This window comes from Hevea brasiliensis, chromosome 14, assembly GCF_030052815.1.
Source record: "Hevea brasiliensis isolate MT/VB/25A 57/8 chromosome 14, ASM3005281v1, whole genome shotgun sequence".
Lineage (NCBI taxonomy): Eukaryota > Viridiplantae > Streptophyta > Magnoliopsida > Malpighiales > Euphorbiaceae > Hevea > Hevea brasiliensis.
In genome coordinates this window covers 82,730,664-82,799,691 of record NC_079506.1, presented here as the reverse complement: position 1 = coordinate 82,799,691, position 69,028 = coordinate 82,730,664, and the positions used below count along the sequence as shown (strand labels likewise).

General features: G+C 33.0%; 4 protein-coding genes, 1 non-coding gene and 2 pseudogenes across 14 annotated transcripts in view; 4 read left to right on the top strand and 3 right to left on the bottom strand.

Moving 5' to 3' along the window:
* The window catches only part of LOC110664802 (metal tolerance protein 11), a 4,445-nt gene extending 680 nt beyond the window's left edge, over positions 1-3,765 (top strand). The window contains exons 1-6 of one of the 3 annotated variants that reach the window (XM_058133529.1): positions 303-321; positions 740-849; positions 947-1,213; positions 2,236-2,316; positions 2,484-2,717; positions 3,262-3,765. In XM_058133529.1, the coding sequence (XP_057989512.1) occupies positions 784-849; positions 947-1,213; positions 2,236-2,316; positions 2,484-2,717; positions 3,262-3,609 (996 nt within the window). In that variant the 5' untranslated portion in view covers positions 303-321; positions 740-783 and the 3' untranslated portion in view covers positions 3,610-3,765. Of the gene's footprint in view, positions 1-302; positions 322-739; positions 850-946; positions 1,214-2,235; positions 2,317-2,483; positions 2,718-3,261 lie in introns of those variants that run through there. The other 2 variants (XM_021824663.2, XM_021824662.2) reach the window with 2 other exon arrangements.
* An 893-nt stretch (positions 3,766-4,658) lies between these two features.
* Positions 4,659-6,064, bottom strand: LOC110664804 (ankyrin repeat-containing protein BDA1-like; annotated as a pseudogene).
* A 6,690-nt stretch (positions 6,065-12,754) lies between these two features.
* Positions 12,755-25,190, top strand: LOC110664806 (sulfate transporter 4.1, chloroplastic). The gene is made up of 17 exons (XM_021824665.2): positions 12,755-13,161; positions 14,048-14,096; positions 14,517-14,718; positions 15,007-15,175; positions 16,204-16,269; positions 16,364-16,471; positions 17,156-17,263; positions 17,362-17,427; positions 18,147-18,207; positions 18,363-18,490; positions 18,667-18,708; positions 20,576-20,692; positions 20,885-20,936; positions 21,169-21,307; positions 21,431-21,519; positions 24,476-24,552; positions 24,659-25,190. The coding sequence occupies exons 1-17, from the start codon at positions 12,832-12,834 to the stop codon at positions 24,953-24,955; spliced, it is 2,100 nt and encodes a 699-aa protein (XP_021680357.1). The 5' UTR covers positions 12,755-12,831; the 3' UTR covers positions 24,956-25,190.
* Positions 25,191-26,146: 956 nt separating this feature from the next.
* On the top strand, positions 26,147-34,688 carry LOC110664807 (uncharacterized). 7 transcript variants are annotated; one of them, XR_009143069.1, is made up of 4 exons: positions 26,147-26,402; positions 26,541-26,584; positions 32,997-33,102; positions 33,906-33,941. XR_009143069.1 is itself a non-coding variant. In XM_021824666.2 (3 exons), the coding sequence occupies exons 1-3, from the start codon at positions 32,816-32,818 to the stop codon at positions 34,049-34,051; spliced, it is 285 nt and encodes a 94-aa protein (XP_021680358.1). In that variant the 5' UTR covers positions 32,329-32,815; the 3' UTR covers positions 34,052-34,688. The 7 variants fall into 7 exon arrangements, 1 of the variants encoding a protein (XP_021680358.1); XR_009143066.1 differs by lacking the exon at positions 33,906-33,941 and adding an exon at positions 33,696-33,898; XR_009143065.1 differs by lacking the exons at positions 32,997-33,102; positions 33,906-33,941 and adding exons at positions 30,551-30,618; positions 31,271-31,736.
* Positions 26,165-26,320, top strand: LOC131173563 (U12 minor spliceosomal RNA). The gene has a single exon (XR_009143879.1). It is a non-coding gene; the product is annotated as a U12 minor spliceosomal RNA (small nuclear RNA).
* Positions 34,689-37,663: 2,975 nt separating the features above from the next.
* Positions 37,664-41,405, bottom strand: LOC110664808 (glutathione S-transferase DHAR2). Of its 2 annotated transcripts, XM_021824668.2 has the most exons (6): positions 41,241-41,405; positions 41,062-41,152; positions 40,398-40,541; positions 39,732-39,849; positions 39,487-39,627; positions 37,664-37,891 (listed from the first exon to the last, which is right to left on the bottom strand). In XM_021824668.2, exons 1-6 carry the CDS (start codon positions 41,296-41,298, stop codon positions 37,805-37,807), a joined length of 639 nt encoding a protein of 212 aa, XP_021680360.1. In that variant the 5' UTR covers positions 41,299-41,405; the 3' UTR covers positions 37,664-37,804. The 2 variants fall into 2 exon arrangements, with proteins under 2 accessions (XP_021680360.1, XP_057989511.1); XM_058133528.1 differs by lacking the exons at positions 41,062-41,152; positions 41,241-41,405 and adding an exon at positions 40,924-40,981 and having other exon boundaries at positions 40,398-40,542.
* A 19,141-nt stretch (positions 41,406-60,546) lies between these two features.
* Positions 60,547-67,106, bottom strand: LOC131173009 (uncharacterized; annotated as a pseudogene).
* Positions 67,107-69,028: the final 1,922 nt, after the last annotated feature.

The window sequence follows — 69,028 nt, the reverse complement described above, 5'->3', positions numbered from 1 at the left end:
TTGTTTCTTATTTTATATACACGTAACAAGAGCTCATGATGTGTCCTTGTTGCTTTGGCCATATATGGAGTAGTGTTATTTTCGGCCATAAAAGAGAGATTTTATTGTGAAAGGCTACTTGTTTACCCTTTCCCTTCTTTTTTAATTGAGCTGAGTAGGTTTATGGTTAACTTGATTTTAGGTGACTTCAGATAAGAGTTTTATATTAGGGGATCATGGCAAACTTCTTTCAGTATTTCTTGATTGATTAAAGGAAATATGACTTCTGTGTTATTTCTTTTTATTCTGGGTTATACCTAATCTTGCTAAAAGGCTAAGCTTGTAAGTTTTCTTATCCTCTGGAAGCCTGTGAATGTTCCCCCTGCATGCCCCACAGGTTTATCATAGCTTATATATGGTGGAATGAATTGATGAAGAACTAGGCAGTGTTTTTACTAGAGCTTATCTCACTATATCTCCATTTGTGGAATGTTAATCTGTTGAGAGATGTTGGTTAGTTTTGATGGTATCACGTAATAGACTCTAGGATTAGGAAGAGCTATGGAAAAAACCTCACTTTATGATTTAGTTTTATTAGTTGTGTGCAGTTAACACTAACTTTCTATGTATATAAGATATGCGGGGGTCTATGAAATGCATGATAGTTACATGATTATGGTGATGATAATGGTGTGCTTGTAATTAAAAATTCAAAGAGGTTGTGTGATGACAACTGATTTGTGTAGCTTGATGGTTTCAGGTCCAGAAGATGATGTAGCTGAGTACTATCAGCAGCAGGTGGAAATGCTTGAGGGTTTTAATGAAATGGATGCCTTAGCAGAGCGTGGCTTTATTCCTGGAATGTCAAAGGTATTTGTCTTTTTTCCTTTTGTTTTATCTGAAACTGAAACAGAATTGATGCCTGCTCTAATTCCTTAACTAAAGCTTTTGTTGTTAATGGGTGCAGGAAGAGCAGGAGGATTTGGCTAGGAGTGAGAACTTTGCTATCAGAGTATCGAATTTCGCTAATATGGTTCTTTTTGCTGCTAAGGTCTATGCATCCATCAGAAGTGGTTCATTAGCCATTATTGCGTCCACACTGGACTCTCTACTTGATCTTCTATCTGGCTTCATCCTGTGGTTTACTGCATTCACTATGCAAACACCAAACCCATATCAGTACCCTATTGGAAAGAAGCGCATGCAGCCATTGGTCGGTCCTCCATCAACTAGTGTACATCTGTTGGTCATTTTATTTTATTTTTTTTGTCATATTTCTCTTTTACATTACAAAACAATTTGCAGAACTCAGCGATTAGCAGCATGCAGTTGTGTTATTATCAGAGAACTTACATGATGCTTAAACTATCAAATTTTAATATTCGTATAACAAGCAAAAACAGCAGCACAAAAATTATAAAGCTTGCATCGGAGAATTGGTTAATAACTATGAAAGAGCAAGAAAATGTGGATTAGTCACTACATTTGAGAATGCTCCTATGAAACAATACGGTAAACTCAAAAGAAACCAATGAAGCATGTGTTTGTCTGGCAAAAAACACAATTTTTCTCAGATGAATTTTTATTTTCACTGTTCTCTGCTGTTCTATGTGGCTATTTCCTTTCTTATTTATTTTTTCCTGAAGTTAAATTTTGTTTCTTTTTTTCAGTTTAATATTGCTGTCATAAGAATATGGCACTTTTTATTCTGATTTCATTCAGTGTTGCTAGATCTCATGATATTACCTGTATGCAATGCACACTGTAAAAGCTTTTAAATTTAGGTCTCCAACAGATTTTAAGTCAATGTGTGTGTGTGTGTGTGTGTGTATAATGTCTGTTCCGGATTTAAAATATGGAAATTTTGTCTGTTGAAACTGTACATTGTAAATTTAGATTTCCACCGGATTTTTGAATTAATGTTTATCAGCAGGTTAATATATATTGGTAGTCATATGTTTGTTCCAGACATAAGATATGCAAATTTTGTCTGTTGAAACTATACATTGTAAATTTAGGTCTCCACCTGATTATGAATTAACGTTCATCAGCTGGTTATGATTATGAATTAACGTTCATCAGCTGGTTAATGTGTTTGTGATATATCCATGAATAAGGGTAGTCACATGTTGTTCCAGTCCAGATGTAAAATATGAAAATTTTGTTTGTTTGAAAGTGTATTTGATGCTGCAAAGCATTTTAAATTACTGCAATGTCGAGTAATGTTCAAATCCATAATATGTGAATTATGTACAGGGAATTCTTGTTTTTGCCTCTGTAATGGCAACTCTGGGACTGCAGATAATCTTGGAATCAGTACGCACATTGTCATCTGATGTAAGTGGACCCTGATCAAATTCCTAGTCTGTATGAATGCTATATCCATTAGCGAATGTAACATTTGCTTATCAGTAAGATTGGGGAAAAAATGAAAAATATAGGAACTCCTGGATGTGCTTGAAAGGATATCCATCCTCACACGTTTATTCTAATGCTCTTTTCAGGAGAATGAATTTGATTTGACCAAAGAGCAAGAGCGTTGGGTTGTGGGCATTATGCTTTCGGTGACTTTGGTAAAACTTTTGCTGATGGTTTATTGCCGCTCTTTTACCAATGAGATCGTCAAAGCTTATGCCCAAGATCATTTTTTTGATGTGGTTACAAATATCATTGGCCTTATTGCTGCACTTCTTGCTAATTACATGGAAGATTGGATGGACCCTGTTGGGGCTATAATTGTGAGTACAGCCCACCTCCCTCCTGCTCTGTCCCTCCTTCCTGTTATCATTTTCTCCATTACTGTACATGAATTAATAGAGCATGAAATTATACGCATTTCATTAGCAATTGGCATAGTTCTCTTCTACTTATTTGAAAGTACCATCTGGTAGCTTTCAGTGCATTTCAGTCTCTGCTACAGACCATCATTGGGTTGACAGTAGGTAAGATTACTATTTATTAACTTGAGCATTTCAGCATTTCGAATGGTTTCACCGGAAACTGTGTACTCTCTGTAAACGTGGCATGTCACTTTGTTTTATCTACACAATGGATGGTGAACCCTGAGCTGTTAGACTTGTACAACAACAAGGGGCAATAAATTGGTTAATGATTTTGTTATTCATGATATGAAGCCGAACCCCATCAAGATACGTATGTGTGTAGAACACTGACTTGATTCTTTAAATTGACGAAGGCTTGATTTAATGATTGAAATTAGCATAGTAAGAGCTTTAGTTGTAACTCAAAATACATATAACGTGAGGTTTGACATTGCTGCAGCTGGCCTTGTACACCATTCGCACATGGTCAATGACAGTGTTGGAAAATGTGAATTCTCTTGTTGGAAAATCAGCTACTCCAGATTATCTGAAAAAGCTCACATACCTTTGTTGGAACCATCACAAAGCAGTTAGACACATCGATACCGTTCGTGCTTACACTTTTGGATCTCACTACTTTGTTGAGGTTGATATTGTACTGCCTGCTAGCATGCCCTTGCAAGAGGCTCATGATATTGGGGAATCCTTACAAGTGAAGCTTGAGCTGCTGCCAGAGATAGAGCGTGCCTTTGTTCACCTTGATTATGAGTACACACACAAGCCTGAGCATGCACAGTCACTCCCATAGTAACATGGAAATCTGATCCTTTTAGTTCTGTTGTTTGGGTTTCTCAAAACAATGTCTACCATGTATCAAGTCCATGAAGCTTTCTTTGCTGGCTAAGAGCATATGCAAATGATTGTTAACTGTAAATTCACTAATGAACTGGTTTCAAATTGGGTATTGGTGATTGTTCTGGTCAGATTAGGGATGGCTTTGAGAAGCAATAATTATTACTAAAATGAACACAGAATTAATCCATCTATTACCATCATTCTTCTCTTCTGTGTATATGCACACGGCGTCTCCGCAATCCACTGTTAAGTCCCATAGCTCCGCGACCACGAAGAAAGAACCAGAGCAGACGAACCAAAAAATGTGGGAATAATACTGCTAAAAACAAAATAAAATTAAAATTTGACCAAGCTTTAGTTGGTGAGATGACCGACATTGAAAACGAGTAGCAAGAAAACAACAATATCACCGATCGTGGAAACATCGTCCACAAATGATCTCTTGGGACCCCAAATCCCATCATCTGAGAATTGTTACCACAAAGATAGCAGTATTCGCCAACCAGAACAGCAAAAAAATGCGGGAGCCCATAACACTAGAACCCACATAACGTGATGGGTTGGCTTCACTGAGAATGGTGTTTGTGGCAGAGGTATCCGCACGAAACATGTTTGGTAGATGTGAATTGATGTCAGCAGTTCCCTGCCAAACACCGACGGATGGGCTTAGTGCTGCCTGGTACGTAATTGTTGCTATAAAAGCATCAACCACTAGTAGTGCATTGCGCCGTTCACTCTGTATCTTCTTTCCCCGACTAGCTGAGCTTATTGCCCATGCCTATAAGAACGAGAGCTTCCTCTTTTAAGTTCCCAGATCGGCCTGTCGCCGTGAGATATCCGCAAGGGGGAAGGTGTTGCATTTTACTGGGCTCTTTATCGCTGAATTGTGCATGGTCTCGTAGGATGTTCATCGCTGTCGAACCATTCAAATTCTTTATGTTGGTATATACAAACGTTTCGATTTACGACCTGTGCAGCAATGGATCACCGGCGATATGCATGTGTGAGCTCAGTATCGATTTACCAATAAAATTACAAAATGCTCATTTGAAGAACAAGGAAAAAGGAATGGAAATTCTCTTAACATAAGGAAATTATAAAAAAATAAAGCAAGCGTCCCACTCCTGTCTTTGATTGCTCGAAGCAGCAATGTGTAATACAGTGTTGCCTTCCCTGTTCTTCCAATTCAGGAGTTCTCTTTCCCAAATTGCGGCAACTACAAACACAGACCTTTGAAGCCATCCCATTAGCACCTGAAAGGTTCCATCTGGTTGTTCTTTACTGCAATATGCAAAGCAGTGTCGCCTTCAAAGGTCACAACTTTAATGGATTCAGGGCAAGCTTCATAGAACTCTGTTAAAATTGGGATGTTCCCTTGTTCAGTTGCATAATGCAAAGAAGTCATACCTCTTCTTCCTTTGACACGGGCGAGGCCTTCATCCACATCTAGGAGCCAGAGCACCATGAGGATTTTGTCATGTTGTAAAGCCAGATGCATTGGGCTAAAGCCATCCTGGTTTAGCTTCCTAGCGAACGATGCCTTCAAGTTCACAATCTCCATCGCAAATTCAATGTGCCCTGCTGATGCAGCTGTGTAATGGAGTATCAATGAATGGTACCTCTTTTATGCGTTCCAAGACGAATGCATCCTGCCTGATTAGACCATACAAGGCATCGATATCTCCTGCCTGAGCAGCCTCCTTCAACCTCTGATCCCTGTTTTGAGAATTCATCCCCAATTCTCTATTGCAGCATCTTGTCCCTAGAATTTTATGTACTTTTCTTCATTGATCTCTATCAAACCCTGGTAAATTAACCATGATCAATAGACTACTTTAAATTCAAATCACCATTGGATCAGAACCTTCCTATTTGGTTTGAAGTCGTCATTCACATTTGCCAAACATTTTGTCTATTCCTACCAGTCAAATGTATGATAATTTAATAACCCGTAGTGAATAAAATAATAAATTTTTTAAAATTTATGAAAGCTGTAATTATTTGCAGTTGATTATTCCGATTATTAGCGTTTTATTTCAATGTGTGAAGCAGTGTCACCTTGATTAGATGGATTCAGGGCAACTCTCGAAGAATTCTCCCAAAACGAACAAGTTTCCTCTTTAGCTGCGCAGTGCAGAGGCGTCATATCTAACCTCTCTTCCTTTGACACGAACAAGATCTTTAATCTTTCATCCATCAGTAAGCATAAAAAGATGTAGGACTTACATTTACAACTACAATTTCCTTTTTGTCTTCCATAGAATCATTTTCAGAGTTAAAAGACTACGAGGCAGGAAATTGCGAGTATAATAGCCTTGATTTGTATCAGTCACGCTGTTTCAAAATGGGTTGTCCCCAAGCTGTTCGTTATTTTGCCCGAACGAACAAGACGTGCCATCCAAATTCCAATGGAGCCACAGTCCACAAAGGTGGCTTATTTCATGGGTAATTTGGAGCTCATATAATAATAAGTTTAATAATTATTAAATTAAATATTTATATATAAATTATTCATCTCAATATGAATATTTAATTTAATAATTATTAAATTTATTTATATATTAATTAAGTATGTATTAAATACAATAAAAAAAAATTTGAGTCAATATGCCCAAGGCCTGTTGTCACTCGTTAATGTTCCATTTGTTTTTCAAAAAGTAATTTATATATAAAAAATTATTTTTATGAAAAATATTTTTTAATATTTTTTATAAAAATATTTTTCATGAAAATATTTTTCATTATTTGATTGTAGTGTTAAATTAATAATATATATTTATTTCATATACATATATAAATATTTTTATATTTTAATAAAATTATCAAAATTAAAAAAAATAAAAAATAACTTTCTCCTTTATAAAATGAAAAAAATTTTTTTAAAGTAATTTAATTTTTTTAACTAGAAAAACATTTTTTCTTAATCAATTTTTCTTAGTATTCCAAACATTAAAATATATAGAAAATATTTTTCAACTATAAAATAAACATAGCCTAAATGTAGTAATATACACTAAAAACACGTTTTATATATATATTTTTTAATTATTAAAAAAATATATATGAATAAAGTATATTTATTTCTATATTTAGTATTTTAGAAATATAAAAAATATATTAAAAAAAGATGTTTCCAGTATCATTATTTTATTTTTTTGAAAATAATATTTAAAATTAACAATAAAAACACAAAAAAAAGAATTTATATAAAACATACTTTAAATATGGCATAAATTCTCTTTTATTTTTATTTTTATATTTTATTATTGTAATATTATTCACATCAAGTCAGTGACCAACGCATTGCTATAATTTTTTAAATTATTCTCATTCCTATATGTATTTTTATTTATTAACCCTCTTAAATTTAAATATTAATATATTTTTATAATGAAAAATTAAATAATTCTATTTTTATTAAAAAAAATTGATTATTAATAAATTTAATTATTATAATCCTAAAAGCAAAATATTCTAAATTTTAGTATTTCAAGTAATATTAGTCGGTAGCACAGAAAATTTTGATGACAACAATATTCCTGTCCCACCAATGAATTCTCCCATAGAAATTTGGTGGGGCAGTACCATTTCTTTCCCAGATTATGGTGGATAGTGTAATAATGTTGTTTGGATTCTTCCGCTTTCATTCATATATATATATATATATATATATATATATATATATATATATATATAAATGATAAAAATAAAACACTAATTTTTTTAAAAATTTATTTAATATTATTATTTAAATATATTAGTTATATAATATAAAATTAAATTTAATAAATTTTAATTATAAAAATAATAAAATAATTTTTTAATAAGATTTGAAATGATATTTGTTTTTTAAAAAATCAACTTTAAAGAGATTTTTAATGTGTAAACACTTAATTAATAAAAAATTATATTTATATATTTTTAAATGAAATTTATTATAATTTAAATTAAAATAATAATAAATAATTGGCTGGAATCAATCCAACTTCAATCCCACCAAATCTTTGCTCCTTGGATTGTGTGCTTGTGGACCATCACCTCATTTTAGAGATGTATTTGGGCCAGCTGGGTACATGTTACAGAAGTAACCATTATATATATATATATATATATATATATATATATATATATATATATATATATATGTCATTGCTATGAGTGTGCAAACGATCAATTCGGTTTTAAATCAATTTTAAATTGAATCGAATCTATAAAATTAAAAATTTTAAAATTAAATTAAATTGATTAATAAAAAAAAATTGAATTGAATTAAATCGATAAATATCAATTCAGTTTGATTTTAAACCGATCAAACCAAAATTTATAAAATTTTATATTTTCAATATTAAATCTAAATAATAAAAACATTAAAACAAAAAAAATTAGAAATCAAAACTCAAAAATCTTAGGATTCGGTTCGGTTTTCTTTGATTTCCTTGATATATATATATTAATAATTTTGGTTCGGTTTGATTTTTTTTATTTTTTATAAAAATAATCGAACCGAACCGATTAACTGAAATTATTAAAAATTATAAATCGAACCAAACTGATTGAATTTTAAAACCGAACCGATTAAATTAAATTGACTCAATTTGATTCGATTTTTCAATTTAAGCCGAAAACTGCTCTCCCCTTATCATTGTTATTATTATTTTGTTACGATTAAACTATTAATTAAATAAATTATAAAAACTGTGTTGAAGGTCATTGCAATTTAATATCAGGGCTTTAGAATGATTTAATCTGTCATCTAAAATGATTGTATTTTAAAATAATACTGATCTTATGCATATATAATATAAATCTAATTTTCTTAATAATTATAAATTTTAAAGTATGTAAATAATATTAGCTGATTTGTCATTATTTATGAAAAATTATATTTAAATTTTAGAGTTCTAATACTTATAAAATTTAATTATATATTTTATTTTCACGAAAACTCTAATTTAAAATAGACCTCTTAACCTCTTAAAAAAATACATATAAACCAGTAAAAAATGCTTGAATTTATAAAACCTAATGATTTGTGATTTTGTGTTGGCTTAAACTTCAACTTAACCCCTATACTTATTTAGGAAGTTTAATTTTAGCTAATTTTTAATTTTTATTTAATTTAATTTAAAATTTAAATTTTAAATTTAATTTAATTAAAAAATTAAAAAATTTAGCCTTAAAAACAAGAAATTGAATTAGATAATTTTTTATTTAAATTAAACAATAAAGAAATTTAATTTATGAATTTTAATTTTTGAGTTAAATTGAGTTTAAATTATAAGTTTTAGACTAAATAAAAAAAAAAATAAAAATATATTAAATTAAACTCTTTCAATAAATACAAATACTAAATTAAACATTTTACCAATTTTATACTGTCACGCTGCAAGTTTATGAGCCTTCGCTCCTTTGAGCTTTGATGTATGACAGAGCCATTACGACCATTACCACTAATATCAGCTTGTAGCTACTTCTTGATCAAATACTTCTCGAGCTTTGAAGTTTTAAGAAGAAGAAAGCAACTCCTTTCCTGTCTTTACCCTCTCCCCTATCCGTCTTCCCTCGACCTCAACCCCTTCACCTATCCCGAGTCGGCGTTTCAATGCTCATACAGTTAGAAATTGGGTGGTATCAACGTTCATACAAGAGAACTGCTGCATTCTTGTAACTACTGCATTGATTTATCGTCGTAAGCGTCTCACCTTCACTTGATTATAATGCTACAGTTCATGAGATGGTGATTTTTTTTTTCTGAATTTTAAATTTGCTAATTTTCGGTTCATTCATTTTGAAATACGTTTGAAATTATTGTTTTGGTTTTAATTTTGAATTATTTTTGAGGATTTTTTTTATTTTGAGTTTATTTATTTTGGTTTTTCAAAAAAAAAAAAACAAAATCATGGGAAGAGAAAAAGTCAAGCAAATAATAAAGAGAGGGAAATGATATATTTTACAAAATTTATAATTTAATATCTGTATTTTTAGAATTAAGTAAGTTAATTTTTAAATTTTAATAAAATTTACAATTTAATTAATGTCGATAGAATTTTATTAAATGTCGTTAATTTTAATAAAAATAATTAAAATATTATTATTTTTATTTTTAATCTAAAATTAATCTTTGAGATGTTATTTTATTAATAATTTAGTGTCTGAAGTTTTATTTTATTAATAATTTAATTTTTATATTTTTAAAATATAAATTTTATTAAATTAAAATATTTTAAATTTAATTTATTAAAATATAAATTAATTACTTTAGGGTGTTTTGAAATTTTAATTAATTATAAAATTATTTATATATTTTAAAAATTAATCATTAAATATTATAACTATATGTATTAATAAATTTTTATAATTTTATAAAATTATATATATATCAATTAATTATAATTCTAATATTAAAAATTAATTTATTAATTTATTAAAATATTAAAAATTAAATTATTTTTAAGTTGAAAATAGAGTTAAGAATATTTTGATATTTTTATTAAAATTAACGATAAATTATAAATTTTATTAAAACTTATAATTAAATTATTTAATTTTAAAAATATAAAAATTAAATTATAAGAATTTTAAAGATTAAATTGATTTTCAAAATAAAAAATTATAATTAATTAATATGATCAAATCTCACTCATTAAACAATTGCTTAACGCAGAAGATGATTTCGTGTACGAATCTTATACATTAATTCAGTGGCATCAGTTGAATTTTCTCCAAAATGACGTCCAACTACATTTCAAAGCATCTCTGTCTTTTTCTAGTTTCAATTCCAATCTATTTTTATTTATCATTATTTGGCATTTGCCAGGTAAAATGCCCAGCTGCACAGCAGCCATCGAATCGACGCCATCTTATTGATTGCAACGCAAGCTTAGCTCGCCAATCACCAAAATCCTGCGACGTACGCTGCGGGGTTTTCGAATATTTTATTGACCTTGGAAATTTTCTACGTCAGATTCACATGTGATGATGATTCCTTGCAATTTGGCTTCTTTCCAATGGCTTGGAAATTGCTTGTTGTGGATTCCCTTGCTGATATTGCATGTATTTTTTTAATAAAAATTGTTATTTACAAATAGATTTTTACTCTTATTTGATTTGTCTTTTGTTAGCTATTGAATCGGAGACATACCCGATAATTACTTTTTAAATAATATTTAATATTTTAAAATTAATTAAAATATTATATTTATTTATTTATATTATTTAATGATATAATTTTTATATTAATATTAAAAAATAAAAAAAAATAATCTCACTCTTTTTAATTTTTAGATATTAATGATATATTTTAACTATAATCAATAAATTAATAATATTATTTTTATATTTAATTATTAATATAATAATTATTTTTTATTAAACACTCTTACTTTGTATCATAGTTACTAACTATTAAATTAATTAATATTGTCGAATATGACTTGAGTTTTAATTGAAGTAGATTTATTAAAAGATTTATTATTCAATTTTATAACTTATCATAATTAATGAGTTAATCAATTTAATTTAAAACTCAAATAAGTTAATTTTTATAATTTCTTTTATTAATGAATTAATCAATCTATTTAATTTAATTGATAAAGACATTTATAAAGATATTGTTACTCTTATAATCATTCTAAATTTATAAAATTTATCCCTCCCTTTTCTCTCTTGTTTCCTCTCTATTTGCATACATGAGAAGGGACATAGGTTGTGAAGTAATGGATAGAGATTGAGAGCAGAGAGAGCATGGTGGTGGGTGGGTATACAGTAGGGATGGCAATGGATAAAGTACTTGTAAAAATCACTCTACTCAAATTTGAACTCGATTAATATTATCAAAACCTGAACCTATATTAAACTCGATTAAAATTTCTTATCAATTATCCGAATTCATTTAAAGTCCGATTATTATAACTCGAAAAAAATCCGAATCCATTTAATTTTATATATTTTAATTAATATTTTGTATAAAATTTATTTTGATTAATAATTTATATTTTTAAATTTTAATAATTTCATAAAATATTTAAATTTCATTTTATATAAAATAAAATATATAAAAATTTATAAATATTATTACAAAAAATATATATTTTATATTTAATTAAATATTTATATAAATCGATTCGGATAATGGATATTCAATATATAAAACTCAAACCTGTCACGGGTATTATTTTTCAAAGTTAAACTTATTTCAAATCTGATTATATAATATTTAAGCCTATTTTATTATTATTTGATTGAATTGAATATCCATAAAAATTTAACCCATTACTATTCGTAGGATAGAGAGATAAAGAGTAGGAGTTTGATTAGGTTGGGTTGACATCTCTTAAGCGTTTGAATAGGATTGGGGAGACTAGGAGGATTATGATAAGAATAAAGACCATTCTATCGTTTGACTAACTTCATTAGTAGAATATACCCAAAAAATTAGATAAAAAAATTAAATCGTTTATTCAATAATTATGTTTACAAATTATAAGAATGTCTGTTATTAATTATGATAAACTGAAAAGTAATGAATTTGTATTTCCATCCAAACATAAAATTATATATAACGGTGAGGCATTTTAATTTTTGGTTGATTCATGCATCAATTGAAATTAATTTTCTGTTTTAATCGAGTTAAAAATTTTTTTTTTTGTACTCAGTTCATAAATTTATAAATTATTTTATAAGGTTTAGCTTAAAAAAAATTATATCTTTTATATGTAACATTAGCTATTTAGATCTCACATCAATTATAGAGCATATATATAAGTGGTGAACTATATAAAAACAGAAATTTTATTAAAATTATTAAAATTTAATTTTTTTTGTTAATTAAAAATAATTTTTTTATTTATTTTTAATATGTGTATTTAAAAAAAAAAACCCTTGAATTCAATGCTTAGCACGTGATATACAAGAAGTCCATGCGTGCACACCAAGAAGCAATGCGTGTACTTCAGCTACCCGCCAAAATTACCTGCCAGTAACTAAAATTACCCCTCAAAATTAAAAGAAAAACGATAATATCAAGAAAAATTTACTTCTTATTCCACCGCCGTTTTTATTTTTATTTATTTATTTATTTTTATTAGTGTTATTCTCTCTATTTCTCTCCGCGACAGCCATTGTGGCCCTTCACACTTGCGCCTATCTATTTTCCTCCGATGCACGCCGGGTGCGTATGGAGATAACTTACGCCTCCTCCAGTTCTAGCGACCTCACCTCCGTCGCCGCTTCCACCTCCGGATCCTCCATGCCGACATCCGGCGTCCGACCAGTTAAGATCATTCCTCTGCAACACCCTAACGCGACGTCGTCTTCCTCTCTTTCCTCTTCTCTGCCTTGTGCTCTTTTCTCTCGCTGGCTGACCAAAATGAAACATATGTCTTTAGCTCAATGGATTGAGACTTTCTTGCCTTGCTACCGTTGGATTAGGACTTATAAATGGCGCGAGTATTTTCAGGTTGATCTTATGGCCGGTATCACTATCGGTATTATGCTCGTGCCGCAGGTGATTCTAAATCTCTTTTTCTTATTAACTCCTTTGTTTTTAGAAACTTCAGTTTGTTTGGCTCCAAGGAAAGTGAACGAAAAGAAAAGAAAATTTCTAAATGTTATCCGTTAACAGTTTTTTTGTTTTTGGTTCTCTAAAGATGAACAAGTCAACTGGAGCACATGCATGCGAGTATATGTAGCTTAAATATGTTTCAGTTTAAAATTGCTAAGTTTATCGAAGTAATGCTACTTACTTATGTTTCTAAGTTCTTATGGAAAGTTGTGTTTCTTTTCTCTTTCTTTCTTTCCAAATTTTCTTTTAGTTTCTCGGCAAACAAACACAGTTCTACAGTGTGGATTGCACGTTATTCAACGCATATTTTACATGTCTGTTTAATTTTTTCATGGTTGCATCAAGCACTCAACTGAAATTGATTGGATAGATTTGTTATTTTAATTCTCATATCAGCGATTGATTATGAATTTTCAAGTTTTTAACTGTTTGCTATTTGGATAGATTTGTTTTAAATTTCTATTAGTGCTGTTTTACTGTTTGACTTCTGGGCTTTTATCAAAATTTTACACGTTTACGCCAATCAGAGATTAGAGACCAGATTTTTAAGTTAGGTAGTGTTTGATTGCTTGGAAATGGGATGTTGGCCAGTGGCTTTCGAATTCTCAGCAATGGAACACAACTTTTGATGTTTTAATGGTGTTGGAATATCTTAAACTGACTAACATTTTCCTTTCATTCTCGTTGCTGTTATTTATCATCAATCAAATATTTAATGGGAATTTTTGGCTATGGAAGTGTAAATGGGTTGATTTATTATTCCTAGTTTTTTTTCCCCAAGAAAGAATAGATAGGTTGATTGGTTGTTACTGTTGTGGTATTTGAACAGGCAATGTCTTATGCTAAGTTGGCTGGGCTTCAACCAATTTATGGACTATGTAAGTATCATAAAATTGTTGGAAATCTAAATTTTGTAGATTACCCCTGGCATGACTCTTTTTCAAGTTCTATCAGCAGGCAAATTTCAGAATTTTTAATAGTACAAGTAATATAGAGCTTACTTTGTAGAGTTCTAAAATAAAGAAATATGATAAACATTAAAAATTGAATTCTTTTATTCCAAATACTGACTATACCACCTTCGTTGATCATTCTTAATTCTTGGTGGTACCATCAGCATCTTACTGAATTATATTATCTAACGACAACTGCATCATTGGATTTTGCTTGAATATCACTGCTGACTGCTGCATTATCTTTGCTCATAGAGTTACTTCGAGGCATTTGCTCTACAGTTTTCACCTCTTCATCACATTGTAATTTAACTTTAGATTTATCGTACTGGTTTGGCAAGGCAGACTGTGGTTTTGTGCCAGTATTTGTGTATGCCGTATTTGGGTCATCTCGGCAACTGGCAACTGGTCCTGTGGCATTGGTTTCTCTCCTAGTCTCTAACGTTTTAAGTGGAATTGTTGATTCATCTGATGAGTTATACACGGAACTTGCTATACTATTGGCACTAATGGTTGGAATTCTGGAATGCATCATGGGGCTTTTGAGGTACTGCTGCTCAACTTTATAATCACACTAACAGTCATAAATTTGTTCTTGCATTCTGATTGCTTTTACGCCAGCATGTCTGTGCATATGTTCCTTTTTGACATCCTCTGGGCTTACAATTTGAAACTTTCAATTTTGCTGTTGTTGGTTTTAGATGCCTCATCAAGCTGAAATATCTATATTTTATTTTTGTTATGTGCATACCTTCACTGTGAAGTTATTCTTTAATTTGATTGACATATAAACTCTGAAATAGGAGACCAATGCATATGTTCTTTTCATTTGCAGGCTTGGATGGATTATACGCTTCATTAGTCACTCTGTGATTTCTGGCTTCACAACTGCATCAGCCATTGTGATTGCATTATCTCAAGCAAAGTACTTCCTGGGATATGATGTTGTACGAAGCAGCAAGATTGTGCCATTAGTAAAGAGCATAATATCTGGAGCGGATAAGGTATGATTGTTCAAATGGTAGATACTCTGTAGAGTGAATATATTCAGATGGCAGCATTTTCTCATTGATTTATGTTCAAATTATTCTCCTACATGGTTCCTGAAGGAGTCCTCTTTTTTAGTAGGCTTGATATGAAATTGTTGGTTGGTTACATTTTTTAAGTTCTGTTGATTGTAATCTTGTTTATTAGCTTCTTATTTGCTTGTTGGTTTCATCCTTTTAAATTTGTAGAATTCTCATTAAACCATCTCTTTCCCATGTGCTCAATGGTTTTATGTTGAACTACTGGGTGAACACAATGTAAATAAGGTGACACTTTTTATTTTTTATTTTTTGAAATGTTACGGAGCTCTAATAAACATCAAAACATGTATAACCCCAACTTTACTATCTATAACAAGTCCATGCTTCATTTGAGCAAAAAAAGTAAAGCAAACAGAAGGTGGAGAGAAACCTGTTAATTGTCCCTTGTTTACTTAATAGAATACTTTCATATATTTGGGGTTGTTAAGAATTTATCTGTGATAAAACTAGAACTTCCATAAATTTAAAATTCCTCCAATCTCTGTTAGAATCCCTCAAAAATATAAATATTGGTTATGAGAGGAAAGCATAAGCAACAGTGCTGAAAATCATAAAAGAAGCGGGAAAGCAGGGAAACAAGGATTGTGGCCTTCTGATTACATCTTTTAATGTGTATGATGGTAATTTTTGAATGTAGTTATGCTGGTATTTATATGCTTTGATCTGGAGCTTAGTTTTGTAGCAACTACCTATCTTTGATGCCACCTGATAGGCTGATATAATTGCATGGCAGTTGATATCAACAACTTTATATATGTACAACTAATTACCATATATTTAAGTTTGCTGACTCAATCTTTATTTTTCATTTATTCTGTCCCATTTTCTTGTGATTTGTGAATTACCATGTGATCGTGTGCTAGTTTTCCTGTTTAATGTGTCAGGTTTGGTGCCATCACTCAATAATTCCATTTTTAACCTCAGGTGATATTTTCCTTTTGCAGTTCTCGTGGCCTCCTTTTGTGATGGGATCTAGCATTCTTGCTATACTTTTGGTCATGAAGCACTTGGTATGAAATCAGTTCTTTTTTCTCTCCTCCTTTTTAGTTGTAAAATGTGTCTTTTTCTAGATCTGTAATTATGAATTTGATGTTCCATGTGAAGGGAAAATCAAGAAAGCAATTTAGATTCCTTCGAGCAGCAGGACCCCTCACAGCAGTCATTTTGGGTACAACTTTTGTGAAAATTTTTCACCCATCTTCTATTTCTTTGGTGAGAATGACACAACTGCTAATAACATGCTAATTCTTTCTTTTTTGAGATGTCATACCATGAAAAGGAAAATCTATATAATCTGTCAAAACTTTCAATTTTCAAATGTTCATGCAATCAGAATATGACAGCATAGCAGTAGAAGGGATGTATAACTTGTCCATCTTTCTAAATATGTCAGTTGTGTACCTAAAAATGGAAGGAATCATCATTTACTCTCATGAAACTTGTCATTTGCAAACACAGGGAAAATCAACTAAACTAATCATCAAAGTGTTAATTTTACTTATATTTGGTAGAGGACCACTTTATGTTTCCCAAATTGATCAATCACCTGTTTGCTTCCTTGATCAATTATACTTCTGTTGCATACTTTTTCACAACTGAGCGATGTGAGATAAACCTGTTAGATGTAACTCTTGCTATTTCTGTATCTAATTGCTTAATGTTTGTTTCTTTGCTCCATTTTGCAATAATAGGTGTAGCTTAGGATGCTTGCCTGCCCAGTATTTTGGAATTTCCACAGTTTGTAGAATCCAATTAACAAAAATAATCTGTGCAAGATACTTGTTATTGCAGAATTTTTCTTTTTCATCTGTCTGCATTACTGTTCTTTTGTTTATCCGTTTAATTTTCTAAATAAATCATAACAAGAGCCAGGTGAGAATTTTGGTGTTGTTTTAGGTAGGAGAGATACCCCAGGGTCTCCCAAGCTTCTCCATTCCTAAAGGATTTGGGTATGCAAAGTCTTTAATCCCCACAGCAATGCTTATTACTGGTGTAGCCATATTGGTAAGAAAAGTTAATGAGCGTCAATCTATATTTATGCTTTGCCTCATAAATCTTGAGTTGCACTTCTCATTATGATCACGTTAAACTTTGAACTGTAGGAATCTGTGGGGATTGCAAAAGCTTTAGCGGCAAAGAATGGTTATGAACTGGATTCAAATCAGGAGGTATGTTTGTAATGGAAGGCATCTGTTGTAGAACCAATAGAACAATCAAAGGGGAAGAGAAACAAATATCAAATTTTCTATTAATTCTAAATTGTCAATATCAATAATAATAAAATCTACTAAAATATCTAGATGACATAGGTATTTATAGTATAATAACTAGTTCTACCAGTACTAGGATTAGAAATCCTAAAATAAGAAAAATACTAAGCAAACACTAATTAGGAATACTAAACAAACTCAAATTTTCTGAATAAAATACTATTTCATAAATTTTTTCCTAAAATAAACTGACCTAAATCCCTATTTGAAGGTCATGCATCAGTATCACTGCCAAATGGTAACTATAGTCTGTTAGCTGCCTCTAGTATCAACTTTCAAATAAGACAATCTTTGCCCACTACCAACTTATGCTTATACTTTCAACTTTCACTTTTGTTGACACAATCAATGAGGGTGACTGATATGAAATAAGTTGAAAAATATGCTTCTTAAGAAACTAGTTAGGCCGTATGGATGAAAGGCAATACAATTTTAATCTGGACAGAAGCAAATATAGATAAATATATGTACACTTTTCTTATTATAATTGTAAAACTTCTAGAGCAAAATTTGGCACCATCTGGGCATGTATGTCACTGTCACCACACATGCTATCTTTGGATATTTTCATAGAGTTGCACAAAACGAATTCTGACTTTTTGGTTCTCTTTTGACAGTTGTTTGGCCTTGGTATAGCAAATATCATGGGCTCATTTTTTTCAGCATACCCTGCAACAGGTGAGATTTTAAGTAAGCTGTGAAATTAAATATTGGATGTTAGCATGAAAAAAGTCCACTTTGTTCTTCACAATTTTGTTTGTTATGGGGATTTGTATTACAATGACATACAATTAAATGAAGGGTTATATTTCAAACTTTTCAATTTCATGCAGGTTCCTTTTCTAGGTCAGCCGTAAGTAATGAAAGTGGGACAAAAACTGGCTTATCTGGAATTATTACTGGCATCATCATGGGCTGTGCTCTTCTATTCTTGACTCCATTATTTGAATACATTCCCCTGGTTTGTTTCCATAGTCTCTCTTTTATTTTCTTTGAATTGAAAATTCTTAAAAAGTAGTGATTATTTGGTGTCAAATTATATCATGCTTGTAGTCTCCAATGGTTGATGGGTATAACTCACTCTGTCTCTCTCAAAATATAAATCCTTAGCTTGCATTTTTTTTTTGTTCTTTGCAGTGTTCTCTGGCTGCAATAGTAATCTCTGCTGTGATGGGCCTGGTGAGTATACTAAAATCAGGATATGAGTAGTTTAGGATTGGATTTTATTTATCTTATGCTTTCGAAGTTTGTCATGCCATGTAGTTATACTTTACAAGAGATATATTTGTTTGCTTTTTTATTTACTTCTGAGATTAAATATTACTATTTTTCTCCAATTTGACTTTTGTAGCAGCATGTTATATTCATTATGCTAATATTTATAACTATAGTTGTGAGCTTCTTAGTTGATCCTTTAACATGATTATCCATGTATTTACCTTCCTGCTGGAGTATGTCAATCAATGACTTAGAGTGTGGCTTCCTTATTTTGTAAATCATGGGTCAGGTCGGGTGGTTCAGATTATTCCAAGTTGTGAGTCATTTTGAGTTACCCATTGGTTTGCTATACATAAAGAATTTTGGGTCAGTTCAGATTAATCTACATATTTTCAGATCAGAGTATTAATTTTGATTAGAAAATTTGGTTTACCGGTGTTTTTGAAGAACTATATCATAAAAACTAAAATTAATCAATAATTTGTTGTGTAAAATATTATTTAATTTTTTAAAATTATTTTTAGCATTATACATGATTTATTTTACATTTATTTTAGCCTTTTGGAATTGGATAAAGACTTCCTAAATGGCTTGGCCACCAACAAATTAATCAAGCTAAACAAATCATGATCATATTTAAAATCTTTCATTTATTTCTTACTTTGAGCACTCCAAACCTAATTTAATGGGAGTTCTTTACGACCACGCACATGTAGTTTAAGTGAATTAATTATATATCAGTTAGCATGAGCTAATAGAACTCTTAATTCTTATTCCATTATGAGAAAGAGAGTTAATATGAAAGGGAAGAGCCATCTCCTCATTTATATAGCCTTTTTATAAATAAAATATCATCAAAAGATGGCTTGTGGACATAATAAAAAGAGGGGGTATAGTCCATACTTCTTTCATCATTAATTGTAAATGGTTTCCCTCGGAAGCTATGTATTGAATGAATTTCTTGAAAAGAACAGAATGTCCACATTTTATACAAGTGAAGTGATATATTAATTTTCCTGCTTAAAATAAATATCATACCAAAGTCTGTACAATTGGGTTGAGTCTGAGTAATATTATTACAAGAAGAAACACATATAGAGCAGAAATACCAAAATATATTGCCTGAAATGATCAACATTGTGATAGAATTTATTTTGAACAGACGTTTATTTTTCTGTCCCCTTTAAGTAACACTGCATATGGTGAATTCTCATATTTGTCACTCCACCTGTAATTTGACTAAGATTACATTTCTGTTTGTTTCAATGATAATAATTACTCAGTAATAGAAGTTGCAAAGGGAATTTTTGAACTATAACTTCGAAAACACACTGACCTGCAGTCTTCTTTTCCAGGGATTTGGAGCTCCAAATCCTCTTTGAATGGCTTTGATCATCCACTTCGTTCCAAGTTGGTGGGTCAATCAAACTTGAATTTATAAGTCCCATTTAAATACTATTACATCCATTGCTAGGCTTTATCCTATCCTAATGCAAGCACCTCTCTGAACTCAACACTTCCATGTGTTCAAAGCAACTTACTGTGGTACATTGCATTCAAGAAAATTATATGAAGTGTCCAAGGATAGTTGTTGAGACCAAATTATGATTTAGAACATTGGTTTTAGTTTTTTTGATAGCATTGTTATGGTGGTCAAATTTTATTTTTTAAACAAATTAATGATGGAAGAAAAGAAATCTCTTTAATTTGTGTTTTGCCAGTTGGCGCTTGTGCATAGTTTGTGCATTGGTATCCCAAAGTGAAAAGTGTTGATCTCAAATTTAAAATTTATATTTGCTCTCTCTTTGCTGAATGTTTGTCATGTCAGGTGGATTATGAAGAGGCCATCTTCTTATGGCGTGTAGATAAGAAAGATTTTCTTCTATGGACCATTACTAGTGCTACAACATTGTTCCTTGGCATTGAGATTGGTGTCCTTGTTGGGGTAAGTATTTAAAGAAATCAAATATAATTGGATTCAGGGAGTTGCATTTGCAATAAATTTAAAGTTTTATGCATTTCCTTTTGGGAGTGCTTGAAATCATGAGCCAAACACCTATCTACTGGTAATAATTATGTATTTTCTAGGATGCTGAATGAAACTGTCTTTTTGACTTTAAATTGGTTTGGACTGTAGGTTGGTGTATCAATCGCTTTTGTTATCCATGAATCAGCGAATCCACACATTGGTAAGTTGAATTTGTTGTATCATGGTGTTTATGTGTGTTAGTTATAGGCATAATTATCATTTTCTGTATCATGGAAGGTTTCTATTCTTTGATCTTCTGTAATTGCTATTATTATCTTTACCATTGTTTTTATCTCCTTGATTTTAGTAATTTCAACTATTTTCTTTCTTTTTTTTATTAATTAGATTTAAAAGTTTAACTATTTTCTTCTTTATTACTCTACATGCTGCAGCTGTATTGGGCCGTCTTCCTGGTACCACTGTTTACAGAAACATCCAACAGTATCCAGAAGCATATACTTACAATGGAATTGTGATGGTTCGCATTGATGCACCAATCTATTTTGCCAATATAAGTTACATAAAAGACAGGTGAAAATACATGCTTCCCTAAATTAATTCTATCCAAGGAAAGCCATCATGCATCTTCAAATCTTCCTTCCTATTATTCAGTTGAGTTGTTTTAATTTTGAGTCGCCAAGGTTTCCTTTTCAGACTAAGGGAATATGAACTCAACGTTGACAAATCTACCAAACATGGACCGGAAGTTGAAAGAATTTATTTTGTGATTTTGGAGATGTCACGTAAGTCTCAGTTATCTTATTTTGATTGCTAGGTCAAGAAAAGCCTGTGTCATGCATTTTCTTTTTTGATTTTATGATTTTAAGTATGTTGTTTTCTCATGCTTGGCCGGGAGTGGTATTTAGGTAAAGCCCTCCCAACAACGACAACTCCAGGATTTGAACCCTTGATCTGACCACTTGTTGGTTGTGTCATGCATTTTCTTTTAGCCTTTAGAGAGCAAGCAAAAATCAATAATAAATTCTGCATATAAAATTTTTGAGTGATGTTGGCCATAAAATGTTTCTTGTGGCTTTTCAACTCATTTTCAATTTTTGAACAAATATCAATGAAAAAAATTGGTATATATATATATATATATATATATATATATATATATATATATATATATATATATATATAACTTGGAATATCTTTATGCATTTCATCAAACGTCAGCTTCTTCTTGAAAGCAAGCTGATGTTAGTAATTTAATTTTTTTCTTCCTTTTCATTTCTTTGTGGGAATTGTAGGATATAAATATATCACATTATCAATATGGTTGACAAGTACTTGCTGGTGGTACTCTGAAGTTGAGTGCCATTTTGGAGTGTAATTATGTGGGTGATTCCTGTAGCAGCTGTGTCGTCTTTGTTCTTTTTTATATTTATGCAAGCTCTAAACCTCACGCATTAATGCTAATATTATGACAAAAAATAATATATATGCACATTATTTAAAATATTTTTAATTATTAAAAATCATTATAATTGCAGAGAAAACTAAATTTATTTATTTATTTATTGCAATCAGCAATTAATAATGATGTATGAAAATTTACTTATGCATTAAATTCGTATTTACACATTTAATAAATGACTAACTCTAAATAGATATTATGACTGTTTATATACATTATTTTTTAATATTTTTAAGAAAATAATGTAATAACAACAATAACAACAACAATTTTATAACAAAAAAAAAATAATCAATCAAAATCTTAGTATTTTAAGATAGTGTTTCAAGCAATAAATAAATAAATAAAATGCAAAAAAAATTTGCTAAAATAATTCAATAAATTGTTGTTATTATAATTTTCTTATAATGAGATGAAATTTTATATTTTATTATATAATATTGGTTTATTGGTTTATAAAATAAAATTTATTTTATCAAAATAAAGTCATCTTGAAATTAGTTTAATAAATATAATAATAATTAATGCAAATCTGTTAAATAAATAGTTAAAAAAAATTTTTAAAAATTGAAATGACAATAAAAGAAAAAAATCAAATAGTAAAAAAAAGGTAATTTGAATTCATATACAAAAGACTTAAGTGATTTAATAATTAAAAGAAAATAAAATAAATAGAAATTTAAAAATTCAATTAATAAAACAAAACACCTAAATAAAAATTTAAATGGGCTCAAGTGTTCCATGCAGTTCAGAATATTCAATTAATTAAAAAGAAAAGAAAAGTGTGGTGGCATGTCAAAAATTCAAGGCTGATGTAAAAATTAAAAGGAAAAACTTTATTTATAATAATAAAATAAAAAATTAAAAAAAATGTTGAAAGTGAGGAATTTTATAGCACTGTATAATAATAATAATAATAATAATAATAATAATAATAATAATAATAATAATAATAAGAAGAAGAAGAAGAAGAAGAAGAAGAAGAAGAAGAAGAATAATAATATATTTACTATGTTACTATTTCACTATATATATATATATATATATATATATATATATATATATATATATATATATTTCTTTTCAAATAAATTATTCTTCAAATGTAAAGTTAATTGATAATGGCAGAAAAATAAAATAAATTATTTAAAGCTTTGTCAAACCCCATCGGCAATAGCCAAAATTTTTACTTTCGGGTACTGAGTCGGACTGCAGCTCTTTTTTTTTTTCCTAGGTTTTTTGAAACGAAGAAATAAAAATATATAATTTCAAGCTTTTAACTATTGGCAGGAATAAAAGTAGCCCAGCTTTAAGTACGGTGAACTCTCATTAAAAAAGAAGCTGGAAGGGTGAAAAGCGTCACCTCTTTTAGTAGCAATGGGTGCCCTATTGTTATTCTCTGTAATTTCTTCTAGCCGTTTCAATTCATATAAAGCTCCATCTCATCCACTTGTGGTGGTTTCATATTTCTCCTTCACTGCTGAGGTTTATATGAAGCTTTATTAATTGACAAATCCTTGGAAAATTCTCTGTACTCTCCTCTAAGTAGTTATCAATGTCTGAAGGACCTTGCTCTAGAAACAGATAGAAGTTGAAAATATCTATTAATAACTTAGACCATATAGATTAGATTTATGTTTGCCATGTGCAACTCAACCTTTCAATTGAACCCCCAACAACCACCCCCCACCCCCTTTTTTTTTTTCTTGGGCTAATATTCCTTTGTTATTGTCTTGTACTTTTTGGCTTTGTTTAGCATAATGTTATATTCAGCTACATGATGACCCTGCAGAAGTTGTTTGAATTCACAAGGAATGCATTTGATTCAACTTTTCAGTTATGCTCTAAATAAATTGTATTAATGCAATCTTGCATTGGTTTCATATAAATGGTAGCATTCCTATCATCATCTCAGAATCTTACTTTTGCTTAGTGCTTTTCTCGTAAAGTTTTGATTCAACTTTTTAGTTATGCTCTAGATATATTTTATTAATGCACTCTTGCAATGTTTTCATATGAATGGTAGCAAACCATTCATCATCTCAGAATGTTCTTTGTGCACAGTTTTTTCTCACTGATGTCTAGTTACCTATATTTTTTTTTATTTGCTTGCTATGATATTTTTATGAAATATTTTATTGTAGAGTTCATTGATTTTTGGCTAAAAGATTTATCAAGGATGCCCTGATTTCTCAAAATTTTCATTAAATTCACCAAGTTTGACATTGAATGTGATTTGATGACGAAGTGGACGATCTTGAATGTTCTTAATTCTGCAGCTGTTACATATATAGACTCCAGTGCTGTACAAGCTTTGAAAGACTTGCATCAGGAGTATAAATCACGGGATATCCAGGTTTAGTGCTCATTCTGGTTGAAGTCACATTTTAACTATGAGCTATTTTTTTCATACGGAGAAATAGAAGGATGATCTTCTTGCATGCCACTGGGTTCTTTTGTAGATTGCTATTTCCAATCCCAACAGAGAAGTTTTGTTGACCTTATCAAAAGCTGGTCTTGTAGAGCTCATCGGCAAGGAATGGTACTTTGTGAGAATGCATGATGCTGTTCAAGTTTGCCTTCAGCATGTTCAAAGCATAAGCCAAGAACCCAGGCACCCGGATTTATTACCTGTCGATAAGCCAGGTTTCTTCCAACGGTTATTGAAACAAAGAGAGGAGGATTTATCAGTTGCGAAGTTGGAGTCAGGCAATAATTCTGACTCTCAACTGGAGCCATTGTTGTCTCGGAAGTCATGAAATTGACTTATTTTTTCAACAAATAAACTACTGCCCATTTTTATCAAGGCAACCGCTTATACATATTTGCAAGGTTTGATTATTTTCTTGTAATTGTAATCCATTGTTGTAACATTTATCCATTGTTGTAACATTTCATTATGATGTATCATTTGATTTTTCAAGCTAGTTAGCTATGATTGTTGTAGAATAAACAAAGTTTACTTTCTGCTATGGAAATATTCATTTCTCATTACTCTAGTGAGTACTTTGCAGCCTTTCTAAACCTGTTCATTCATCTGTACTAGTTGTTAACAGAGCAATAGATAATGGAGGAGTCACTGGTCATAGGTTCTGCAACTGCAAACCTCTCCTTTTCTCCCCACCATTTTTGTGGAGTCTGTCCTCACCCAGTTTAGAAGCAAGTGCCCAAGTTTATGTTAATAAATCACATACAGGATTTGATCACCATTTAAGAGTATGCAACTATGCTAGTAATCATTGGCAGCCCCTCTAATTTTGTTAATTATGTGTATAATATTTTACCATCTCCGACTTTATCCGTAGACTTATTTTTATTTTTCATCTATCTTATGGCTTACTTTCCTTTTTAAAATAATAATTTATTTCTAAATTTATTAATATGTTCCCAGTTTTACGAATAATTTAATAATATTAGTTATTTAACTACATAAAAGCAATATTAGGAAAAGACTAAATAAAATTTATTGTTTTAACTATATTAATTATATTTTTTCAAGCCACGTAAAAATAGAAATAAATTTATATTTGCGAAATGGAATTTTACTCGAGATATATAACAATTTTGTGCTTTTATAAGCTTTTTTAACTCTATAAAATTATTGAATATTATTCAATAGTTGTGCAAGTGCCGCACTTCTTTTTGCCCTTGAGCAAACTCTCTCGCGTAAACTAGTAGTGGTACTTTTGTGATAAAGGTAAGATTACTCAGCTGAGACAATCTAATTTGGACCATACTCATGGTGTTAGTAAATCCAATGATTATAGATTCTAAAAGCAAAAATTGATGATTGATGGATGCATAATGGAATTATTAATTTGGCAGCCTCAGGGCTTTTCCACCTTAGAAATTTCTTGTAGGATGTAAAACCCTTTAGCTTTAGGAATTGTTTTGTCCCACATCGAAAGTTTAAAGAAAATCTATCCAAGGGAGAGGCAATAAATAGAATTTCCGTTCTTCACAGCAAATTGCCTTAAACTAATGAGTAAGGAAAACAAAGCGAACTGTGAGAGCTGTTCGCCGCGCCGCTAACTTTTCGTGCGCATGAATTTGTGGAGGGGCTGTAGGCTGGCCGAGCGTTGACGCTGCTTACTTTGCAGAACTCGCTTGCGCGGGCCTCCCATTAGTACCCACCCCCCAAAACAGTCCAAAATTTAACGGTTGAAACAGTATGTATTTTCACTTGCGCATTTTATCGAGCAGGAGGTAGGTGCTAAGTAACGATTGGATTGGACAAAAGATAACCACCATAAGAGTATTACTTAGCCGACTTGAGTTCCCATTTGAACAATTAGAGTCGAACATCGTACTAACTTCAATTCATTGATTGCTTTTGTTTTGCAGAGGGGACAAAAAGAGTCGTTGAATGAACTAAATTATTCCAACAGGTAACTTTCATTTTGTACGAGGTTATTTGTGCTTCTCTATGAAGACATATCTGTTGTTTCTTAGGATCTTAGTAAGATACAAAGTTCCATCAACTAAATTCCAACAGTAACTTTTATTTTGTATGAGGTTATTTGTGCTTCTCTATGAAGACATGTCTGTTTTTTCTTAGGATCTTAGTAAGATACAGAGTTCCATCAACTAAATTCCAACAGTAACTTTCATATGGTACAAGATTATTTGTGCTTTCCTATGAAGACATATTTGGTATTTCTTAGGATCTTAATAATCAAGAATAAACTATGTAAACAAACAATTACACACATATCAATTACTGAGAAAATTTAAGGGAATCTCAAATTCATGGAATTTGTATAGTATGTTCGATTTTGTGGCAAGTAGCATAGAGATATAATTGTTGTTGATTTACGATTTGATTTGTTTGTCATTCCATATATTAATCCTATATTGTATAGTTGAGGTAGGATATAATTACTCCTTGTTAAGTAAGTAGAAGCGTCTCTTTGCTCCGTTTGTTTTGTGAAAACGTTTGTTTTCGAAGTCTTCATAATATGGGAAGTCATTTTTCATTTTTTAACATTCGTAAAACGGATGAAACCTATACAAGTTATTAATGTATCCATCAGATTAATAATCACTGCTTATCATTTCTGGCTGTCATTGGTAACAGCTATCCATACTCACCTTTAAGGATAACTATAGCTTATTTATTTTATTTTGTATGAGTGTAATATAAATATATGTAAAAAAAAATTGAAGTGCTTCTGTATCCCTTAAGCAAGGTTAATTGTTCGAGTCCTGTGAATGGAGAAAATCCCCGTTGGAAGTGTTTTACCCTCATAATGGGCCTTTCCGACGCGAACAAGATAGACCTAGCCCACTGGGATAGGAGATATCTATGGTTTACTATAAAAAACAAAAAAAAAAAAAAGTGGGGAAGATTGATCTATGCAGCGTTAACCCTATTTTGCAGACAGTTTGTTTCAATGGCTGCTTATGGTCTTTTTATGAAGGAATTTTTTTTTTCAATTACTTTAGTTTTTTAACCAACAGACAGAAATTTTCTTTTTTTTTCAAAAAAAATTTTCACAAACATTATTTTCTGATAAATAAATGGAGCTTTAGAGTTGTGATTGACTTAGCCCTGCAATCTTGGCTTAGGCTATCTACGCATCACAATATGGAACCTGGGCAGCAAATGTAAAAAGGCATGGATGATTAATATTGCATAGCATAGTTCTTTCTCTCTCTTTGTGAAGATTTATTTTTAAGTGTGAGAAAATTTGAAAGCCGTTAAAAACATTTGATAGATTAATTTCTTTCTAAGCAGAAAACAATTGTAGAATAGTATACATTTATGAAAGGAGAGATCACTGTGTAATTAAGACAGCAGCATGCTTCAGTTCTCACAAAATAGTGGGACTCAAGGTAACATGAGACGATTGAAACATGCTCGGATCTGTTCACAGCATAACAGTTAATAGTTTATACAGTGTTTATTAGATAGTAAAGAACTAACATTATACTTAACAGGCATGTATGAAGCCTAAAAGTTTCTTTGATGTTATTTTCTAATTACTTATGTATTTCACTAAAATTAATTTTGAGAATAGTTCAAAATTAAAAAAAAAAAAAACTTATAGATCGGGCAAACTAATGCTTCATGCTATAAATTTAATAAAGAAAAATTTAGCATCAAACATAATTTTCTTCAACAAATAAGCAAAGAACACCAAAAAAAGGAAAAAAAATAAATAACTCATCTTTTGCAAGATATGGATGTGTAGAACTAAGAAGGTAGTTTATAATCTTAGCTCAAGAGATAAGAAGTAAAAGATTTATAGAAACATAGAAAATTTTATATGGAAAGTTGAGAGAGAGTGAGACATAGCAACTTAAAACTCCCCAAAGCAAAAACAAAATATGAGGAAGAGCTATTGCCCTTATTTGGACCCAAAACATAGTGAGGTAACGGACCGTTACTGTTACTTAACGTTAAATAACGATCACTACCGTTACATAAAGGCCTTTATGGCCGTTACAGATGCATTTTTTCTGTTGCCTTTAAATAACGGATGTAACGATAAGGGCAGACTAAAAAACTTTAAATAATGGCTGTTATATAGCGTAATGGCCGTTATATAGCGTAATGGCCGTTATTTAAAACCATGTCTAAATTACAAAATTAATCCTCATAATTACAATTGTCCTAACCCCTCCAGGCATGAAATCCCCTTTCATTTGGATCTCTAAGTTATAATGCATCTCTTTGAACATGAACCACAACCATAACACAATCTATTAAGAATAATGAAATGTAGCTTTAAATAAAGAATAATTGGTGATCCAGTATTGGAAGAAGACTAAACTTAGAAATTATATTTAATATAGAATTAGGAAGTTAAGGTATTTTATTGAGAGCCTATTGTGATGATTAAGATTGAGAATTAATAAAAGTTTGAAAATTTGTTTCTCATCCCATTGTTCCCTTGGTTCTGCATCAATTGGCTTCTTGTGTGGAACTTAACAATTCTGCAACAGGTTTTAGATAAGGAGTAAGGATACCTTATCCATTAAATGTGGATCCTAAATCTTTCCTGACCTTGTTTCTATGTTGTTTTATGGATTTTAAGGGATTAGAACTAAGTTGATGTGGGAGACATAAGAAAACCTTCCTCATTACAATCGCTAAAACAGAAGTCTTTCAAGCTTTTTCGCTTATTTATAATCTAATATGTTCCCAAGATTGTTATGGGTAAGAACTGCAATTTTATTATAGTTCTGTTATAATTGCAAATATTTTAGCTTTTTTTTTGGCATGATCTTCCTCAATCATTTGCATAGTGGACATTAAAGCACCAAGGACCTGTGGGTCCAAGATGGGAGAAGAATATACTAGTCTCTATTGTGAACCAATCAGCACTTGACACATCATCAAACTCCATCTACAATGATATCATTGAAAATCATGTTGATACATTAGTCAAGCTGTGATGGACTGTGATTCCATGAACTATGTTTCAAAAATGTGTAGAGATTTTGAGAGAATCTACATATAATGTGCATGTTTTTATAATCGTTGGATATGTGGAAATCCATTTCATTCAACGGCTCAAAGAAGATGCCTGCCATGAAATTTTTCGTGCGCATGTTCTGTTTTTTTTTTTAATTAATTTATATTTTATAAGCAGAGATTTATTATTAATAATAAAAGAAAAAGAACTTAACATGATCTTGTCCACCTAAACTCTAGTCTATAGCTTGTCCATGCAAACCCTGGTTGATAGACTGCCCTATAACATCTGACTAGGACATGGCATACTAATTGTTCTGTTAGCATCTGTATTCTATGAAATTGAAACTTGCTTATGTGGCATTGAAAATCATGTACTTTGAAATTCCATGGTGCACTCTATGGATTTATTCAATTTCTCACCACTTAAAAGGCAAAGTTGTCAAGTGCTGTGCATCTGAAACTTTCATCCCAAGTTGCAGAAAAAATGATCACAAGGCAAAGTTGTCAAGTGCTGTGCATCTGAAACTTTCATCCCAAGTTGCAGAAAAAATGATCATGACTGTCATCAGATGTGACAAATGAGTTATTTATGAGATTGGAGAAATCTGAACGTTGTGTTCATTTGCTGTTACTTTCTCCTCTATCTTCTTATGCCACCTAGGATGACAATCCTCAATCAGGAACTTAATATTAGATTCTCTTTATAGTGATCCCATCTGGGATCAACTCCAAATAAGGGAACTGATCCTACACGAGTTTCTTCTAGTATATGATCTTATGATCACTTAATTTAAACATTAATAATTTCTGTTCCATTTGATTTAGCTTTTCGCAAGAACATAACATCTAAGGTGTTGATTTTTTCTTTTTTTTTTCTTTTGTTTTTTTTTTTTAAGCAAAAACAATTTTATTAAAATTTTGGAATGTATAGGGATTGAGCTGACTAGGGTTGATGGAGACATGGTTCTTGCAGGCCAACTTGGTGCACGATTGATGACTGTATGTTAACTGTTTTCTTGTGCTCTTGAGCGCAACATCAATAATGGATCTTTCTGTGGTGTTTAATTTCCATCTTCTGTCTTGTAGTGATCTGTCTGATGCTGCAAACAGTTTAGAAACTACCAAGGGCTAATGAAAAGACAAAAGTACTAGGCTTGAAAACTTGAAATTCAATTAGGATGAAAATTTTAGTCTTCCTATCATAAACAAATCAATATATGACACATCATCAGGCTCAATCTAAAATGATATCAGATTATGGCTATTGTTTTCTGCCGACTTGGAAAAACAGGCTCAAATAGTAGCATCATTCTTGAGGTGTACACATGCTCTCATGCGTCAATCCACATTCTGTGATTATTGGTGACCCGTCTAGGTGAACCACAGATAAAAAATGTACTGTTTTTACTCTTGCAATATTGGTCCCTAATACTTGGAGGTTGGCAAAAAAGGAATGATAAGAAAAGTTTGGATAGCACATGGTTAACTGGGTGAAGGGTTGCTTCATTTTGAGCTTCTTGTTATACCGAAAAATAATAAAGACCAGTGAACATAGAAAAACCATTTCTTCTTGGATTCATGATCTAGTGATTCAATAAATTAAAAAATTCAATTGTCCCTCATTCTTAAATATTCTTTATGGCTTTCACAGATAGGGAAGACCCAAGGGAAGCCAAGATCTCAGTTGAGAGACTGCTTATTTGAAGGAAAATATCTTGGAGAAGCAAACAAATTTTCTTTTCTTTGGATGCTCGGTCCATTCCTGATTGGTTTATTGTGCCATAGAGTGCCTATGATTTATGCTTTTTTCCCAGTTGGAATATGTTGATGGCACTGGATGATGAGGTCGAAGAGAGAAAAGACAAACCTGTCAAGAACCGCTAGCAAGAAGACAGGAATGTTCATGCATTTAACCAAGAAAATATATTGTCAATACTTTTCCCAGTGATCATGGATCAACGGATCATGTGCTAGTCATGTTATCTAAGAAGAAAACTTTTTTTTTTTTCATGGGTTTCAAATGCATGTTCTACCATGACTATGATTCTTACACTATCACATTTTTGTGTACGTTAATCTGCAGAAGAGGTGGAGTTGCGAAGCCAAGTGATTCTGTACATCTTCTGTAGCGAAATTGAATCTATACTGCTAGCAGACACGATTGAAATGTAGGAAGGATAGAGCCATCAAAAGCTAGAGAATAAAGATCCCAAAATGGGGAAATATCTCCTTGGAGACCTTGTGACAAGAAATTGGTAAGGGATGCCACAATTCAAACTGGCATCTCGGCGGGTTGGCTTGGCTTGGCTGTGCCCCTACTTGCTCAATGTCATGATCAACAGTATGGGCCCATTTTGTTGGATTTGCTTCCTCTATAATTCCAATTAAATACATTCTTAATTCCATCTATTAAAATCAGAAATGAAAGATTAACCATATTGTCATGTCGACGTGACAATTACAATATGCTGAAAACATCATCATTTGTTTTTCAAAATTCTCCAATATATTGGGCTATGTTTAGCTCAATAATCAAATGTTTGTCTTGTAGTGCGGGAAATTAAATTCTAACTCTCCTGTAAAATCTCCAACGCACACAAAAAAGGATACAAAAATAAGTAATCACTTGTTTAATTTTCTGTTAAAAGATGGATTTATTTTAATAATTAATCTTTGGATAAATATGATTAACAGAATTCCATAGAAGTCATTGCAACTGCTGGGAAGGAGTGGTAAGGCATGGTGATGTTTACCTGGGTGAGCTTATAAAACATTCCGGTGATACTGGCGATGTTGTTTTGTGAGGAAGGGGATCATTTTGCTACTGTTAGAGGATGCCATCAAGGAGAAGTGGCTTGTCTTCTTGAAAGAATTTCTAGATGGAAGGACCCACTATTCACGTGGAGGGCGGGATTCCTAATGATAATCCTACAAGACAAAGGAAATGGTCATTTAGAAATCTCCTCTAATCCTTTCCCAACCAATTATCATCCATCTCCCACGTGGGACTCCTGGACCCATCCCCTAGCAACCCCCTCCCCTTTTAGTGCTATGTTTTCCCTTTTTCACATCATTCTTGCATACGATTCACGACATCATAATATTGCACCAAGTCTATTCTCCAAAGATATATTTCGTTGATCTCCTTGTTAAAATTGCATACAAGTAATAATATAGTTGTGTTTCTCTTTTGATCATGGGGGACTCTTCTGCTTCTTACATACACATGGTTAGTCTTTAAAGAATTTAACTTTTTGCTGAATTCATCATCACACTTTGATCACCCTCCAACATTTTATTTGATTTATTAGTCACAACAGTATTGGATTTATTTTTTCTGTATGTATCGTTGATGGTTATGATTATGACTTGTTTAGGTGCAGCATCTTATAGAGAAGTGTCTGATATTTAACATGACAAAAGAGGAGTGCATGGAAGCCCTTTCCAAACATGCAAATATCGAACCTGTCATCACCTCTACTGGTTTGTTTCCCTTTTACTCCAATTCTCAAATACTTGACTTTTCAATATCATATTAATTATTGAGGCAACATAAGGGTTGACACTGGTTACTCCCTCAGTGATAAAATATGAGTTAACTAGGCTTCATATATATTCCATTTCACTTCTGTACACATTCATCACCCTATTGAGATTCACACGTGTAATATGAATAGGAGGACTATAGATAAGCTGTTCTAAAAGAAGTTTGAGTTGAAAAATCTACAGGTTTTGTATAGGTTTGAGCTAGTTTTAGCTATTTCATGAATGATCTCTTACGAATTATGGGCAAGCCCTAGATGATATTGAGTAACTGGGTTTCATCTTCTTTGTCTCCTCCTTTTGGATTAATAAGGTTCCCTCTGTTTTCTAGTCAATCATGACTACTCTTACGGTAAATGAAAACATGATTGAACTTGACCTGTTTTGCCTCACAATCTTAAAAAAATTTCTCTGCATAATTATAAGCTTTTCTATATATAGTCTTAGCTTCAGTAGGTTGGTTTTAGTTACCCTTTTAAATCTAATATCCAACTATAAAACAAAGATCAAAACTTGTTATTTCCATTTCACAGGCAATCACTAAAGAATTTGGTTATCAAACAGTCTGAAAGGCAACTTTGAGCAGCTTTGGATTGTCTTGCTTCTTTTTTCTCTTCCTTGCTAGCTCAGACTAACAGAAATACGCACTGCAGGGAGTTGACACACACAGTTATGCAAATATTGGTTTATGTGAAGTGATCACATAACATGATTATGATTTGATTAAATGTGTATATATGCAGTGTGGAATGAATTGGAGAAAGAGAACAAGGAATTCTTCGAGGCATATGCTCAATCCAAAAGCAAAGATGATCGGATGTCCGAGGAGGAAACCAGTCAAATGATCCAGAAAATGATCTCGAAATCCTCTAAAGATACCGATGACTAAAAATTACGATGATGCTACGCGAAAATGATATCCATCTCTCTCTCCCTTCCTCTCTCTGTCTCTCTTGTGTTCTGGTTGGTAGTTTTGGCTTTCCCTTCCAAACCTAATCCTGCCAAAAACACAAGAAATTAGATTTGATGTCTCACTTGTACTTGTGGTCCTACATATGCATATATGGTGAATCCTATGCATGGTAAAATATTGAATATGTGGATTTCATCCATGAAAACAGCTTGTAAATCCTATGACATATGCATATCATGTTCCTAATTATTGGAATAAAAATCCCATGTAACCAATCACACAATGACATATCATTGTATTAGCGAAACTTCATGCATTTCTCGTAAACTTTGATGTAATGAAACCATTATTATCAGTGTGACATGGTGAATTTTGATTGGATGTGACATTATAGTTTACATAATTGAATAGTTGGACGGGGAAGGTTCTCGAGGTTTAAGGTGGTGACACTGTACCTGGAATCTAGAGGCTGCATCAAATATTGTTGTCTAGTGAATTCTTTTGGCTTTGGCTTTGGCTTACTTGGAATGAAATATCAAGAGAAAGAACGTGTATGTGATGTTTGTTGAAGTAGTCTTTTCCTTCAGTTTAATAAAATGGAAGTTAAAAATAAGGTGGGGACTGCTACAACCCTGGTCACGATCAAGAACTTTTCTTTTTCTCATGAAGGGGATGTTAGCGGCTTCTCCAAGAGCCAGTGGTCTGAAATCAGTTAAGCGTTTGCCATTTCTCACATCAAACCATTATATGAGACAATGAAATGTGTGTGGTAATAAGATATATAATGGAACTCACCTATTAAATATATAATCTCACATATTTATTTCTTAAATTTATAATAAATTGGATTTAAGTAAGGATTTCTTGGTATATACTACTGCAGTAGTAGAGAAAGGAATTGGTAATGGAATTTGCTTCTAGCGATGAGCATGGTCTTTTAGGCTGTTATGTTTTGCTGGGTTGGCTTGTGGGAAGGATAGGATATCTGAACTTAAAAAAGGGTTAAATGGGCTCTGCTCATTAGTTCCAGCCATGTTCCAATTAGAGCCTGTTTAGAATTATAATTAAAAAGGTTAAAAAAAAATTATTTGTTTAAAAATTATTTAATTATTTTAAGATTTTTATAATTAAAAAAATATTAAATTTAATTTTAAATTAATTTTTAATACCATCTATTTCCAGCTAATTTATGAAGAATTTTGCTTGTGCTGATTATTGAGAATCAAGCATGAAAGAACCTGAAAACCTGTTGGACTGTAAGGACAAGGTCCCACATCAAGTTGTGAAAGAAAATCTACCTTCTCCTGGACCAAAATTCAGGGGCCCAAGACGTGAAGGATAAAACTTTTAATTCACAAGTTATTCAGATTAACTTATGAAAATTAATTTAAAGTTTATAAGTAATTTATATATTTAATAGAAATAATTTATAAATATATTTATTATTAAAATTATTTAAAAAATATATTAAATTAAATATATAATGTAATTTTAAAAATTAAATAAAAATTAGTTATACACTTTATCTAACTTTTTTTTTAATTTATAAGAAAAAAATATTATAAATAAATATATCAGTTTATTTTTAGAGTTTATGAACCAGTCAAGCTAAGACAAGTAACCCCTAAATCCATTTTACAATTTGACTGAGATTCCAAGCTTTAGAGAGGGTTTCAATGCTTATTAATAACATTGAATTGAGTACATTTCAGCTTATTTTGGTCTTGAAAGAAATTTTAACAAAGTGTAACATTGAAGACTATTTTTTCATGTAAAAGAAAAAAAAAATTGTTTTTCTTTTGTGTTCTGCAAAAACATAGAGATAAAATTCAATTGTTAATAAAATTACAAATTGCAGATTTCATTTATGAAATTGGGGTAGGAGAAAAAAAATTGCAGTTAAAAATTCTTCAAGCATAGCTAATGGGAAAGAATTTTTTTTTAATATACAGTCAATGAAAGTTAATATTTAAATCTCTCATAAAAATAAATTAACTCAATCCAAAACTGACACATTAATTATTAATCTCCATTTCAGTCACAACATGGCTAAGAAAAAAAAAAATGATTCAGCACCAACATGTCAATAGCTTCTTTCTTCTCATTTATTGACTTGATATTCAAGAGGGAAGCTGGAGATGGAAGAGGGAAGAGGAGGAGCTCCAAAGTGGGCAAGGGTTTGAGTTACATTTTGATTATTATTATTATTATTATTAGGTCTATTGGCTAGAAAAATCTAGAATTTTATGTGAATTGCTCATGGACAATTAAATTTTGAATAAATTTTATCCGATTAAAAAAAAAAATTGAGAATTCTGGCCTTTACTTTAAATTTGAAGTTCAATTTGTGTGTGTCAATACTGCATGATGAAAATTTTACATTTTCTACTTTTATACTCATAAAATTATTTTAATGTGTCATTTACACAGTTGAATTTATGTTTCATTCACATAGTTGAACAGTAGAATGTTTACCCTGAATAAACTATTCTCCATTGAAATTATATAATTTAATTTAATCTTAAGCCATATTTAGTATGATGTAATCAAAGTTGTAGTGTAATAATAGAATGATAAATACATAATATAACTGATTATACTTAAAATAACGTAATGATTATTATATACAAAAATGAATGTGATCATAATTACTTGTTTTAATTTTTTTCATTTATTATTAATATTACAACTACTACTACCCAGCCACAAATGCTATTATCACTATTACCCCTACTCTGTCATTACTACCACCACCACAACCACCTGCCACTACTCCTACCCTATCACCACCACCATCACTACTAGACCATCACAATCATCATTTAGCTATTGTCACACTCACACCACCGACCTACTACCACTACTATTGTTACTATCACCATCACCATCTATCGCTATAAAAAAATTAATTAATTAATCATTGCAATCATTATAATTTATTATTAATACTATAAATAAATTAAATATTAAAATCAAAATTATTATTACATTATATTACACTAATTATATTTTTATTTTACAACTAAACATAAAAATGTAATGACAATTACATTACATAATCGATTATATTGCATTGCATTATATTACGCTCTATCAAATATAAACTTAATGTGTTTACCCTAAAATTCTTCTAATAAAACTCAAAATGCCTATATTGTAATTTGAGAATTGATAAAATTTCTCTAATTTAAAAAATTTTTATTTAATTGTTCAACATTTAAAAAATTAGATAAAATAAGCAATTTACGCAAAATTTCAAATTTTTTCAGCCAATAGGCTTTTATTATTATTATTATTATTTATGTCCTTTCACTAACCTTTAATTAGGTCCCATTGCAGCCTACTGTCAAGTAATCCAAGTCATTATCTTGTACTAAAAAGGCTATTTTCAGGATTTTTTTTCCTTCACCTCTCCTAAGTTTCTCACACCAGCACTACTGATCCCATGATTCATTATTATTATTATTATGCTTGAGGAATACAGGACAACAAATGAAAAGATAATAAGCAAAAACAGGCTCCAAAGCATGCACAACAGCCATCCCTTATACTAGCAAAAGAGAAAAGAGAAAAGCCAGCCATTGCCAATTAGCACAGCAAATACCACTTACTAGATTAGTAGATTATAGAAGGCAACAGAACCTCCAGCATACATGTCTGATACACAATTTTCAATTCTCAACCGCATTTCATACCTAGAGTTCAACATACTCATAACTTAGAACTACTTCATGCGTTGACCTTAGGCTCCCACCCTGCAATCACATGTTCCTTTGCAGCCTTGGTCTTCTGAAAAGATTCCCTGGAGAAGAGCAACTGCAAAACAAGGTGTCAGATTTATATTATTTTCAAACTCCAACTTACAATTTCTAAACCTGTAACCCCTTTGACTCAGATGGGTGCACTCACATATGTAGATACGCAAAGAGTATTTGTGATATACAATGCACACCCCAACACGCGTACTCGTGCACACACACACACACAGTGTTTGCTTCTAAGGTACAGCTAGCACAGGGTTTGGTTCTAAGGTACTGCTAAATTTCATCTATATCATAATAATTTAACACTACTCAATGCAGCGAAGACCCTTTTTTCATTATATATCCATCAGTCAACTATGGAGTCAAAATAGTAATCCAATGTTGAAATAATGAAACCTACCAGCCATATTTCAAATTAATTGGATCTTAATTAAGACTTAGAAGCCAACATCATGAGGATTTATCCCCATCATATTTAACTATCAATTTTTATATTTGAAGCACAGGGTATGTAAGAAAAGGGGATAAAGTATATAGACACAACATCACTGCATTATTAGTTTTCGTATTCTATAAGACACATATCTAAGGAAGTAAAATCCCATGAGGAAACGGCATCAAGAAATAGGCACCGCAAGAAAGAAACAAACTTGGGATGTCTATCCAGTGGGTTGCCACTCTAAGGAAGGATCAGTCCTTGATAGAAGCAAATTCCAGGAATAGCACAGCAAGACAATTGTGGATCATAAGTGATAACAGCCCATTGAAACAACAAATTTCCAAAACAAACTTGGAAATTAGCAGTAGTACTACTGCCTACTGAATGGCAAATTGCAGCTACCACAGCAACAATAACGACAGCTAAGTCCTAACGACTTAACCCCAAATTAGTTGGGATCGACTATATAGATCCTTTTTCGCTTATTCAGCTCTGTTAGACACCAAGACTGCATCAATATCTAAAACTTGTAAATCCATTGATACCAATTCCCTTCATGTCACAGTAACTTTCAACTAGATGGACTAACTTCGTCAAACCAATATACTGAAGTGTTTGTTACATGGCCATTTCCAAATCAATAATGGACGCGCAGCAAGTATTATCAACACATTAGATGGCTACGCCATAGTTGCACACTACAAGTCAAGATGGATTATTGCCCATTCATCAAATGCACATGCACAATAAATACTTTTCTTAAGACAACTCGGGAGAAACCTTTGGCAAAACACATACACTGAGCAGAGGTCTTTTTTTGTAAATATATTTTGAATTTGGAGAAGCAACATCTTATTCCAATGGATCAAGCCACCAAAATAGGCCACTGATTACAAATGTAGTTGGTGCAGCTCCCATTTCTTAATCATTTATGTCGAGGCAATTGATGAGGAAAAGGGAAAAAAAGACAATCTCCCACTTATTTCCTGTGAGCCAATCATAAGCATGGGATGGACAAAAGCAATAACAAACAACAAGATATCATATACTTTATGTTAAATGTGGGCTTCGGAACTACATTTTTTCAACCCACAAGGAGTAATTTTCCAAAACTGAATTATATTATATTTGTACAACAATTCAATTTGTTTTACTGAAAATAAGAAACAAAAACAAATTTTACCACTTATGTAACAACAACCACATACCTTTGTGTAATTGTGGACATGAGGTAAGTTTTCAGGGACTGTCCACTTCTTAAAATGGCCAAGAACAACCTCAAGATGGTACAGCTTTGGTGCCAAGCCCAAATCTGCAGCAGTGATCTTTTCCTCAGCAATATAAGGACCCTGATTCAATGCTCCAACAAATCAATCTGTATTTCTATACCAAATGATAAAAAAGAATCAAACTCATCCATGAGTTTATGTTTGTGTTTCAAGTTTATATATACATGTGCCTTAAGATGCTCTTCCAATGCCTTCAATTCCTCAAGCAAAGCCTGCTCAGATCCATCATTGGAATCCTTGCTCTTCAAGAATTTGACAAAAGATGGGAATATCTTTGAACCTCTGCAGTCTCACACAACATATGGATTGAAAAGTTAAGGTTACATAAAAGCTTTAAATTCAAAGTAATTGCAACTACACATGCACAAATGCATGCTTGTACAAACATGAGCATTAGCAAAAACACAAGCACGGAACATCTATTTGTTTCACATAAAGCATGTCTAAGAAAATTTCTCATACAAAAGATAGAAAGGTGAAAAAGTTAATTTGCATTTAACTTTGATTTCCCGGGAGACAAAAGATAGATAGATAGTTTCTCCAAGCTTTGTGGTTAAATGGTGATCAATATAGAAAGCACCACAAAATTAAGCAAAAAATAAGAAACAGAACAACATATTAAAATCAGTAAAACAAAATTTAACAAGAACAATACAATCATAATCTCTATCTCATAATTTCATCAAGGAATATCCCTCCAAATTTTACTGCCCGAAACCTAATCAGCAAACAAACAATAGGAAAACAGAAACAAAATCCAACCCTCAGCAGATAACCATATCAAACTAACATAAAGATAAAATGTACAAGGATAGACAAAGGATGCTTACACAGAAGCATATTCAGGAGGGGTAACAAGAGATGGCTCAGGGTACTTCTCCTCTAGAATCCCAACAATCACATCAGAGTCTGGCACCCATTTGTCATCAAATTTCACCACTGGCACCTTCCCTTCAGGGCTTACTTCCAAAAACCTATCAAACCAACAGCACCAATCCAGTAATGAATAACACATACAAAAACCTCAAACAATAACTATATTGTCTATTTAATGTGTGTGCTATTTTTCGTCTTAACCTTTGTAATAATCTAGGCTTTGATCTTCATTGCTTTTGGTCAAATAGATTAAAAAGTTATTAAAACAGTGATCCTCAATGATAAAAGAAAAGGACTTTTTCCCCTAAAATGGAAGAACTGAGGAGTGTCGGTTTCCCTCAAACAGAACCACCAAAGAAGGCGCTTTCTTGGTTCCCCCCAAAAGTTAACAATCAATACTTCAATTTCGAAAATTTTAAAGCATATGAGCAGAACAGCCGCATATATGGACTTAAGGGTACACGCCTACAAACCTAACCCATTGAGGCTTGTCACTGAGATTGATCAAACAACAGAAACCCATTTGCACAAACACTAAAAATAAACTATTAAAACACAAAAAAAAATTCGATTTTTTTTTTATGTATACAGGCTCAAACGACTAGCTGATTCTGATACCATTGAGGCTTGTCACTCAGATTGATCAGATGCAACTTGTAGGAAAGTTTCTTCTCTTCCAAAGTCAAGAGACATCTCTGGGTGAATGGGCCTGAAAAACACAAAACCAACAGATAAATTTCCATCAAAATGCCTACATACACAGAACATATATAAATAGAAAGAAAGAGAGAGCATACAGTCTCCGATAATATTAGGAGCACCAACAGCTGCCTTGACACAGATCTCCAAAGCCATTTCCTTGGAAAAATTGCAGAGCACCCTGTGAATGGCTGGGGGAAGAAATGAAGCAAGTACAAGTACCAGTTTGGACCTTTGGGGTTTGTTATTAAACCGGACCGGACTAATTAGATAATTGCATTACTTGAAGACATACAGAAAGTTCTCGCCTTTATTTGCCGAGGCATTTTTTATCATTTTCCACCTTTTTAAATTTGTTGCTAAATATTTATTTTAATAAAAATATTTTTATAAAATATATTTTTCATATTTTTAATATTCATAAAAATAATCAATAAGAAATATTTTCTTAATAAAATTATAAATCTTTTAAATTTTAATAATTTTATTAAAATATAAAAAAATATATATATAATTAATTTATCAGTGCAATTAAATAATAAGAAAATTTTAAAAATTATTTTTTATGAAAAATATTTTTTATATATAAATTATTTTTTACAAAATAAATAGAGTTTTAATTAAGATTTTTTTTAATTCAATTTTAATGTTTATTTTGTCAAATGATGAGAGTGATTTTAGTTTTTTCTCCTTTTAACTATTAAATTTGGAGGTTTAATAAACATGATATTTTGATTAATTTTTAATTTAATTATCAATAGTTTAAAATTAAAAATATATTATTAAAAATTAAAAATTTATCAAGTGCCTTTTAATCATCCCATCAATAATTAGTTTTTTATAATTAATTTTGATTAAAATTTAAATTTAAGACTTAATAATTTTAAAGATAACTCAATATTACTAAGTTAAAACTTATTTATAATTAATATTTTAATATTAATTTTTTTATCAGAATTTTAATGCTAATTATTAACCTATAGTCATCAATGACAATATCAATATTTATATTAAAAATTATAAAATAATAAATTTCAATTTCAATCAAAATCAATTATATATAAAAAAAATTCTCCTATTCATTACTTTCAAAATTTTATTTGTAAATGGTTAAAAAATTGTTTATGTAATTTAGCAATTGAATTCTTTTAAAGAAATAATAATTAACATCGAGTCAAATGTATATCTCTAATTAAAGATGATTTATATTAAAACAAAAAAAAAATTCATAATTACCTTGTCTCAACTTTATAATATATTTGTATTATTTACTTTTTTTTATTATTATAAAAAAATAAAATAAAAGGAGGTCCTCAATTCAAGGCATATCGATTATAGTATAATAAAATTTACAAATCACTCATTACAAATGATAATTGGTGGGACTCGAATTCTAATATAAGAAACGTTGATTGGCCTATAATTTTTTTTTTTAATTTCTCTAATTTTACGAATATAATTCATTAAAATCTCTGTTTTAATAAAGTGGGATGTAACGTCTCATAAAATATCATTGCAACTTTTATATTATAAAGTAGGATGATTTTGACTTAACAACTTTGAGCAAACAATAATTACTAGCCATGAAAAATGAAACATAGTCCAAATATTGGACACAGTCTTATCTAATCCGATTATTATTACTAGAAAATCTCCGAGCGTATTTAATTTTATATATTTTAATTAAATATTTATATAAATTTTTTTAATAAATTATATTTTAAAAATTTAATAATTTTATAAAATATTTTAATTTTATTTTATATAAAATAAAATATATAAAAATTTATAAATATTATTATAAAAAATATATATTTGATATTTAATTAAATATTTATATAAATAGGTTCGTGTAATAGATATTCAACATATAAAATTCGAATTTAACATGAGCATTAAAATTTAAAATCGAATCCGTCCTAAATCTGATTATATATTAGCTAAACTCATTCTATTAGAGTTAGATCAGATCGAGTACTGACCAAAAATCATACTCGTTGCCATCCTATTCTTATTGTATTAACATCGGTTTTCAGAATTTTTGCTCAAAAGAAAAAAAAAATCCTTTCAGAATTTTCTTCTTAAAAAAAATCATTTCAGAATTTTTTTTCTTTCATTTTTAAACGTTAAAAAGCAATTTCAAGAAATTATTATATAATTTTAAATTAAAAAATTAGACAAACCTATCAACTATCTATTCTCATTTTCTCTGAAAAAGGCAATTTTTAAGTCTTTGTTTACTCCATAATTGTAAAAGGAAAATAAAAGAAAATTAAACAGTGAATAAAAAAGAAAAATAAATCTGTTTTTCATTTTAATTATTATTTGGTTACTTTACTTAAAATAAAAGGAAAACGAACTTATAAAATATATAATTTTATTTTTTGTATTTTCATAATTTTTTTATTCTCTCATTGGCATAGGTATGCACTCCTTTTCTTTTGCAGAAAGTATTTTTTTTTTAAATTATATTTTTTAGCATTTGGTGAATTTAGATGATTCCTCAATGAAAAATATTTTTTAATTAAAATGGCAACTCCATTATTTTTTTATGAAAAATGATATTTTCTGATTTTTGATAATTTTATTAAAATATGAAAAGATTTATGCTCTGTATATTTCTTAGAAATTAATTTACATATAAAAAATATTTTTTATAAAAAAATTTCTAAAAAATTATTTTTTATAAAAATATGTTCTATTATTTTATTACAATGTTAAGCTAATAGTATGTCACGACCCAAAATTCTGAACCGTGACCGGCGCATAATTTAAGTATTCTTAAATCATGCAAGCCTTATCAAAGTATCTTGAATGAATATATTGTCACTTACTAATTTCAAAAATAGACAAAATCCAAATAAACAAAATGCTGAATAAACATCATAAATATCCCATAGGTAAACTGCGAAGTCTCTACAGATTTCAATAAAAACTTAAACTGTTCAATAAACTAAACTAATTATTAGCCCGAGAAAACATGAATTCGAGCATACCATGAGAACAAATCAAAGTTGTCCCTCTCCAGAAAATGGACTGAGTATTTGGATCACTTTGCGATCTCAAAATGTATAATGCATGTGAGAAAACGTGGTTTGAGCTAGATGCTCAGTGAATGATAATTATAGCACACAATGAAATACGAACAGGCAGACGCTTGATTAATTTCACAATAAATTTTCTATTCAATAAAATCATGCTCATGCTGTCAAAAATCATTAATAAAATAACTTCATAAAACATATATATAAAAGAAATTCATTCAATAAAAATTTTATGGTACAGTACACTAGGGTGATGATACCCCATATCACCAAAGGTCAGATGGTAAGCGCGCTACCAGATATTAGATACCTTCCTCCTCCTTCACAGATATCAATGCATATGATACTAATGCAAACCATAAACTGCAATGATGCATGACTCGACAATGCAACCTAATACCGTGATAATCCACACGGCGGGGCCAGATAACAGAAACAGATACTGGGCACAGGTACCAATTCAAAATAGAAAATCAATTTATACAAATCAATCAAAATTAATAAAAATTTCAGATAGCAAATAATAACTGATAGTGCAATTTTAATAGTGTATTTTAATAGTTTCAGAGAGTCAATAAGATCAAATCAATCTCAAATCAATTCAGTGCAACACATCAGTAAATTTTATAGTCAAATATCAATCAATATAAATACATTAAAGGCCTGTTCTCGGAATCCTAATGGGTCTAATGCAAAGATAGTTGACAAAATCAATTATTTAATCAAAATCGAAATAAAATTCAATAATAAAATAAAACTCTAGAAAATCACATATAAAATAATTGTTAAAATATTGATTTAAAATTTCATTTAATAACAAATTTAATGCTAAGAAATTTTAAAATGGACTAAAACGGTACCATGTACTATAATTACCACTCACCTGGAACCTCCAAGACAATAGTTATTTCAATGGAAGAGAGACAATTTCAACTGACTGATTAAATATTCAAATCTCTTACACACCCAAAATATTAAAGAAAAATATCAAATAATAATAAAATATAATAACTTATATATATATATATATATATATATATATATAAACGTGAACGGGACGTCGTGGGACGAGGTGGGTCGTGGGATGAGAGGCTATATATATATATATATATATATATATATATATATATATATATAATCAATTATTATCCAACAGCAATTATGATCAACCCAATTCAATACTAATGATCAAAAAAATAAATTTATAGGGTAGTTGTAACAAATCAATGAAAGAAAATAAAATCAAATTCACCCATTATTGAATAAAGAATGAGAATTTTTACCTTGAAAACAGAATCGAATGTGATGAATAGAAAAGTAAAAATTTAGGGATTCTCTGTTGAGAGTATTTGATAGAAAAAAAAGAGGTGACAAACAGGTTTTAAGAGCAAAGTTTAGCAGAAAAGATGATTATGGTATATATATATTTCAAGAGTTCTATTAGGTGTAGAATGGGATAAGAGTTATTATTGAACTGGGTTGTTCAGATTGCAGATATATATTTAATTTCAAAAATAATATATATATATCTAAAAATAATTAAGCAAACCATCCAATAAAAAAAATATATATTTTTTATAAATATATTAAATTATTGTTAGCTAATTAAAATAAAATAATAATAAATGTATATGGGTTTCTACATACTTCCCCCCTTAAAAAAATTCGGTCCCCGAATTTGAATAGACAAAATTCTAACCTGAAGAATCAAATAAGTGAGGATATTTGGCTCGCATTTCAGATTCTGCCTCCCATGTGGCCTCACTACTTGAGTGATTATGCCATAAGACTTTGATCAAAGCCACTTCCTTAGACCGGAGTTTCCTAATTTGTCGATCTAAAATCTTTACTGGTTGCTCCTCATATGACATATCATCCCTAAATTGCATGGTTTGAGGTTGTAAAACATGAGATGGATCTGGTACATACTTCTTAAGCATAGAAATATAGAAAATTGGATGTACATGTGTAAAACCAGGTGGAAGGGCTAAACGGTAAGCAACTGCTCCAATTCTCTCCAAAATTTCAAATGGCCCAACAAAACGAGGGCTAAGCTTCCCTTTCTTCCCAAACCTCATGATTCCTTTCATAGGGGAAACTCTAAAAAATACATGATCACCAATCATAAATTCTACATCTTTACGCTTAGGGTCAGCATAACTTCTCTGTCGACTTTGAGCAGCCAAAAGTCAATCACGAATTAGTCGAACCTTCTCTGAAGTTAATTGTATCAACTCTGGTCTAGTAAGCCTTCTTTCTCCAACTTCATCCCAACAAATCGGTGACCTGCACTTTCGACCATATAATGCCTCATATGGAGCTATCTCTATACTTACCTGATAACTGTTATTATAAGCAAACTCCACTAAAGGCAAATGATGATCCCAACAGCCACCAAAATCCATAACGCATGCACGAAGCATGTCCTCTAATGTCTGTATGGTCCTTTCTGACTGTCCATCCGTTTGAGGGTGAAAAGCAGTACTAAAGTCTACTCGTGTTCCTAAAGCTTCTTAGAATTTCTTCCAAAATCGAGAAGTAAACTGAGTACCACGATCAGAGACAATGGAAACTGGAACTCCATGAAGACTGACAATCTTGTTTATATACAACTGTGCAAGTTTAGCAAAGTCATATGTAGTCTTCGCAAGAAGGAAATGAGCAGATTTTGTCAATCTGTCCACTATCACCCAGATTGCATTGTAACCACCTTGTGTACTAGGTAAACCCACAACAAAGTCCATGGCAATATGCTCCCACTTCCACTCAGGAATAGGCAATAGCTGAAGTAACCCAGATGGTCTCTGATGTTCTGCCTTAACCTGCTGACAAGTTAAACATTTAGCAACAAAGTCTGCAACATCCCTCTTCATGCCACCCCACCAATAATGCTTCCTTAAATCACGGTACATCTTAGTTGAACCTGGGTGTACTGTGTAAGCAGAATGGTGTGCCTCCTCCATGATTTCTCTTCTCAACTCATCAACATTGGGGATACAAAGTCTAGTGCCATAACGAAGAACTCCATTATCATTTAACATGAACCCTTGAGCTTGGCCTTGATGAATACTATCTATAATCACACATAGCTGAGAGTCCCTCTTTTGAGCAGCCTTAATTCTATCAATCAAGATAGGCCTAACTCGAAAATGTGCTAAGAATGATCTAGCTATGATTTCAAACTCTACTCCCTGATCTAGCAACCCATGTAATTCACCAATCAGAGGCCTCATCTTGGTAGATATATGGGCTAAACTACCAGAAAACTTCCTGCTTAGAGCATCAGCCACTACATTAGCTTTTTCAGGGTGATACTGTATGGTGCAATCATAATCCTTCAACAATTTTACCCATCTCCTTTGCCTAAGATTAAGATCACGTTGGTCAAATATGTATTTGAGACTTTTGTGGTCAGTGAAGATTTCACAAGTCTCACCATACAGATAGTGTCTCCAGATTTTCAAAGTAAAAATTACTGCAGCCATTTCCAAATCATGAGTTGGATAATTCTGCTCGTGCCTTTTCAACTGACGAGAAGCATATGTAATAACCCGTCCATGTTGCATCAAAACACATCCTAAACCAATCCTAGAAGCATCACAATATACTACATAACCCCCTAATCCGGATGGAAGGGCTAACACTGGTGCTGTAGTTAAACAAGTCTTAAGCTCCTGAAAACTTTTTTCACAAGCCTCAGACCACTGAAATTTCACATTCTTTTGTGTCAACTTAGTTAAAGGTACTGCAATATGAGAGAAGTCTTGAACAAACCGTCTATAATACCCTGCTAAACCCAAGAAACTACGAATCTCTAACACAGTTGTGGGTCTAGGCCAATGAAGCACTGCCTCAACTTTCTTCTTATCAACGTACACCCCATCCTTCGATACTGTATGGCCTAGGAAAGCCACACTATCTAACCAGAACTCACATTTTAAGAACTTGGCATATAGCTTGTGTTCTCGTAAGGTCTGAAGGACAATTCTCAAATGCTGCTCATGCTCCTCCTTACTCTTTGAGTACACTAGAATGTCATCGATGAACACTATAACAAATTGATCTAAGAAAGGCTTGAAAACTCTATTCATGAGATCCATAAAAGCGGCTAGAGCATTGGTAAGACCAAAAGACATTACAAGAAATTCATAGTGTCCATACCTAGTCCTAAAGGCCGTCTTGAGTATGTCTTCTTTCTTGACCCTCAATTGATGATACCCAGATCGAAGATCAATCTTGGAAAAATACTTTGCACCTTGAAGTTGGTCAAACAGGTCATCTATGCATGGAAGAGGATACTTATTACGCACAATTACCTTATTCAATTGCCTATAATCAATGCACATTCTCAAAGACCCATTCTTCTTCCGTACAAATAACACAGGAGCACCCCATGGAGAAAAACTAGGGCGAATAAACCCCTTATCTAGTAGGTCCTGTAGTTGCTCCTTCAACTCCTTAAGTTCTGCGAGTGCCATACGATAAGGTGGCATAGATATGGGCTCAGTTCCAGGAACTAAGTCTATACCAAACTCTACCTCTCGCTCCGGGGGTAAACCTGATAAATCTTCTGGAAATACATCAGGAAACTCCTTAACCACTCTAACATTCTCCAAACCTGCACCTTCTACCTGAACATCTCTAACATAAGCTAGATACCCTTTACACCTCTTTCGCAATAATCGTCTAGCACTCACTATGGAGATAAGATTACTAGAGGCTATACTGCGATCTCCCTGAAATTGAAATTCTGCCTCCCTAGGAATTTTAAAGAGTACAACTTTATTATGACAATCTAATGAAACGTGATAAGTGGCTAACCAATCTATGCCTAAAATCACATCAAACTCAAACATATCCGAAGAAACAAGATCTGCAGCTAATTCCCTATCTCCAATGTGAACTATACATCCCCTATACACCATATCAGTGTCTATTGCATCCCCCATAGGTGTTGATACAGATAAAGGATACTCTAATAAAGTAGGTGGTGTACTAAATCTCATGGAAAAGTATGGAGAAATAAAGGAATGGCTGGAACCAGGATCAAACAGTACTCTAGCATCAAATGAGCAAATAGGAAGTGTACCAGTCACTACTGCATTAGATGCCTGAGCATCTTGCTGGGTCAAAGCAAAAACTCTAGCTAGACCTCTACCACCAGATGTCTATCCCTGAGTTTGAGCAAATCCTCTACCACCAGAACCTCTACCACCCTGTCCACGACCACCAAAACCCTGACTTCTATCACTATACTGTGAAACTGGTTGAACCTGAGAGGGAGCAGAATGTGTTGCTTGACCAGCACCCTGAGTTGTCTCATTAGTAGGACAGTCCTATCTACGGTGTCCCAGCTGTCCATAACTAAAGCATGCTCCAGTGACCCAATGACAAGTGCCCTTATGTGGCTTACCACAATGCTGACAAAGAGTGGTAATAGGGTCAGTGCTAATCTGGTTATACTGAGCATTCCCTGCATGTGTCCTCTGCTCACGTCCCTGACCAACTCCAGATTGATGTGCCCTATTGCCAACTGTAGAATGAGAACGCTGCTTATTATCCTGATAAGAACCCTGATGACTTTGTCCTCTGTTAAATTGATTACCTTGACTATCTTTCTTAAACCGCTTGCGCTGCTCACGAGCCCAATGTTCATCATCATACATCTCCATCTGTCTAGCCCGATCAACCACCTCCTCATATTTAGGTAGTCGTAAAGGAGCTACACGATCAATTAGCCTGTCTCGTAAGCCCCTTTCAAACCTGCAAGCCTTCTTCTCCTCATTTGGAATCAAGTGTTTACCAAAATGGGATAATTTGGTAAACTTCATCTCATACTCAGAATCGCTATTTTACCTTGCTTCAAGGTTTCAAACTCCAAAGCCTTAGCCTCTTGAACACTAGGAGGGAGAAATCGCTCCAAGAAGAGAGAGTGAAACTCAGGCCAGACGATAGAACCTTCAGGTCGCCCATTCTTCTTAAAGATATACCACTCACGAGCAACTCCCTTAAGCTGATTTCCTGCCAACATCACCATCCTAGCACTACTGCAACCCATAGTGTCATAACACCTCTCCATGTCATCTAAAAAATCTAAGGGATCAGCTAATGCATCCTCTCCTGTGAACTCCTTTGGTTTTAGCTTGAGAAAATCTGTAGAGTCAAGGAATCGAGCCCTATCCTGAGCTGGTGCTGAAATAGAGCCAACCACTGGTTGCTGTGGTTGAGTTGTAAGGTACTCAGCTATAGTATTAACAGCATGATTTACTGCATGCAATCCCGCTGCCAGATCTGCCACAGTAACTTGACCAGCCCTAGGTGCTTTAGCTGCAGTAGCTAATTGGAATGGTTGTGCCCCAGTCTTAGCCATAGGCATCTGTTCAGATGTTTGATTAATAGTTTGAGGTGGTACCTCCCTTGTTGGATCAAGGTTTGCACCATTAAGACCCTTGGCCCTAGCTCTCCTCTTACGTTTAACAGACTCAGGCACCTATTCATTTTAATAAACAAGTATTAAATCTGAAAATGTGAGCCAAATTAAGACAGGTGAAAAAGTACAAAGGACACAGATATCTGAAGCAATGATAAACTGAAAAGACGTTAAGGATCCTATACTCCGCAAGTTTACTAGACCTCAACCGAGCTCTGATATCAACTTTGTCACGACCCAAAATTCTGAATTGTGACCAGCGCATAATTTAAGTATTCTTAAATTATACAAGCCTTATCAGAGTATCTTGAATGAATATATTGTCACTTACTAATCCCAAAAATAGACAAAATCCAAATAAACAAAATGCTGAATAAACATCATAAATATCCCATAGGTAAACTGCGGAGTCTCTATAGATTTCAATAAAAACTTAAACTGTTCAATAAACTAAACTAATTATTAGCCCGAGAAAACATGAATTCGGGTATACCATGAGAACAAATTAAAGTTGTCCCTCTCCAGAAAATGGACTGAATATTTAGATCAGCTGCAGAATTCTACTGATCAAAACAGGATAATGCATGAGAAAATATGGTTTGAGCTAGATGCTCAGTGAATGATAATTATAGCACACAACGGAATAGGAATAGGCAGACGCTTGATTAATTTCACAATAAATTTTCTATTCAATAAAATCATGCTCATGCTGTCAAAAATCATTAATAAAATAACTTCATAAAACATATATATAAAAGAAATTCATTCAATAAAAATTTTATGGTACAGTGTACCAGGGTGATGATACCCCACATCACTAAAGGCCAGATGGTAAGCGCACTACCAGATATTAGATACCTTCCTCCTCCTTCACAGATATCAATGCATATGATACTAATGCAAACCATAAACTGCAATGATGCATGACTCGGCAATGCAACCTAATACCATGATAGTCCATACGGTGGGGCCAGATAACAGAAACAGATACTGAGCACAGGTACCAATTCAAAATAGAAAATCAATTTGTACAAATCAATCAAAATCAATAAAAATTTCAGATAGCAAATAATAACTGATAGTGCAATTTCAATAGTGCATTTCAATAGTTTTAGAGAGTCAATAAGATCAAATCAATCTCAAATCAATTCAGTGTAACACATCGGTAAATTTTATAGTCAAATATCAATCAATATAAATACATTAAAGGCCTGTTCCCAGAATCCTAATGGGTCTAATGCAGAGATAGTTGACAAAATTAATTATTTAATCAAAATCAAAATAAAATTCAATAATAAAATAAAACTCTAGAAAATCACATATAAAATAATTGTTAAAATATTGATTTAAAATTTCATTTAATAACAAATTTAATGCTAAGAAATTTTAAAATGGCTAAAACGGTGCCATGTACTATAATTACCACTCACCTAGAACCTTCAAGACAATAGTTATTTCAATGGAAGAGAGACAATTTCAACTGACTGATTGAATATTCAAATCTCCTACACTCCCAAAATATTAAAGAAAAATATCAAATAATAATAAAATATAATAACTTATATATATCTATATATATATATATATATATATATATAATTATTATCCAACAGCAATTATGATCAACCCAATTCAATACTAATGATCAAAGAAATAAATTTCTAGGGTAGTTGTAACAAATCAATGAAAGAAAATAAAATCAAATTCACCCATTATTGAATAAAGAATGATAATTTTTTCCTTGAAAACAGAATCGAATGTGATGAATAGAAAAGTAAAAATTTAGGGATTCTCTGTTGAGAGTATTTGATAGAAAAAAAAAGAGGTGACAAACAGGTTTTGAGAGCAAAGTTTAGCAAAAGAGATGATTAGGGTATATATATATTTCAAGAGTTCTATTAGCTGTAGAATGGGATAAGAGTTATTATTGAACTGGGTTGTTCAGATTGCAGATATATATTTAATTTCAAAAATAATATATATATATATAAATAATTAAGCAGACCATCCAATAAAATATATATATATATTTTATAAATATATTAAATTATTGTTAGCTAATTAAAATAAAATAATAATAAATAATAAATGTATATGGGTTTCCACATAGTATGTGTTTATATCAAGTATGTATAAATATTTTCACATTTTAATAAGTCATCAAAGTTTTAAAAAAATATAAAATGACTTCCTCTTTTAAAAATAGAAAGTCAAGTTTCCTTAAGAAGGACTTAAGTTTCCTTTTGACAAAGATAATATTTTTCATTAACCCATTTTCTTGAATGCCTTAAACATTAAAAAATATTAAAAATATTTTTTATGAAATAAACAGAGCTTAAATATGTGCATGATATAAATAAATACTATTAATTTGACATTACAATCAAATAATAAAAAATATTTTTTTAAAAATAATTTTCATAAAAAATATTTTTTATATACAAATTATTTTTTATAAAAAATTCAGAGCCTAATATCCTAAAATTTCCTGTAACTTTAGTTGGCTCCTTTAACTGCTAGGATTACAATGTCTAAGATTTTGTTTATCGGAATTTATTTGTCCGATAAATATTACATGCAGTTATTTAATTTTATGAGTATTTTTATAAAAATTATTGAATTTTAGTTTGTTTTATAAAATTCACTAAAATTCAATTTGGTTTCATGAAAGTCACTATAATAAAAAATTAAAAATTTTCAGGTTAACTTACTGACCTATCAACTATTTTATAAATAAAATTATTTTATTTTATTAGTTTTTTTAAAAAAAAAAAGATGCATAAAACGCATCTAACTATTTTCCTTATCATCAAATCCCAATTACTAATTAGGTAATTTTAATTGTAAAATGGTTGACAAAATAACAAGTTAACTTGAAAATTTTTAATTTCTAGTCACTATGACTGTAACATCCCCTATTAAGTAATCTATACATTCTACTGTTTCGGTAATCAGTGTCTGTCCGGACAGTCAGAATATCTAGAACTATATCTGTGTCATCTAGAAAAGCCCTAAATGAAAATTATTAGAAATTATATGAAGGTGAAACACAAATAAGAAAAACAAAGCATAATGGGTTAAATGAGCCGAGGTTCCAGCGATGGATGACCGCACTGAAAAGTGACTGCGAGCTCAGTTGCTACCCTAATTTCGTGTGGGACTCTGTGACACCCAGGCCTAAGGATAATTGCGAAACTAGTGAAAATGTGAAAACCACAGAAAAGAATAGAGAACAAGTTCAAATAATTGAATCAGAGTTCAAAAAGCAATCTAGTGCTATTGGAAAAACGAATCAGACTGATAAGGGGAAAAAACATAAGAGGCATATGGAAGGAAAGGAAAAAGGAAAAGAAAAGAAATTCAAATAAGGGAATTATGACATCATAAAAAGTTATAATTTAAAAATTGAAAATCATGGGATAAATGTTGACATAAAAGACAAATTAAAAAGAAAAAAAAAATGGTCTTCTTTCTTCTCCAAATTGTCATCCTCCCTCTCTCTCCTCTATCATCTTCCAATTTCCTCCATTAAAGCTAATCCTAAGCTTTTGCAACCCTAAATTTAGCCATAAATTTTCTAGTTTTCTTAAGTAAACCTTGCTTTTGGGTTTTGATTAAAAGATTGAGAGCAAAAAGGAAGAGGAAAATTGAATTCAACAAAGAGGTAAGTGAATCCAAGTCTTTTCTTTTTGAATAATTGATTGAATTGAAGTTGCAATTGATGAATTTATGTGAAGAAACTTTAAAAAAAAAAATGCATGGTTGGAGAGGGATAAATTTTTGGCCAGCCATGAATTTGAGAAGAATTGATGTGTTTTAAATCCAATTAAATTTGTATTCATACTTAAATGACTAAGAATAAGTGATTAGTATGCTTGAATTGAATGAATTGTGGCAATTGAAAATTAGGGTTATTGGCAATTAGGGTTTTAGTTGGAAATTGGAGATTTTTGAGAATTGATGACCAATTGGTATTGTTAATGCTTAATTTGGTCAATTAGTGTGTTATGGAGTGTGAATTGATAAATTGAATTGAAATAGATTGTGGTTGTCAAATTGTTGAATTCTGGCAGCTTGACCTTTGTCCACTTAAAAGGCTATAAGTTCGATTCTATTACTCTAATTGGTATGAGGCTAATTGGAGATGAAAATAGAGTCATAATGCAACATTTTTCATGTAGAAACCTTACCCTAAAACTGACCCCAAGTTAACCTAAAGTTTACTTGAATCCGAAATTAGTACCCTGTTACTGGGCAAAATTGACCAAATAAACAGTATATGTTCAAATGGTCATAACTTGGCGTAGAAAGGTCCAAATGACCTGATTTTTAAATCATTGGAAAGCTTAGACAAAGTAGAACAACTTTTATGAAGAAAACAAACTCAAATTCTGACCATAACACATTCAAATTACTAACCAAATTTAGGTTATCAAAACTGCCAGAACAAAAAGTTGCCCAGAATTTTAGAATTTGATCAATCCGGCCAATTATGGTAAAAATGCCATAACTTGAGCTAAAAAACTCCAAATGGAGTGATTCAAAAAGAAAATTAAACTAGACACATTAAGAAACAACTTTGATGAAGAAAGTTTAACTAAATTTCACTGTAGATTAGTCTAATGGAACAGTAAACCTTAGAGACAAAAACTGAAAATTTACAATTTCATTTAGAAAACTTTGAATTGAATTTGACAATCAATGCCAATAAATGTAAAACCCAAAATATGGTAGGACTATGAATTTAGATTTGGTATACCTATTAAATATGAAAAAGTCAATATTTTATATAACCAATCAAATGAATAGTAACCACCATAATAAAAATATAAAGAACTCAACTTATGGGACTATATAAGTAAATTGAAAATGAAAAGTTCAATCATTGAAATTATTATTAGAAATAATTTGGATAGGTATTGAAACACTTTAATTTTGTGTTTCAGTGGAAAAAGAGCTTTCCAAGGAAGGAAGTAGAGGGGATTGAATTAAAGCAAGCGAAAGAGGTTTATACACAACTAAACTTCTCAATTGAATTTAATTTTTTAAATGAGTTGAATAAATTGTGATTATAAACTATTTGAATGCAATTATGATTTTTCTTTGAATTTTATAAATTATGTGTTGCCAACCCTATAAGGGAAATTTCATTGAATGAAATGTGTTATGTGAATTGAAATGCAATTATTTGAATGGAAATTTTATGAAATTGTTTTTAAACCACAGTTAGCATGACAGTCCCGTTCGGAACTCCCCAGTAGTAACGGCTATTTGGGGTTTGATAATTAGAAATTGCTTATGTCTCCCATTAATAACGGTTAGTGGGGTAAGACTATATGAGTACTCATTAGCTAGCTAGCCCTCCCCTCATTAATAACGGTTAGTGAGGTGATTTGCTTTGTCGTGGTGTACAACACGACATTGATCGTGAAATTTTATATCATGGTCTAGATTGTGTATTCTTGGCAACACCTCTACTTTGTAATTTGTGAAATATGGTTTGAAATATATGAATATTATTGACTTGAAATTTTGAAAATTCTGCTTTGTTATGTTTTGATATATATATATATATAGATATAAATGATGTGCTTTATAAATGAGTTTTTTTAAGTTTAGTTGTGTACCACTGGGTGTAATACTCAGTGATAGCTTTTTTATGCTGTTGTAGGCAAAGAGGTAGATAAAGCAGCAGAGCGAGCTACTTTTGGCTGCAGTGAAGATATATTTTTAGATCTTGTACGGATATAATATTTTATACCCTTGTAAATTTATTTTTGATGTAAAATTTTTATTCATGTGTATCTGTAGAACTTACTGAGTAATTGTACAGTAAAATTTGTATTAATATTATTTTTGTTTTCTTTTCTGTAAATTGAGACTTTTGTATGTGAATGAGGTTGAATTAAATAATATTAAGGTTTATTAAAAATGTATTGCAATTGTGTTGATTGAGTTTGGATTGTTGATTTAAAAGTAGTGGATATTGAAAAATATTGAGAGTGTTTTTAACAGGTTTTAAAGAACTATTTTCTCAAATTACAGTCGGCACTCTGGCGAAATTTTTGTAAACTTTTTGCAATACTGAATTAATTAAAATTTTTACTCATGACACAAACTTCAATTAAAGGCTTTTAATAATCATGTAATATTACCATATACTTTAAAATGAATAGAAATTTGTTAAAAATCCCTTGTAGTGTACTTAATGGGTTATCGGTAGGCGAAGTTCGATGATTCATCAGGTATATTATGAGATCATGTTATGCCTTATAAAGGGGTAAGGAGTAACAATAACTTTTATGAAATTAAATTAAAGTCTATTGAATTTTATGAAAGAAATTAAACTATAATTATTTTTATGTAAACATTCAGAAAATTCAGTCATTTTTATGAAAACACTAAAAAAAATTGAGTAATCACGCATGATAATTACTCATTTGGGAGTTTAAAGCCTCGAGCATATTTTTGTTATTAGGCTTAGACCTAATCATAGAGCTGATTCTAGTCCGAGAGCCGGAATTAATGATTCGGCCAACCTCACAATTTTAGTTCGATTTTAGTCCAATTTTAGTTTATAAAATTATAATAAATTTATAGACATCATTTATTTATTATAACTTTTTAATGTAAAATGATTAAAGGGATTCAAATATAAATTTAATATAATTAAAAAAAAAAGAAAAAGAAAAAGAAAAAGAAAAAGAAAATTTTTTTTTAAATCAAACCGATTTTAATTTGGAATCACCTGTCAAATTAGCGGTTCCGATTCAGAGAAGGAGAACATAACTAACCCTCTATGCCCTGGATGAACTGAAATCGTTGATCAGGCTAGTCTCAATTCAATTTGCATGAATTTAATTTTATTTTGTGACCAATTTTGAGTGTTATTTAGTGATCCATCAATTTCCCTGACAAATCCGTTTTATTTAGCTTGATAAATAGTGTTTAAGATATTGTGTATAATACTAATGTCACTCTGAATTCAATCCTTTAATAAAATATCAACTATTTATTGGTGAGAGATTTTTTTTTTTAAATTAAATAAGTTTTCAATTTATCATTAATATTTCAAGTGTTGGAAATTTATTTCTGATGAAAATGACCTGCTACGTAATAAGAAATTTTATTTTCATTAATTCAATAAACCTTTTTCCTTTAATTAAAATAAACACTCTTTTTTTTAAATAATAATAATAATTGTCACGACCCAACCTATGGGCCGGACCGGCACTAGGACCTGGGCCAGCCTAAAGCCCCCGAGGCCCGTAGTAAGCCTAACTGTTCATTTACCCAATTCTAAGGCCCATTTGGGCCCAATTTCAAGAAACCAAACGGACAGAGTCCGGCCATAAAATGGACTTTCCAACGGGGAGTTTTCGACTCACCTGACCTGTAAACACAATAAATACTCAATTGAGGAGCTCAGCTCACCCTCCACATACTCATCAGCATAAAAATAAATGGGAGCTCAGCTCCCTCATCCAATCCATCAAACATGCATAGAATATTAAGTTTACAGGTCCAAAATAATAATTTAGTTTACAGACCCAAATCAAATAAATATTTCTAATACATGCAGAAATTCTAAGATTTAACAAGTTTATACAAACATTAGTAATCAACCTGCGAGGGAGAAAGCAGGTTAACCTCAAAAATATCCTCCTGTGGCCTGGAAAATTTTTTGAACAGGAGTGTTCGTTCGACTCAGAGAGTAAAATATCAATTTTAACCATAATCTCTATAACTATCTAAAACTAATGCACCCTGTAGAGTGAAATGCAATATCAACAACATTTTCACATCATAACATCAAAAAGGTAATTTGGAGCACTCACGCACCCTGTAGCATCAATCATAATATATGGGAGCTGATCCCCTATACAGCTCTCTTAAATCCAACCTGGTGCCAGCGAAGAACTCAAGCCGGACTTTCGCTTAATAAACCAAATCGGGGGTCCCAGCGAAGAACTCAAGCCGTGACTACCCCCCGAAGGATCGGGTCCCAGCGAAGAACTCAAGCCGTGACTACCCGTCCTGTCCATAGTCCACCCCACATCACACGCACGCCAACGCACGCACACTGCTCCAAATTACCACAACAACATCTATGGCACGCTAACAGTTATGAATGCAACATAAATCGTGCCTAGAGTTTAACTACATAAATATATGCATATAAGTGATGCATGGGCATGCTGAACATATAATAATATCGAAATTACAATTGAAATTAATATTTTACTCACAGACTTAAAGATGGTCACTGAGGTGGCTGGACGGAGGAAGAAGGCTGTCCCGGCTCACCTGACAATTTTATTATAATCATTTAATAAATCTGACTCAATACAAACAAAGAAAAAGACCAATACGTCCTAAGTCGTGCCGAAAATCCGGCAGAGTCTCCCCTATACCTAGGACCTACCCAACCTGCAAAAGGGCTCAAAACACACTTATATACTCACAATCCATATATCCACAACTCAATCACATCACACAGCCCCTCCTGGGCCCATCAAATCAATCATCCATCACAATATGTAAAATTTCAATTTAGTCCCTATAATTGATCATTTTTGCAAAAACTGCCCAAATCAGCTCTAAAAATTCTAAAACTTTGCCCCGCGGTCCTTAGCAATATTACTAAGTTATTGCAAAAAGAATCATAATTTTCTAAGCTACCACGAATATTTTATGGATTTTTAATCCTATTTAAGCACTAGAAAATTACGTAAAAACAAGGTTCGGGTTTACCTTTGCCGATTCCGACTTCGGGGACGCGCTCGGGACGTCTGACAATGGGGGGATAGCCAAAACCTCGATCCAATTCGGAGACTTTTCCGGTAACGAGTCTGTCTGGCCGGAAATTCACAGACCCGGACAACTGTCGAATTTCCGCGAATTGAGGATACCTACACGAAGCCCATAACACGGGGGTTAGTACATAAATTTTTTAGAATTTTCTAAGCTCATTTAATGCTCGGAAATACACTGCGAAGTTCCGTGGGACCCACCGAAAAACGGTGTCGGAAAAATTCGAAATTTATGTCGCCACGAAGCTCTCGACGAGTGGAGCGCGCTGGCACTCTCGGTTTTCTCGTGGGATTCACGGTTTTCGAGAAATCTAGCCCAAAAGTCGAAATGAGCTAAAAACTTCCCGAGCAAAAATTGGACAAACCGCTTGATGGATTTCGGCGTTCTTGGTGTCTATGGAAAGTTCTCGTCAAGTAGATGATTTTAGACACAAGACCCGATCCAATTGGTGGCCGGATCGGCCGAATTTTGGCCGGGGAAGCCGAAACGCCGCATGGGCGAGGGAGGGTGTTCGCGCGTGTTTTCCGGCCGTTTGGGGCGGGCCGGGCTGGGAGGCCGAGGCGGCGTCGGTCGGGGTGGCAGTGGGGAGGTGGCCGTGGCAGGGTGGAGGAGAGAGAAAAGAGAGAGAGAAGGAAGAGAGGTCGACGCGCGCGGGGAAGGAAAGAAGAAAAAGGAAAAGGCCGGTCCAATTCAACCGGTCCGATCCGGTCCGGTTCGATTCCGTCGATCCGATTCAAGATACAAAATTTTGAATTTTTACTCTGCCTCGGGACCGAAAACGAGGTCCAAAAATTCCGAAAAAATTTCAGAAAACTCAGAAAAATACGTAGACTCCAAATATATTTTTAGTTTTGCCACGTGGTCTTTAAATTAATTTTTAAAAATCATCAAAGTTTATATTTTCGAAAAATCAAACCCGATTTTTAAAATCCGAAAAATCTCAAAAAAATTCCTAAAATTTTAAAAAAATTAAAATACCAAAAATGTCCATAAAATTTAAAATTTTGGGGTGTTATATTCTTCTCCCCTTACAGAAAATTCGTCCTCGAATTTTTACACAAGGCAGAATAAAGCACATGATTATACATTGAACAAATAAGGGTACATGCTACGCATGTCCCGTTCTGACTCCCAGGTGCACTCTTCCACCGACTGACTCCTCCACAAAACCTTAACCATAGGGATCTGTTTTGATCTCAACTGTCTCACTTGGTAGTCCACTATGGTGACAGGTTGCTCCTCAAATGTCAAGTTCTCCTTTAGTTCTATTACATCCGGCTGCAGTACATGATAAGGATCGGGAATGTATTTCCTGAGCATGGAGATGTGAAACACGGGATGAATGTGAGAAAGGTTGGGTGGTAGCTCCAACCGGTAGGCAACTGCTCCAACTCTATCAGTAACCTCAAAAGGTCCGATATACCGAGGTGCCAACTTGCCCTTCTTTCCAAATCTCATGACTCCCTTCATTGGAGAAACCTTCAGGAATACATAGTCGCCCACTGCAAACTCCACATCCCTCCGTCTGGGGTCTGCATAACTCTTACGCCTCTTGAAAGTGTTTTGATCGTTCCCTGATTAAAGGAACTACCTCTGAAGTGTACTGCACTAGGTCTACATCATGCACCTTCGCTTCCCCCATTTCTGTCCAACACAGAGGAGACCTACACTTTCTTCCATATAGTGGCCATCCCTATGCTGGAGTGATAACTGTTGTTGTAGGCAAATTCCACCAAAGCTAGCTGCTCATCCCATTGACCTCCAAAATCCAAGACACTCATGCGAAGCATGTCTTCCAGTGTTTGGATTGTCCTTTCGGACTGTCCGTCTGTCTGAGGGTGGAAAGCCGTACTGAAGTTCAATTGTGTGCCAAGTGCCTCCTGTAACTTTCTCCAAAACCGATAAGTGAACTGGGGCCCTCTATCAGATATTATGGAAGTCGGAACTCCATGCAATCTGACTATTTCTCGAATGTAGAGCCGGGCATACTGTGCCACAGAATATGTAGTCTTCACAGGTAAGAAGTGAGCTGATTTGGTTAAGCGGTCTACAATTACCCATATTGAATCATATCCTCGCGTGGTACGAGGCAACCCAGTCACAAAATCCATAGTGATCATTTCCCACTTCCATTCTGGGATAGGGAGCTCTTGCAGCTTCCCTGATGGTCTCTGGTGTTCAAACTTCACCTTCTGACAAGTTAAGCACTTGGACACAAAGTCTGCTATGTCTCTCTTTATGCCATTCCACCAATAGCTATCTTTCACATCATGGTACATCTTGGTGGAACCTGGATGGACACTGTACAGTGTGTAGTGTGCCTCTCGCATGATTTCATTCCTGAGGTTGTCCACATCGGGCACACATATCCTCGAACCATGCACTAGGGCGCCATCATTGGCAAATCCAAACTCACCACCTTCACCCTGCTGTACTCTTTCTATGATCTTCATCAATTGTTGGTCTCTGTGCTGGGAAACTCTAACTCTGTCCCTCAAGTCTGGCCTCACTGAAAAATGAGCCAACAATACCCCCTCATCTGAAAGATCTAGGATTAAACCTTGATCCATCAACGCATGTACTTCCTGAATCAACGGTCTCTTCTCTGCTGAAATGTGCGCCAAATTGCCAGAAGATTTCCTGCTCAAAGCATCTGCCACAACATTGGCCTTCCCAGGGTGGTACTGGATGGTGCAATCATAGTCTTTCAGAAGCTCCATCCATCTCCTCTGTCTCAAGTTTAAGTCCCTCTGCTGGAAGATGTACTTCAAACTCTTGTGGTCGGTGTATATCTCACACACTTCACCATACAGGTAGTGTCTCCAGATTTTTAGTGCAAAGACTACAGCCGCCATTTCCAAATCATGGGTGGGGTAGTTCTGCTCATGCCTCTTCAGCTGCCTTGAAGCATAAGCCACTACCTTTCCATTCTGCATCAAAACACACCCTAAGTCAACTCTGGAGGCGTCACAGTACACGGTGTATCCTTCACCACTCACAGATAGTGTCAACACAGGGGCAGTGGTTAGACACTCCTTAAGTGTCTGGAAACTCTTCTCACAGTCATCTGTCCAAATGAATGGAACATTCTTCCTAGTCAACTTAGTTAAGGGAGCCGCTATCCTGGAGAAATCTTGCACAAAACGCCTATAGTAGCCAGCTAAACCCAGAAAACTTCGCACCTCAGTGACTGTTGTAGGCCTAAGCCAATCGATTCTGACTTCAATTTTCTTGGGATCCACTTGAATACTGTCACTAGAAACCACGTGTCCCAAGAATGAGATGCTTTCTAGCCAAAATTCATATTTTGAAAATTTGGCATATAGCTGGTGCTCCCTCAAAGTCTGCAACACCATTCTCAAGTGCCACACGTGTTCTTCCTCGGTTCTAGAGTATACCAGAATGTCATCTATGAATACGATGACAAAACGGTCCAAAAATGGCTTGAACACCCTGTTCATCAAGTCCATGAAGGCTGCTGGTGCATTAGTGAGTCCAAAAGACATCACCAAGAACTCATAATGACCATATCTTGTCCTGAAAGCCGTTTTGGACACGTCCTCATTCCTGATTCTCAACTGATGGTAGCCTGATCGCAGGTCTATCTTAGAAAAGAATCTAGCTCCTTGGAGCTGATCAAACAAATCATCAATCCGAGGAAGTGGATACTTGTTCTTCACAGTCACCTTGTTCAGCTGTCTGTAGTCAATACATAACCTCAATGACCCATCCTTCTTTCTCATGAATAGAACAGGAGCACCCCAGGGTGAAGTGCTCGGACGTATGAAACCCTTGTCCAAAAGCTCCTGTAGTTGCTCCTTCAGCTCTTTCAATTCTGCTGGTGCCATCCTGTAAGGTGGCATTGAAATGGGGTTTGTACCCGACACAACATCAATGCAAAACTCTATTTCCCTTCCTGGTGGCAACTCTGGAAGCTCCTCTGGAAAGACATCCATAAATTCTCTGACAACAGGAACATTTTCCATGCTGACACCTTCTACAGATGTATCTCTCACCAATGCCAAATACCCTTGACATCCACGCCTCAACATTTTTCTAGCACTAATTGCTGACACCAAGTTATATGGAGCCACGCTCCTGTCACCATCAAAGCTAAACTCTTCCACACCAGGTATATGGAAATACACCTTTTTGTTCCTGCAGTCTAAAGTGGCATAATGAGTTGCCAACCAATCCATCCCCAAAATTACATCAAAAGCCATTACTGGTAAAGGAACCAAATCTGCTGGGAGGATCTTTCCATCCACTACTACTGGGCTACCCGGAAAAACCATGTCTACTTCTATATTGTCACTAAGTGGGGTAGCTATCGACAAAGGACATCCTAAGGTTGTAGGGTTTCTACCCAACCTCATGGCAAACACAGGGGAGACAAATGAGTGCGTAGCACCCGGATCTATCAAAACACGAGCCTCATAGGAACAGACCAGAAGAATACCTGCCACAACTGCATTGGAAGCCTGAGCATCCTGGTGGGTCAGGGTGAAAACCCGAGCTTGACCCCTACCTTGAGTGGAAGAACCCTGATACTGACTTCTACCTCCTGATCTACCTCCAAATCCACGTCCCCCTTGTCCTCGGCCCTGTTGTACTGGTCATCGCTGCCATGTTGGAAGCACCGGATACAACTGGCGAGGAACATTTGCAACAGAACCCTGTGACCCCATCTGTGGCTCACTGAAAACGGGGCATTCTCTAGCAAAGTGACCTGGTTGGCCACACCTGAAGCATACTCCTGATCCCATCAAACAAGGTCCTGAATGTCCTCTTCCACACTGTGCACAAGGTGCCAAGGAGGATCCTGAACCAGACCCAGAACTGTTGTACCCTGAACTGTGACCACTGCTGGATCCGTACCCTGGTCTGAATCCTCGAGGTTTGTGTCTAAAACCACTCTTCTTGTTCCTACTTTTTCCTCTGTAATTACTCTGGCCACCACTGTCCGGAGTACCCATGGAAGGGACACCTGAGGAACCCTCTGCTCTGTTTTTCTTTGCTCTCCCGCTGTCATCCGCAGCATAGCTAATCTCAATCTGTCTGGCTCGATCAACCACCACATCAAAAGACTGATTAGACATCATGGCCAGGTTCACATACCTCCTGTCAAGCCCCTTTAGGAATCTCTTCACCTTCATAGCTTCTGTAGCTACTGCTGCAGGGGCATATCTGCTCAATTCCAGAAATTCTGTAGCATATTCATCTAAAGACCTGCCATTCTGTCTTAAGGCCTCAAAGGCCCACTGCTTCTGATCTCTGAAGCTCTCTAGCACAAACCGATTGATAAAAAGTTCCACAAACTGAGCCCATGTCAAACCCTCCATCCGAGGTAACACGTAGTCATTCATCCATTGTCTAGGCATAGGCCCCATGACATGCTGCATACACTCTATCAGTCTTCTATCAGTCAACTGTAATTCTGTTCCTGCCTGTCTGCAGGAATCCAAAAACCGATATGCATCGTCTGACACATCATAAGTACCAGGCACCAACTTCTTAAAATTTATGATCTGTTTGTAAGGTTCTCCTCTTGGTGCGGTGGACTGCTGCTGCTGTGGAGGGTGGACCATATACTGCGCCATCATATCGATGGTCCTCTGCAACCCAGCTAGAGTAGCTGCCATGGGGTCCATGGGACCCTGTGCCATAAAGGGCGATCTGTCTTGGTGGCGGTGCTCTTCTACTTGAGCGACTCTAGGCCTCCTACCCCGCCTCCTCGGGCGGCGCCTCATCTGTCTTGACACCCGTCGAGCACATCTGGTTCTAGTGCAGTGGCAGCTCTCCTGCTTCTACGCATTTTCCTGAAATTCAGCAGCATTAGCCCACAAAATTCAAAACTGCATGTTACACAGCTCTATAGACTCATATATATACACAATGTATGAAGCAGAAACTAGAAGCAAAGACGACAATGCAAGACGAATGTGAACCCTATTTTTCCGCATGTGACTCCTAGTAGACTCTTCCCAATACTTTAGACAAACATTCCCTAAGAATCTGGAGCCTAAGCTCTGATACCACATTTGTCACGACCCAACCTATGGGCCGGACCGGCACTAGGACACAGGCGACCTAAAGCCCCCGAGGCCGTAGTAAGCCTAACTGTTCATTTACCCAATTCTAAGGCCCATTTGGGCCCAATTTCAAGAAACCAAACGGACAGAGTCCGGCCATAAAATGGACTTTCCAACGGGGAGTTTTCGACTCACCCGACCTGTAAACACAATAAATACTCAATTGGGGAGCTCAGCTCACCCTCCACATACTCATCAGCATAAAAATAAATGGGAGCTCAGCTCCCTCATCCAATCCATCAAACATGCATAGAATATTAATTTTACAGGTCAAAAATAATAATTTAGTTTACAGACCAAAATCAAATAAACAATTCTAACACATGCGGAAATTCAAAGAATTAACAAGAATAAACAAACATTAGTAATCGACTGCGAGAGAAAGCGAGTTAACCTAAAAATATCCTCCTGTGGCCTGGAAAAATTTTTGAACAGGAGTGAGCGTTCGACTCAGAGAGTAAAATATCAATTTTAACCATAATCTCTATAACTATCTAAAACTAATGCACCCTGTAGAGTGAAATGCAACATCAACAACATTTTCACATCATAGCATCAAAAAGGTAATTTGGAGCACTCACGCACCCTGTAGCATCAATCATAATATATGGGGCGATCCTATCTGACTCTCTTAAATCCAACCTGGTGCCAGCGAAGAACTCAAGCCGGACTTTCGCTTAATAAACAAAATCGGGGGTCCCAGCGAAGAACTCAAGCTGTGACTACCCCCCGAAGGATTGGGTCCCAGCGAAGAACTCAAGCCGTGACTACCCGTCCTGTCCATAGTCCACCCCACATCACACGCACGCCAACGCACGCACACTGCTCCAAATTACCACAACAACATCTATGGCACGCTAATAGTTATGAATGCAACATAAATCGTGCCTAGAGTTTACCTACATAAATATATGCATATAATTGATGCATGGGCATGCTGAACATATAATAATATCGAAATTACAATTGAAATTAATATTTTACTCACAGACTTAACGATGGTCACTGAGGCGGCTGGGCGGAGGAAGAAGGCTTTCTCGGCTCACCTGACAATTTTATTATAATTATTTAATAAATCTGACTCAATACAAACAAAGAAAAAGACCAATACGTCTTAAGTCGTGCCGAAAATCCGGCAGAGTCTCCCCTATACCTAGGACCTACCCAACCTGCAAAAGGGCTCAAAACACACTTCTATACTCACAATCCATATATCCACAACTCAATCACATCACACAGCCCCTCCTGGGCCCATCAAATCAATCATTCATCACAATATGTAAAATTTCAATTTAGTCCCTATAATTGATCATTTTTGCAAAAACTGCCCAAATCAGCTCTAAAAATTCTAAAACTTTGCCCCGCGGTCCTTAGCAATATTACTAAGTTATTGCAAAAAGAATCATAATTTTCTAAGCTACCACGAATATTTTATGGATTTTTAATCCTATTTAAGCACTAGAAAATTACGTAAAAATAAGGTTCGGGTTTACCTTTGCCGATTCGACTTGAGGGCGCTGGGCGTCGACAATGGGGATAGCCAAAACCTCGATCCAATTCGGAGACTTTTACGTAACAGTGCATGCGGAAATTCACAAACCCGGACAACTGTCGAATTTCCGCGAATTGAGGATACCTACACGAAGCCCATAACACGGGGGTTAGTACATAAATTTTTTAGAATTTTCTAAGCTCATTTAATGCTCAGAAATACACTGCGAAGTTCCGTGGGACCCACCAGAAAACGGTGTCGGAAAAATTCGAAATTTATGTCGCCGCGAAGCTCTCGACTAGTGGAGCGCGCTGGTACTCTCGGTTTTCTCGTGGGATTCACGGTTTTCGAGAAATCTAGCCCAAAAGTCGAAATGGGCTAAAAACTTCCCGAGCAAAAATTGGACAAACCGCTCAATGGATTTCGGCGTTCTTGGTGTCTATGGAAAGCTCTCGCCGAGTAAATGATTTTAGACACAAGACCCGGTCCAATTGGTGGCCGGATCGGCCGGATTTTGGCCAGGGAAGTCGAAACGCCGCTTGCGAGGGGTGTTCGCGTTTCGGCGTTTAGGGCGGCCGTGTTGAGGAGGGGAGGCGCCGGTGGGGAGGAGGTGAGTGGTGGCAGTGGCGGTGGCGGGAGAAAAAAGAGAGAGAAGGAAGAGAGGTCGACGCGCGCGAGGAAGGAAAGAAGAAAAAGGAAAAGGCCGGTCCGATCCGGTCGGGTTCGATTTGGCCGGTCCGATTTAAGATACAAAATTTTGAATTTTTACTCTGCCTCGGGACCGAAAACGAGGTCCAAAAATTCTGAAAAAATTTCAGAAAACTCAGAAAAATACGTAGACTCCAAATATATTTTTAGTTTGCCACGTGGTCTTTAAATTAATTTTTAAAAATCATCAAAGTTCATATTTTCGAAAAATCGAACCCGATTTTTAAAATCCGAAAAATCTCAAAAAAATTCCTAAAATTTAAAAAAAATTAAAATACTAAAAATGTCCATAAAATTTAAAATTTTGGGGTGTTACATTAATAATAATAATAATAACCTTAGAAGGGGTGCATAAGTTACAAAATTTTATTTATTGAAATAATAATTGATAATTTTGAGATAAAAAAAAAAGTGAAAGTGACTGATGAATCGTTACCCTATTTGTTTTTTTTTTTTAATAATTCAATAACCTAATAATAATTAATTATTATCCAATAATTTTAAGAATTTAAGAGATTAATTTATGTTATTAATTCTCTCTTTAAACTCTTTTTATGTAAAAAAAATGTCTTTAGTGGGAAAAAAAAAAAACATTTAATCCATGTGGCAGCCGTGGTGGGCGTTTATGAAAGATACATGAAGAAAAGAAACACAATGGTCCATGGAGATTTTTGACCTCACTTGAGTGTCAACTTTTATAGGAATATTAGAAAAATTTTAAAATATAATCATTGTGTATATAATAATTTTATTATAATTATTGATATGATGGTATTTACTTGAATCTTGTAATAATTAATAATTAAAATTTATTCGTTATATATATAATAATTATATAGGATGAATTTATTTTTAGTGCTAGTGTACTAAAATTGTAAAGAAAAAGCATGAAATTGATTGGGTATCCTAAATTTTACTTTTGCAAAAGGGGGTTGGAAAATATCAACTTATCAATCAATATTCTTAGCTTTGTTGTTTTTGTCTTCCATCACACATTTCTTGTGGTTTGGATATCTTCATCATATATCATGTGCATGGTTAAGGATGGAGCTGCTTGGCTCTATCTCTAACACAGAGGCTGCCAGGCAAAGAAGAAATGCTTGCTTCTAACTTGTATTAATAGGCGATTTCCATTTTCACCGGACAAATAAACCATTTTCCCATAAGAATTTTTTTTTTTTTATATATATAATTATTAAAAATAGAATTAAATTTGGTCATTTAAAACTAAATTGTACAAAATACATCCTTACCAAGACAAGGCATGAGTAAGAGTGTATGATTTTTTAGAGTTTTAAATTAGAAT

Excerpts from the sequence above, each read along its gene's own strand:
- LOC110664807 (XM_021824666.2), top strand. The coding sequence starts at position 32,816 with ATGGGGGACTCTTCTGCTTCTTACATACACATG. Across the intron at positions 32,849-32,996 it reads CTGCTTCTTACATACACATG|GTGCAGCATCTTATAGAGAA; the intron begins GTTAGTCTTTAA and ends TGACTTGTTTAG. Across the intron at positions 33,103-33,905 it reads ACCTGTCATCACCTCTACTG|TGTGGAATGAATTGGAGAAA; the intron begins GTTTGTTTCCCT and ends GTATATATGCAG.
- LOC110664806 (XM_021824665.2), top strand. The coding sequence starts at position 12,832 with ATGGAGATAACTTACGCCTCCTCCAGTTCTAGCGACCTCACCTCCGTC. Across the intron at positions 17,428-18,146 it reads AACTGGATTCAAATCAGGAG|TTGTTTGGCCTTGGTATAGC; the intron begins GTATGTTTGTAA and ends CTCTTTTGACAG. Across the intron at positions 21,308-21,430 it reads ATAAGTTACATAAAAGACAG|ACTAAGGGAATATGAACTCA; the intron begins GTGAAAATACAT and ends TTTCCTTTTCAG.
- LOC110664808 (XM_021824668.2), bottom strand. The coding sequence starts at position 41,298 with ATGGCTTTGGAGATCTGTGTCAAGGCAGCTGTTGGTGCTCCTAATATT. Across the intron at positions 41,153-41,240 it reads TCCTAATATTATCGGAGACT|GCCCATTCACCCAGAGATGT; the intron begins GTATGCTCTCTC and ends TGTGTTTTTCAG. Across the intron at positions 40,542-41,061 it reads CTGAGTGACAAGCCTCAATG|GTTTTTGGAAGTAAGCCCTG; the intron begins GTATCAGAATCA and ends TTGGTTTGATAG.